At 40.5% G+C, this 72,089-nt stretch overlaps 2 protein-coding genes across 4 annotated transcripts in view; one reads left to right on the forward strand and one right to left on the reverse strand.

The window, feature by feature from the left end:
- Hibch (3-hydroxyisobutyryl-CoA hydrolase) overlaps nt 1-18,743 on the forward strand; it is a 68,042-nt gene extending 49,299 nt beyond the window's left edge. Inside the window, exons 9-14 of the mRNA XM_021198718.1 lie at nt 395-481; nt 2,760-2,818; nt 3,516-3,597; nt 11,846-11,965; nt 14,872-14,905; nt 18,129-18,743. Coding sequence (XP_021054377.1) covers nt 395-481; nt 2,760-2,818; nt 3,516-3,597; nt 11,846-11,965; nt 14,872-14,905; nt 18,129-18,244 — 498 coding nt within the window. The 3' untranslated portion in view covers nt 18,245-18,743. The remainder of the gene's footprint in view (nt 1-394; nt 482-2,759; nt 2,819-3,515; nt 3,598-11,845; nt 11,966-14,871; nt 14,906-18,128) is intronic.
- Nucleotides 18,744-21,348: 2,605 nt separating this feature from the next.
- C5H2orf88 (chromosome 5 C2orf88 homolog) lies at nt 21,349-49,229 on the reverse strand. Of its 3 annotated transcripts, none has more exons than XM_021199211.2 (2): nt 38,934-39,159; nt 21,349-23,702 (listed from the first exon to the last, which is right to left on the reverse strand). In XM_021199211.2, exon 2 carries the CDS (start codon nt 23,532-23,534, stop codon nt 23,214-23,216), a length of 321 nt encoding a protein of 106 aa, XP_021054870.1. In that variant the 5' UTR covers nt 23,535-23,702; nt 38,934-39,159; the 3' UTR covers nt 21,349-23,213. The 3 variants fall into 3 exon arrangements, with proteins under 3 accessions (XP_021054870.1, XP_029394865.1, XP_021054869.1); XM_029539005.1 differs by lacking the exon at nt 38,934-39,159 and adding an exon at nt 38,672-38,870; XM_021199210.1 differs by lacking the exon at nt 38,934-39,159 and adding an exon at nt 49,020-49,229 and having other exon boundaries at nt 23,155-23,702.
- Between the last annotated feature and the right edge of the window lie 22,860 nt (nt 49,230-72,089).

The raw sequence follows: 72,089 nt of genomic DNA on the forward strand, positions 1-72,089 counted from the left end.
TCCATGGTTCCTGAGCATTCAAGTCTATGAGTCTGTGGGGACCCTTCCTATTCAAACCGCCCCAGCCCCACACAAGGCATCTGATAGTGCTACTTAAAGTTAATTTACAATGAAATGTGTACAGAAGATCTTTCAAAGGCTCGGCACCTGCAATGTCTCAAGTTTGAAGGAGGGATGCTAAGCTGGTCCCACACCACACCACAAGGGCTCCTTCATTTTCCATCTTGTCCATCCTTCAGAGGTAGCATTTGTTGTGTGGCAATATGTGTGCATAGCTGCAGTCCAAGTTTCTTTTAGGGGCTGTGTGGACAGAGCATGGATTCTAAGATATCCCGAGAGGTTGAAGCTTTCTGTGCTTCTGTGGAGTTCCATGTCTTGTTTTCTTTCCATTTAGTTGCCTGTGTTGGAGGAGGAGTTGTTAGCCTTAAAGTCACCTTCAGCTGAGGATGTTGCAGGCGTCTTAGAAAGCTATCATGCCAAGGTAAATAGTCTCAAATCCCTGGGAACAGAAAGTGTTTAAACAGGGAGCAGTGGTGAGTACTGATGTGTGGATATAGGAGGCATATTGAGGATCATTTAGTTTAAGGCTTGGTGAGAGTACCAGAGCTTCAGTGTTGAGATCGCCGTCTGATGCCGGCCCTCTTCCTCAAAAGCTTCCCTTTTGAACTTCAGTGTTTGGCCTTAGAAGGCGCTTTTGCAAAGGCAGTGCTCTGTGGCATTTCTGCGACAGGTTCAATGTTCAGTCTATTTGTGGAGCTGCTAAAATAAAATGTTAATAATAAAATCTGCTGCAGTGTTTAATTTCTTACTTATGTTTCCTAAGTTTTCTTATAAAGGCCAAAGTAGGGGCTGGGGAGGTGGTAACTGAGTCAGGAAAGTGCACAAGCATAGCAGGGCCTTGATTTGATCCCTAGTACCCACTTATGGGTCCTTTTTGTAAAGCTAGATATGGTACACATGTAACCTCCACTCTGCGAAGGTGGAGACAGGTGTGAGTGTGCGTACGCTCACACACACACACACACACACACAGAGAGAGAGAGAGAGAGAGAGAGAGAGAGAGAGAGAGAGAGAGAGAGAGAGAGAGAGAGAGAGAGAGACAGAGGCGCCAAGAATCCTTAAAAATCACAATCAAATGCATGATTCTTCCTAAAATTACACTGAAATTATAGTAAAGGAAGAAAAAAGACATAGATTCATGAAGTGACAAAAAAATGAAAGGAAACAAAGGTCCAATTGAGATATCAATATACTGGCAGCTTCAAAGGAAGCTCTTAGATGTAAGATTGTAACCTCATCATCCTTCAGTGTGGGAAGCCAGCTTGAGCAAGCTGAGTCCTGGAGAGAGCCCTTTAAGGAACCATGAATCTCTGAAGTCCTTCACAGTGGGCAGGGCATAGCACAGGGGTGGAGTGCTTATTCAGCAGTACAAGAATAAGGGAAATAGTAGAAGAAAGGAAGAACCAAGAAAAGGAAGAGGTGATGGAGAGACATAGAGGCAGGACAGAGGCAGGGACACTGGTGTGGAGCAGGGGAAAAAAAATCAGAAATTTCTTACAACTTCTAATAAGTGCAGTTAAACCTCTAAAGGTCTGTAAAGTTTAGCCAAGGGGCAGGGATGAGTGGGTTGCTATTCAGGAGAGAGACAGCATGCCAGGTGGGAGACCTGTAGCTCCTGTGAGCTACAGGCCTGCAGAACCAGTGTCTGCTATCCTCTTCCCACGCGCTGGCACTCAGGGAGCCCTCCCAACACATGAAGCTTCTTGCCTGATCATGGAATTCACCATTCAGTCTACAGCTGTAGTAGACATATCATAAAATGTAAAGGTAAATAGGACCATTCAGAGTGCTAGATTCTAAGTATAGGAAGGGAGATACACATGTGGAGGATATGCAGGCTTTAAAGCAATAGGTTGATTGACAGTCAGTGTTAAGAAGCTGCAGGACTGCTTTGCATGATACTGAGAGTAAAAATACTGTACCCAAACTCAGACCCAGTTGCCCATTGCTATGATTCAGCCTCATCTGCCAACAAAGTATGTGCTCTGCCCTGTAAGAATGACTTTGGTAAACTGGCATTTCTTTATAAGAAGGTGCCTGGGTTATGCCATTACGACATGGGTTAAGATAGTAGAGAGATTACTAAAAATGTAAACAGAAGAGCGCTCAGGTTGAGAGGTGGAAAAGCCATAAGGCTGAACCCTGCAGTCCTCTGGCACTTGTGGGTGACTACCTGAGGTGCCTTTCTCTCCCTGAAGGCAGAGCTGCATATCCTTAGAATCACAGAAAGAGTTGGGCGATTAAAAAATAAATAAAAGAATTTTTGCCTTTGACACGGTTTTTTTTTTTTTTTTTTAAAGCAAGGTACTTTTTTTTTTAAAGATTTATTTATTTATTATATGTAAGTACACTGTAGCTGTCTTCTGACACTCCAGAAGAGGGAGTCAGATCTTGTTAAGGATGGTTGTAAGCCACCATGTGGTTGCTGGGATTTGAACTCTGCACCTTTGGAAGGGCAGTCGGGTGCTCTTACCCACTGAGCCATCTCACCAGCCCCGCCTTTGGCACTGTTAAGAGCTTATCTGTAGTTGTACATATTTTCTGAATTTTGAACATATGGTGGCAGTTATTTAAGAGAGTGTTAAATATAATTTGACTAAAAGTGATAATCTGTCACAAAGTGTATCATTAAATGTAAAGAGTTTTTAAAGGTTTTTAAAATTTTTTTGAGTCACTTCAAATTACTTCTTTTCAAACAGTCCAAGATGGATCAAGACAAATCTATCATATTTGAGGAACACATGGACAAAATAAACAGGTACGTAACAAAAGATCTTGGCTGTGCTGCCCCTTTGGGAAGGCTTTATTAGCTCCATCTGTTCCTGCTATGATTATACAGTGTTTGACAGTGCTCCTTCCTCAGTTTGAGATGGGTGGTAATCACGCTTTCGTTTTCATTTTCCTTTGAAAGTAACATTTTGCCTACTCTTCCAGGAGGAAATAAACATTAAAAATAAAACATTGCACCCATACTCGTTTTAATGCAAAATAGCTCTTTTTAAAGTCAGGAAGAAAGGCCAGAGGATAATAATTGAGTTAACTTCCTTTTATCTTCACTTAAGGTCTTCCCAGAAGGTATTATTAAGCCAGTTATCAAAAGGCTTTGTGCTGTGATCTGGGAACTTACCTCCTGGCCTAAGGGAAGAACAGGAGGAAAAGGAAATGACTGGGAGACAATGCTGCCCTCTGTTTTGAAGTATCGGGTTTTTGTAGTGTGGTCATGTATTTAAATATCAGTATCAGCAATGCATGAAAGCAAGACAGAAGCCAAGAATAAAGTTTGTTTTGCCCTAGTAGTGATAGGTGAAAAAAGCCCTCTCCCAGGAAGTGCGAGTGCACTTCCTTCCTTGCTAAGCACCTTGAAAAGTCTTCTCATTGACCCGAGGCTTAGGGAAAGACAGTGCTCAGGCTCACTGGAAATCACTTGTCAGTGGCAAAATCGTGTTTCTTTATAGGTGTTTTTCAGCCAGTACCGTGGAACAGATAATTGAAAACTTACGGCAAGATGGTTCACCTTTTGCCATAGAACAGATGAAGGTAATGTATGGATCTTTTCTGTCCCAACTGACTATGGACACCTTAGGACAGGGAAGCCTGTCTGGGGGTTGTCTGTAGTCCATGGTGGTATCCTAAAAAGCCTTTGAGAGCATTTTTCCTAAACCTTGATTATATACCCTGTAGTAATAAATATTAAAATTCCGGCCCAGGGTTTCTACCAAGCCTTTGGTTAGTGAGATCCTGAATAAAGAGAACATACAACCTTTATACTTTTAGTGTGCCTTAAGCAGTACAGCAGCTTCCCACCCTCCATGCTGTTAGAATCTACTTCCCGTTGATAACCCAAGTTATTACTGTGTTTCATCTGGGCTGCTCTTAACTCCGATTGGTCAGCCCTCACAATTTATGTGAGGGCTTTAGCTAACCCATGGTAGCTTGTCCTTTCTTCTCCCTTGCATGTTCTTCCTTCGTTCCATGGCGGCTTCTTCCTTCTTCTTACCTCTTGTGGTCCTCTCTCTCCAAGCCTGGGAAACCTCAACCCCACCTTTGTCTCTTCTGCTCAGCTATTGGCTTTTGGCACCTTTATTCACCAATTACAATTAACTGTGGGCAGGGTCACTTTGTCTTCCCTGTGGCTCTCTCACGTTTGGGACAACCAGTCTTGGGGGCCCCAAACTAGCATTAGAATACAAGCAACATTAGACCAACCCACTACAATACCCAAACATCATGTCTGCCTGCTGAATTTTGAGAACCACTTAAAGCTGGTTTTATGTCTTTGAATGTAACAGAGAAGGACATTGGTAGCAGTATTGCACTTCCAAATACCCCTTTGTATTATGGAAAAAGCATGTAGAAACACTTGCTAGACCACTGAAAAATAGTCAGCTAGTGATGATATGTCACAGTGATATAACCTATAAATAATGTTTAATATGTAAGATGGGCTTGTTTTTATAAGCCAAATGGTTTAATAAAGAAACGATCCTGTTTAAGCTAAGAAGTCTCCATTTTCTGTCCCTGCTGAATTTTGAGTAGTGTTTCTCAGAGTTATCAACACTTTGAACTTTCTACACAGAACTGATAACATTGGAAAGAAACCATTTTGGGATAAGTGCTACATGCACTGGGGCTTGATCCTGGACCTATCATAGGATTGATTATGAAATGAAGTATTTCAGAATTCTAGGCAGAGGAAAAACAAGGTATGTTTCTTTATACTCAAAGGTGTTTTAGCTTATCTTCATCTATAGATTAATCCACATTGTGCTGCACAGCAGTCAGTCGGATGTTGATTTCTGATACAGTAAGACATCTCATTATATATCATACTGACTTACACCTTCTTTCACATCTGGGGTTATTTGCAGGTTTTTGCTGTAAGAATTAGTGTGGCCATGAATGTTTCTATATATACTTTATGATAACACAGATTCATATATTTGTTGGGTGTATACCTATAAGAAGCGTTACAAAAAACAGCTACCTTGTGTATACACATATTTCTTATTCTAAACAGTCTTTCAGCATAGTTGTTTCTGATTACATTTGTGCCCTGGCTGGCTCTTAGCAATATATGATACCATTTCTTTTTCATTTTGGTCATTTGGGAGTACATAAAATAATATTGCATTGTGATTTTGGTTTGTATTTCCATGATAATTAATGAAGTCAAATGGTGTTTCATATGTTTATTGGCCATATGGGTATTTTTTCATGTAAAGTGCCTGTTAATGTTTACCATACAGTTGATGTTTAAAGAGACTGAGTAAAAGTCCTTCAGATGACATGTGTTGCATACATCTTTCTCCTTTATCATCTTCTGTGTCTTTTTCTTCCTAACGCCACATGAAGAACAAAACAGTTTAATAGTAATCCAGGTTGTTTTTCCCCTTCTCTTATTGTTTGCTCTTTTAGGCCCTTTTAAATTATTGGATATACTTAAAAACTTTCAGATAATAAAATATGTTGTATATACCAAGGCATCAGGACCCTTGATACCTTCCAAAGAAAAAAGTCAATGTTATGTTTATGTTTAGTCCCCAAGAACTCCTGCCAGTTTGGTGAGCAGTAGCAGGACTCACAAGACTCACATGGAGTAAAAACAAAGGGGTGGATGCTTGTGGAGTGAGGGCTGGGGAAACCCAAACTCGGCTGGAGGCACTCAGTATCTTTCTATTCCCTCAGCATACATCAGTGAAACACAGTACAGATTCAGAACAACACTGTCACTGTGGGCTAGGCATACAGTCACGCTGCACCTGGCACATACCTGTATTCCAGTCTCCTATTCGAAAAGCTTGTATGTATTCTTCTGTACACGTAATGCTCTTTCATTTATTTAGGTCTATATTAATTTCAGTGATATTGCAATTTTCTTTATAGAGAATTGCATCTGTGTATTTTTCATTGAATTTATCACTAGATAGTGATGGTTTTGATACCTTTGAAGTGGTATCATTTAAAAATCAATCTTTTGTTTGTTGAGATAATTTATATATAGACTGTGTACCTTGTATCTAGAACTTGTCTAAATTCATTAAGGAAGTATTTATATTTTTGCAGATTACCTTGAATTTTTGTGTACTTAATTTCATCTTCACTTCTGTCATCTCCCCTGCCATTCTTTCCATTTTCCTACCCCCCCCCACACACACACACCCATCTTCTTACATTGGCTTATACCACCAGCACTACTTGGTAGAAATGGTGAGAGCTATTCATGTCATCATCTTCCTATCCTGGGGAAAGCTTTTAAGAACCATGAAGTTGCTATTGCCACAGGTATCTTGTGGGCATTCTTTATCAATGTTTCCTTGTTACCTACAAGGAATTTTTATTGTTCTGAGTATTATTTATCATTTTTTCTGCATCTGTTGAGATGATCATATGATTTTAGCCTTTTCTCTGTTAGTATGGTTTACTATAAGAGTTCTGTTCACCCCAGTGTTTGAGTTAAATTCAAGACTGTGTGTGTAGTAGGCAAGGGTTCTTATATCAGTGAGCTTTAACCTAAAACCTGTAGTAATTTTTTTTTCCTCTGTGTTCCAAGGAATGAATGTCTGCTTACTCCCAAGATGCAAAAGTATTTATCTGTTCTTTCTTCTGAAAACATATTCATTGTTGCTTATGTTGGGTTGAATGAGAATGGCTCCTGGAGGCTTATATATTTGGATGCTTGGTCTCGAGTAGGTGAAATTGTTTGAGAAGGATTAGGAGGTGTGCCCTTGTTGGAGAAAGTGTGTCACTTGGTGTGGCCTTTGATCTTTCAAAAGTCCTTAGCATTCCCAGCTAACTCTCTCTGCCTCATACGTATGCATCAAGTGTAAGCTTTTAGCCATAGCCCCAGCACAATGCCTACCTGCCTGCTAGTTATAATGTAATATATGTGCTGTGTACTACTGAGTCCGATTTGCTTGTATTTGCTTAGGGTTTTTACACTATCTGTGAGATTGATGCATAATTTATCTTGAAATTCCCATGTACTTTTTCTTACAGATATTTTAAAAGCATTGACTATTCAAATCAAAGTATTTCTGCAGTATCATGTGGTTAAATGACTTATCCTCCTCCTCCTCCAAACTATACAATGTAAAATCTATAAGGGTCATTATTGTCTTTCTGATTTATACTTTTTCCTGGATAGTGTATTTTATCAGTTCAAAGAAATTATTTAAAAATAGTGTCATCGGTTTTCTTGGGAGGAGATTAGAAAGTTTACCTTATATAGGTAGATTTCACGGGCTTTCTTCTGAGGAGAGCAGAATTACCCAAGGACATTTATCCTCTACCATTCCTTTGGTGGCCTGGCCTGCATACACAGGCCTGCAGTCAAACCTATTCAGGAAGCTGATGCATGAGATGTTCAAGGCAGGCAACTCAGTGAGTCTCTGCCCCAGGAAAGCAGGACTTAAATTAATAATTTCCTTCAAGTCAGGGGCAATTTGTTTCTTTCAATTAGTTTCTTAATCTCTCATTTCCTGATCATTGTGGATAGTACATGTACATCATATTTTTGTTCATTTAAAGTGAAAACTGTCTAACTATGCATGTGTTCTAAACAATTAAAATTCTGTGAGTTGTTTTCAGAGAAACAGAACATTGGATAGACAGATGTGTATGAATAATGTAATTATTTAGTACCTAGAGATTTATTACAAGGCACTGGGTTTGATAATTACGGAATCTAATAACTCTAATGTCTATAAGCTGGGAACTAAAACAAACTTTGTTATAGTTTGAAGACCTGAAAGATAGTCAGTAGATTCAAAGACCAGTTTGAAAGGTTGGGGATATTGGTGTCTGACTCAGGTAAAGAGGCCCTATTGAGCTGTTGTTCACTGTTTCTCTTATTCATGCCCTTGATGGAATGGATGCTTCCCCCACAGTGAGAAGTCACTGTTTTACTCAGTCCATGGATTCAGTGCATTCTAATCCAGTGACTTCATTACAAGGCAAGGGGGAAAGATCGTAGGGAGAGTAGCTTAAAGGCTTGGAGGAAACTTAAAAGCCTTCCCCTTGATCCTTCTTAATTAAGGTCACTGTCTTCTTAAGCTACAATTCGTTGTGGTCCTCCTTACTGGCAAAATTACAGACAAGTTTTAGTCACCTCAGTTTAATACCAAATGTGATATCCCCTCCTGTCGTCTTCCTTGGACTTCTCTGTGGTATTGCTGATGTTCCTTTGTACAGAAGAAGGAAGTGGGCTTTGGAGCTGGAAACCATGAGTTTGGATTTCAGCTTTCACTTGGACCCATTCTCACCAGGGCCCAGCTTCTTTATCTAAGAAATGATCTCACCCCCCCTCTCAGGAAGTGGGATTAAGCATGTTAAAGCACTTCCCTAATCTGTGGGAACTGTGCTTAATAAATTCCCCATTGACAGGCTGGGGATATGGCTCAGCAATTAAGAGCATTTGTTGCTCTTTTAGGGGATCCAGGTTCAATACCCCACACTCACTCTCCCCTAAGTGTGGTCTGTTGTATGTGAGTACCAGTCAGGAGTTTTAACAGGTCATCAAACATCAGGTTAGCAAGCTTCTTCTTCTTTTTTTTTTGTTTTTTTGTTTTTGTTTTTGTTTTTGAGACAGGGTTTCTCTGTATAGCTCTGGCTTAGCAAGCTTCTTTTTTTAATATATTTTTTAAAGATTTATTTATTTATTATATGTAAGTACATTGTAGCTGACTTCAGACACTCCAGAAGAGGGCATCAGATCTTGTTACGGATGGTTGTGAGCCACCATATGGTTGCTGGGACTTGAACTCGGGACCTTTGGAAGAGCAGTCAATGCTCTTACCTGCTGAGCCATCTCACCAGCCCAGCAAGCTTCTTAAATGACACTTTTTTTTCCATTATTTCCAGGAATGTTACAAGTATAAATAAATGGAACTTTAAGTAGCTTTTATTATTGTTGTTGTTGTTGTTATTGTTATTATTGTCATTATTGTCATTATTATTATTATTATTATTATTACCTGGTAAGCCAACAGAGGACTTACAAAAAGAGAAAGGTTGGGTTTTTTTGTTTGTTTGTTTGTTTTTCCATTTTACGAAACTGAAAATGGACTGTGTGAGCAGCAAACTATAATGGGGTGCTGAGGAATGGGTGCAGGCTTGCATACCTCAGGCTGCTGGAAAGGTGACTTTAGCATAACGTTTCCCTGAGATAATGTGGGTGTGCTCCCATTAAAGAAAAGATGGTGCGTGTCAGCAAAATGATCCTTTTGTATGCCCACGACAAGTGGCAAATGGTACAGACTGCTGTGACGGTACCATCACCCTCACTGTTTGCAGCCGTCAGGGAAGAACCTGGGACAGAGCTGCAGTCAGGACCAGAACAGGAGATACTCTCCCCAAGGCTTGGGTCAGAAGAATGCATCCCTCACAGATGCAGCTTCGCAATGGCCTTTATCACTGTCCTCTCTTCACCAGCGCTGTGGCTGGAGGTAGACCACTGTTATCTTCTGAACTTTCTCCCACACATTACTCAAGTTTACATGGATAGACGGGAGGATGTTACAGAGAACACAGAACTTTACCTGAAAAAAACTTACACAAAATTGGACCCATCACCATTCTGTCATGGGTTTCGGAGGAGTTCCTGAGGCCCCACCACTCCTTGGAGAGCTATCGGTTCTGGAGAAATAATAGTTGCTGGAGAAAGGGGAGTCATATTCCTCAGTGCTCTAGCCACTGAGAAAATGCCTTGCCCAAGTAGTAGCCGCCCTAACCCCTACATGCAGGCAGCCCTAAATACATGCAGTGGACCACACACATAAAAAAGACATGAGCTTACCAAGGAGGCTTGTTGCTTGTTGGAAAGAGGGATGTTCAGTGGGGAGGGGGTTAAGAAGATAGCTGGTAGATTATAATGAAGTAATACACATGCAAAACTGAAAAAAGCAAATAATATTCTAAAAAGAAAAACATGGAATTTGAAATTCTTTGAACTCAGCTTAAACCTTTTAGCCATTCACTCAACAATCAACCTGAAAACTGTATGTACAATTATAAAGGAGATTGCAGTTATGTGATAGCCTCATGTATGAGCCAGGTGGTTATAGTCGTAGTATGATAGGATCTTGAAATTCAAAACAAGTCTCTTGGCAGTATAGTTGAAGGGTCATAAAGTTTTATTTATGTGTATTTTGCTTAAGTGTAATCTTTACTTAGCTGATGCTAGGCAAACAAAAATGTTTGTTTATTTGACTATTATAAGTTTATTCCATTTGTGGGATGACCTGAATTACTTTTGTCATGCATTAGAACACTTAGTTTCTGCTTTGGCAGGGCTAAACTGAGGCATTATCTATTAGTCTTTGGTACATAAACAAAGTTCTACTCAGGATGTTAGACTCCAGAGAACCAAATAGCCCTATTAAAAAGTGGTCAATAGAGCTAAACAGAGAATTCTCAACTTAGGAAGCTCAAATGGCTGAGAAGCACCTAAAGAAATGTTCAACATCCTTAGTCATCAGGGAAAAATGTAAATCAAAACAATCCTGAGATTCCACCTCACACCAGTCAGAATGGCTAAGACGAAAAACTCAGGTGACAGCAGATGCTGGGAAGAATATGGAAAAAGAGGGACACTCCTCCATTGCTGCTGGGATTGCAAGCTGGTACAACCACTCTGGAAAACAGTCTGGCCCTTCCTCAGAAAACTGGACATAGTACTACCTGAGGACCCAGCTATACCAGTCCTTGGCGTACACTCAGAAGATGCTCCAACATGTAATAAGGATACATGCACCACTATGTTCATAGCAGCCAGAAGCTGGAAAGAACCCAGATGTCCCTCAACAGAAATGTACATTTTCACAATGGAATACTACTCAGCTATTAAAAACCATGACTTCATGAAATTCTTAGGCAAATGGATGGAACTTGAAAATATCCTGAGTGACATCACAAAAGAGCACACATGGTATGCACTCATGATAAGTGGATATTAGCCCCAAAGTTTGGAAAACCCAAGATACAATTCACAGACCATATGAAGCCCAAGAAGAAGAAAAACCAAAGCATGGATGCTTCAGTGTTTCTTAGAAGGGGGAACAAAATACCCACAGGATGAAATATGGAGACAAAGTGTGGAGTAGAGACTCAAGGAAAGGCCGTCCAGATACTGCCTCACCTGAGGATCCATCCCATATATATTTGCCAAACCCAGACGTTATTGTGGATGCCAGAAAGTGCTTGCTGATGGAAGCCTGATATGGTTGTCTCCTGAGAGGCTCTGCCAGAGTCTGACAAATACAGAGGTAGAAGCTCACAGCCAACCATTGGACTAAGCACAGGGTCCCTGATGGAGGAGTCAGAGAAAGGACTTAAGGAGCTGAGGGAGTTTGCAACCCCATGGGGGGAGCAACAGTGTCAATGGGCCTCCCAGGGAATGGACCATCAACCAAAGAGTACACATGGAGGGACTCATGAATCTGGCTGCATATGTGGCAGAGGATGGCCTTGTTGGGAGGAGCGGCCCTTGGGCCTGAGGGGTTCGATGCCCCAGTGTAGGAGAATGCCAGGGTGGGAAGGTGGGAGTGGATAGGTGAGTGGGGATCCACCCTCATAGAGTCCGGGGAGGTGGGGTGGGATAGGAGAGTTTCAAAGGGGAGACCTGGAAAGGGGAAAACATTTGAAATGTAAATAAAACTATCCAATAAAAAGAAAAGAAAAAGAAGTTCTATCGTGTGGGTTTTACTGTGGCCTACATAGAAACTCAAGATAGCGTGATATGTACAGCAAAGAAGCAGTTGGGTAACAAGGAATGTTTTTTTCTCCAAAGGTAATTAATAAAATGTCTCCAACATCACTGAAGATCACACTAAGGCAGCTCATGGAGGGCTCGTCAAAGACCTTGCAAGAGGTGCTGACCATGGAATATCGGATGACTCAAGCATGTATGGTAAGAATTTTATATACATTATTGTTATTTTCTAGTTAGAAATTCATTGTAGAACATGTAAAATTCAGAATAGAATAATAAGTAAATGGAAGACAGATTATCAAGGTTTGAAGAAAAGGTAGAATTGAGTCACTTACACATAGAAAATGATCAGTCTTTAAAAAAAGTCATGAAGAACATGCAGGACCTATGGGCCAAATTTATAAGTTATAGGCATCAAAAAAGAAGAAAGCAGATCAAAGGTATAGAAAGTATGGTCAATAAAATCACAAAATAAATTATTTCCAAGTTTAGGAAGATGCCATCTAGGCGAGAGAGGCATACAGACCACAAATATGACCAAAAAATAAATTTACCATATCATATACCAGTCAAAGCACTAAAGGAATGAAACAGTAGAAAAGCCAGTGAGGACCAAGAGAGGACCAAGTCACATGGAAGGGTGGGTTATCAGAATAACAGCTCAATTTGCAGTGTAGACTTTAAAAATCAGACAGGCTTGGACTAATGATAGACCATAGATGCCAACCCAGATTGTTTTACCCAGCAAAACAATCTTGCATAATTGAGGACAAAAAAAGCTACACAATAAAAGCAGGTGAAAGTAATAATTTATGACCACCAAGTCAGCCCTTCATAGGAAACTGGAAGGACTACTTCAGACTGAGGAGAAAGATAAGCATAGTCAGGAGGCGACAGGAAAATCATTAGTGTTATATCAGTGGTTATTCAAAGAGGAATGAAGAAAACAAACACCACGAAATCAGCAGTCTACAGGAATCAGTACCCACGTCAGCAGTCGGTGAATATCAGTGATTTCAGCTCCCCAAAGACACAGCAGACTCTACTTAAAACAGGACCCAGCACTTTGCTGCTTCCAAGAAACATACATTGCCAGTAGAGGTAGAGATGTTAGAGTGAAGGAGCGCCATAGCCAGTCGTTCCACACAAACAGGAAACAACAGACTTTTAATTTGAGACTTTAAATTAAAACTAATCAGAAGCTACAAAAAAGGTCGCATCATACTCATAAGGGAACAATCTACTGAGAAGACATTATAGCTCTAAGCATGCATTCAACAAGCTTGCTGCACCTAATTTCACAAAACAAATGCTACTAGACTTAAAGCCAACTTCCCCCTAACACATTAGTAGTAATTGACTTGATCACCCCACTTTCAGCAAAGGACAGATCACCTAAAAAAACAAGCCAAAAATTATTGTGTCTAAAAACATCAAATGGGCCTGCTATCTGCAGAATATTGAACCCACACACTAGAGAGAACACATTCTTTTCAGTAGCCTATGGAATTTTTCCCCCAAGTAGGCCATATTTTGTGATCCAATATAAGTCTCAACAAATAAAATTGAAGTAATTCCTTATGCTTTTTCTAACCACAGTGGAATAAAACTAATAATCAACTGTGAGAGAAAATATACAGTGTCTTGGAAACTAAACTGCACACTACTGAGTGATGTTTGGGTCACAAAGGAAATAAATTACGAAAATTGTATGAAAATGAAAATATAACATGCTCAAGTCTATGAGGAACAAGGTAGCAGTGAGAGGAAAGTTTATAATCAATTAGTGAGTTTTGGCAAGCCCTCCATAGTGGCAGAGGCGGCCATTAAGAGCCATAAACTGGAGGTAAGATGAAGCAAATGGGCTGTGAAGAAATGACAATATTACATGTAAACAGCTTTTAATTTCAAAAAAGAAACAGAAGCAGAGACTGTGAGGTTCATTTGTAAGATAGGAGATATTAGACCATGGCACGAAGGGTGGAATTATCCAAAGAGAAACAAGATTGTAGGCGAACTGACAACAGCATTCACTGAGCACGTAGTGTACCGCTGCACCCTTCAGACACGGGTTAAAAATCTTCCCGTTATGAACTGATGTGGTCACTTCATAAAGGAAAATACATGCCAAGGTAACATGGTCCTGTGCAGTGAGTAGTTCCAAGCATTTGAATTGCGTGTACTCAGCCACTTAGTCCTGCAGCTTCCAGAGATGGTACCAGAAGAGAGCTGTGGAACCCCTTCTCAAGAAAAGCTCTTGGAAGGGCAAAGGAGGTGCGGACTGGGATGTAGGCATGACTGGACCTCAGAAAGAAGGTGTCCCTCCCTCTAGTCTTTGAAAGGAGAAGAGACTAGAGGCTATATCAGCTACAGGGATCTTGATACAGAAACAGCATGTCAGAAACATTCTCCTTTGCTAATGGAGGCTAAGCCCTTACCTGAGTGTATTACATTGAGAATGGGGAAGACAGCCGGGCCTGGTGGCGCAGGCCTTTAATCCCAGCACTCGGGAGGCAGAGGCAGGTGGATTACTGAGTTCCAGGCCAGCCTGGGCTACACAGAGAAACCCTGTCTCAAAAAAAAAAAAAAAAAAAAAAAAAAAAAAAAAAAAAAAAAAAAAAAAAGAGAATGGGGAAGACATCATGGATCATGGACAGGTTTCTGTGCCTGTTTGACACTTATGATTATAAATCATAAATTTTAACTGAAAAATATTCACACTCCTAGATTTTCCAATAGGAAACCAAGGATGCAAGTAGTGTAGAGAATTTTCTTGGATAGTATAAAGGTTTGAAGGTTGAGGACATTTTCCAGAGCAAGTGACCATCTCAGTGACTTCAAGAGCATGACTGGAAAAGGAACAACATAAAGGCCACATGGGTGGGGAGATTCACAGGATGCACCGACCTGAGGAGCAAAGATGTGCTCGGTGGGCTTGCTGGAGCCAGTGAAGTTGGAGGTGGTATGAAGTGAGCTATCTGGAGAGGTCTAGACTCCGAGTGTTGTGGTCAGCGTTGTCATGGGGGTGAAAGGCCAAGGTGGGCAGAGGAGAGAGCACAGAAACAAGGCCCACACTTAATCCATCTATTCTGACTTTCTTTCAGGAAGGTCATGACTTTCATGAAGGCGTTAGAGCTGGTAAGTGACAGGTGTCTGCACTTCCTGACTGTCGGGAGGCAGATTTGTGAGCATTCTCAGTTAACTTCGATGGATCTTTTAGTGCAAATTACATTTTTAGAAAGCTTGCATTCTCTGCCTCTGTCTCTGTCTCTCTGTCTCTCTCTGTCTCTGTCTCTGTCTCTCTCTCTCTCTCTCTGTGTGTGTGTGTGTGTGTGTGTGTGTGTGTGTGTGTGTGTGTAACATGGGAAGGTGTCTCTAAAACTATGTTTCACTCTGATGATGCTCTCTGATGTATGTGTCAGACCCTGCCCTTCTGCTCATGAGATATTGTGACTTGTAAACATGCCCTGCTATTTTTAAAAGGTGTATCAATTCTGAACCAGAAAGCTCTCAGCTGTCCTCCTTCCTTTGTACTATTCTGGTATGACTGGGCAGTGTCTGAACCCACCACCCACCTCCTTGATGTGTAGACAGTTAGAATCCCTGGCAAGTACAAGAGACATTATACTTTACATTTTTGCTCATCTCAAGGCAGCAATTTAGAAAAAAGCATATGTTGTTTTTCTTTAGCAAATTTGTAACCATTCCTTTTATAGTTTTTATGTTTATAAAGAGCTATTGTTCCTTATATAAAGTGAGTTATTTTCTTCTGCATAAATTTTTCATGTCTCTTCCTGCCTCTGCCTCCCAACCTGACCAGTTTTCTAGTTTTTATTAATCATTTTAATGGAGTACAAAGCATGTGTGCTTATGCATGGGCGTGTGTGTAGGCTCCTGCTCTACCACTGACCTATATACTCTTTAACCCCAGAAATTTTTCTCTGAGTAAAAGATTATGTTTTCCACACCTTGAGATTTGGTCAATTCCTATTGTTATTGTAGAATTCTCATAATTTGTAGCATAATACATCAGCGACCATAGGGTACAGTCATTTTGGAAGACTCATGGGATTGAGTCCAAGCAGGTGGCTGTATGATTAAAACAGTATGCATCTTTTCTACTAAATTCCCCATGGGTTTTCGATGCATGCAGGTCAAAATTGTGTTCCCTGCTCTCAGGCTGTACTGTCTAAGAGTTGTGAACTAAAGTATTTGTTAACTATGTTATGGTCCTTTTGCAAATAGAAAATATTTTTAGATATTTTAGATAAATATCCTGTTACTTAAGGACAAAGAAGTTGAAATCAGTCGACATTAGAATGTTGAATGGAAAAGCAAGTACCTATGAGGTGTGGTGGTGCACACCTTTAATCCCAGCACTCAGGTGGCAGAGCCATATGGATCTCTCTGAGCTCCAGGCCAGCCTGGTCCACTAAGCATGTTCTGGGCCAGCCAGAGCCATATAATGAAGATACCCTGTTTCCAAAGAAAAAGAAAAGGTATCAACCATAGCAACAACAAAAACCCAGAGGAACTGCTTCTCAAGCTACTTTTGTTTCTAAAACTGAAAAACAACTTTTATCATAAGACAAGGTTTTACTGAATAGGCCAGGCTGGCCAGCTTTCTGAGAGCTGGGGTTACTGCCATGCCCCACCAGGCCTGGCTCAAACTACTTTTTTGTTAGTGAGACAAAAATGTTGCTTCTTGTTTCAGCATGGACTCTCACTCAGAAAGCAACGTCCGTTCTGGGTAAAACTGCTCAGTATTCTTGCTGCGATTTGATAAAATATGTCAGCAAATTAGATGAAATAATGTAGCAAATTAGGGAGATGGTTGTTAAACATTCTTACTTTTAACATCTAAGATGACGTCCTCTCTGGCTACAGAAGATAAAAATGAACTGTTAGCAGAGCCCAGGGTTCGAAGCTCTGGCCCTGCTGCAGTGAGCGTCCTGCCTGGGCAGCACTTCCTGTCTCGCAGGAACGCAATGCAGATCTGTTTGGTGCTCTCTCCTCTGTCCTTTGATGGAGTCTCACGGAGGTAGACAGTACCAGCCAGACACCCGAAGGGAAAGCGATTCCGTGGAAAGATGTCCCAGGACTAGTCTTTTGTTGACACTGGCTAAGAAATACAAGCTTTAGGTTGGAAGGTTGGAAGTCAGCCATTTCCTGATTTGCTTCAGAATCCCACAGCAGACAATCGTACAGCCTCCCAGAAAGCTGGCTGCATATCTGTAAGTCCCCAGCAGCCTCCAAACGAAAGTAAACAAAACACTTCTCCAATCTCCACATTTAACTGTGTACAACGCCTTCTCTTGCCAACAAGACATCTTTCTCCTTGCTTCCCAGATTACTGCTCCAAGTGCTTAATGCTCCAGACTTAATTTGGGTTTTTCTAAGAGTCTATAGAATGCGTATATTTAAGGATAGGAATCCAGCTTAGTGACAGAATGCTTGCCCAGGGTATATGAGGCCCAAGGTTTAATTCCTATATTGCCACACCACCAAACAACAAAGCAATCTCTCTCTCCCTCTCTCTCTCTCTCTCTCTCTCTCTCTCTCTCTCTCTCTCTCTCTCTCTCTCACACACACACACACACACACACACACACACACACACACACACGCACATCCTTCATTAAAGTTACATATGCTAGGCATGGCTGAGATGTGCTGCCATAACAATGCTTTTCTAACTGTTCTGAAGTGTAGATTCACATGTACTTATAGATCACATGTACTTGTGAGGAACAGTATGGAACTCCTGCATACCTTTATCCAGGCTCTTGAATGTGTGTAACTGCAGTGCACTAATACCAGAAAATAGGCATTCCCTTTATTTTTTCAGTGCTTATAGATTGACTCACACTTAGAATCCTCTGGGGGATAGATAAATTGTGTCTCTCCTGAGTGATGTCTATATGGAAATAGGAGAAGAAGACTTGGTGATTACCTGATGTGGTCTAGTGGTAGTTGTTGTTTTAATTCAGAGCTATCTGTTCTAGAGGATTTGGTAGAAGGGCAAGTCTACCTTTAATTATGTATAAAATATCCTTTCCTCTACCTCAAGTAATTAATTTTCCTCTCAAAACCTGGTTAAAAACCTGGCCCTTGCCTCCCCTCTCACCTGCACCATATTGTTTAGTTGTCTGTAACATGGAGATTTCATTTATAGTTTTGTCTGAAGATAGAAATGTTTGAGCTGCCAGATTAATTCATTCAGTTTTATTAAAAGCATAAACTTTGCTGGAAAAAATGTACTATAGGAAAATATGCCTGGTAACACACAGTTGTTAGTTCAGTAATTAAATCTGGTAATAGCAGGAAAAGATGTGCTAATGTCTCTACCTTCTTTTGACAGTTCTCATTGACAAAGACCAGACTCCAAAATGGAAACCAGCCAATCTAAAAGATGTTACAGATGAAGATGTGAATAGTTACTTTAAATCTCTGGGAAGCAGTGATTTGAAATTCTGAACTTTATTTTGGAACAAAGGTCAACACACCATAGCACAGAGGCTAGGCCTGGCGTCTTGCCCATTTCCACGCAGCCTGCAAGCTGGAAATGGTTTTCTCATTTTTAAATGATTCAGAAGGAGATGAAAAGACTAACATTTCATGATACAGTGCTTGCCCAAAGTTTAAGCACCAGTGTTTGTAACTTTTCATGAAATGACAGCTGAAGTCCAAACACCAGTGTCTTATGGAACCTTCCTGCAGCGTAACGGAGCTTATTCTCTATGGCTGCTTGGAGTGGCCATGGCAGACTTTATGACTCACAGCACCTCAAGGGTCTAATTTTCTACTCCAGTCTTCATCAGAAATGGTTTGCTGGTCCCTGGTTTATAAGAAATTCTCAAGAGCTCCAGAGAATCTCAAGTTTATTTCTCATTAAAATGGTAACTTTGACTTCTAGTTTATATATTAATTAACCAAATTATGTACAGATTAGCAAAAATAAAGACCCTGAAATTTGGAGGGGGTATGTTGATGCCTTATAAATTTTCTGTTTTTAAACACATGAATGTATTTTAAAACAATACTGTAGCAGAATTACTTTATAAACATGAAAACTCTGAGGTAAAAAAGAAAAAGCTTGTATAAAGTTCTGTCTCCAGAGTGCTAAGTAACTAATCCTCAGCCTTTCCCAAGTCATCAGAACCAGCTCCCCGGGAGAAATGAAATACTACTCTTGTTATTTGCAGTATTTGCTTACGTGGAAAAAAATGAGGAATTAAGAAATTCTAGTCACTAAGACAGACATATTCTGCTTTTTATAAATTTTATCAAACATGTATGTGATAAGTAAAGCAGTTTAACATATAAATACCTTTAGTAATTGGAAGTTGACAGAATTTTCCAAATATTTTTATGTATATGCATATTTTGCCTACATGTGTACACTTGTCCCATCTGCCTGCAGAGCCATAAGAGAACACTGGATACCCTGAATTTGGAGTTAAAGATGATTATAAGTTGCCTTGTTTATGTAGGGAACTGAACTCAGGGCCTCTGGAAGAGTAACCAGAGCTCTAAACTACTGAGCCATCTCTCCAGTCCCTGACAGAACATTTTTTTAAGGTATGCAAGAAACATCAGAGAATTCCAGACTGAAGACCTTACATTTCTAAGTCAGAATAATTTAACTTGTTACAATTTCTTCTTTATCCCAGGCTCCTAGAAACTAAACAGAACAGAAAGGAGCAGTGGGCTTGTGCCTGCACCCCTAATCCTGCACACGCAGAGGTGGCTCCATCCCAGAGGGTATTGCTTTTACATGTTCTCAGTTCCTAATGTACTTGTCATAAAGGATGTTTCCTTCAAATATTAAGAACATGTCTGAAATAATACCATGGTATTGACCATGTTTTAGATTTAGTTCTAACATTCCTAGATTAGACTCAGGGTCCCCAATGGAAGAGCTAGAGAAAGGATCGAAGTAGCTAAAGGGGTTTGCAGCCCCAGCAATATGAACCAACCAGTACCCCCAGAGCTCCCAGGGACTAAACCACCAATCAAAGAGTACACAAGGAGGGACTCATGGCTTCAGCTGCATATGTAGCAGAGGATGGCCTTGTGGGTCATCAATGAGAAGAGAGGGCCTTGGCCTTGTGAAGGCTCAGTGCTCCAGTGTAGGGGAATGCCAGGACAGGGAAGTGGGAGTAGGTGGGTTAGTGAGCAGGGGTAGGGGGGTTAGGATGCGGGAATATGGGGGGGGGGGGGAATTGGGATATTTGAAATGTAAATAAAGGAAATATCTAATAAAAATGATGAAAAAATAACCCAAGAGTTTATCTGTACAGATACACATTCATTCACTTTGTACATTTTAGCAATACAGAATAGAATCTTTATGTGAAACATCAGTGGACCACACTAAAAGGTATTTGTTTCAATTAAATGAGGACTGAAAGAAAATTGCAATTAGACTTTTATTATAGTTACAAAAAACCCCAAAACAAACAAACAACAAAACATTTTCACAAAAATATTTGTGAAAAATACCACTTCAGAGTTAATTCCTACAGTGAAGGGAGTTTGCCAACAAAACTTTAGTTTTGGGACTAAAGTGATAGCTAATTCTTTAGAGCTATTGTTTATGGCTCCAAGGAAGAAACACCTGGGTCATTTCACATAGACGCTCTATTTGTATAGATATTACAGGTACATAACTGATTTTTTACATCATTTATCTAACTCCTGGTTTCCAAAATAATGTAATTCAGAAGTGTACTCGGTCCCATCTCACCAAATGCTAATGCTGATTAACTATGATCTGCATATCATGGGATTTTTGTACACTCACTTTTAATGCTTGAGACAGCTTGATACAAATTCATTTGGGCTTAAGATAATCATATTTGTCTCCTTTAAAAGTGTGGTTCCAGGACAGCCAGGGCTATACAGAGAAACCCTGTCTCGAAAAACAAAAAAAAAAAAAGTGTGCTTTAAGTGATAATAACCACAGGTAGATTGTGAAGAACTGATAAGGCAACAAAGATGGGAGGATTCCACCAGCATCCAAGGCTTGTAATCAAAAGGCAATAATACCAAAGAGACAGTAGGGAGGGGCGGTGAAACACACTGGCATTTTGAGAGTCTCAGTAAGTAAGGAACTGGACATGTTCTACTTTTGCAGTTGCCACTGGGAGGTCATGTGCCCTTAGACTGATGTTCCACATGTCTCTGTCCAGTAACGAGTTGTTCAGTGATCTGTATTATGGGACCCTCCTCAATCCTCTACTCCTTAATGAAAGACCGCAAATGAGGCTCAGTTATTTGAATATAAAGCCATTAAAAAGGGTTGATTCCTCGTGAAAGATTCCTAATTCTCATCAAGGCCAAACTATACTATATCCTGATACTATCCAATGTGGTATAAAATTTGTTCAATTGTTTTTATCACACACAGTTTATCTACTACTTACTATGCGTGTACAGTCCTTATATATTTTAAAGTAGGTCTCTTAGAAGATGATAACATTATATATATATATATATATATATATATATATAATATATACATATATATACATATATATATGTATATATTATATATATAGATAGATGAAACTGTTGATCATAGTTGCTTAAACTATAGCTGTGAAGCATAGGGGCAGCAGAGAGCAGACATCTAGGTAGATGTGGACTGGGCAGGCTCAACCCTTGGACAAAGAATGAACCTTCTTTGAAATGCTCAACCCATACCCACTTGCCAATATCTCTGTGTAGATTTTGTCTTTATGTTCTGACCAACATATATATTTTATATACTTAATTATATTTGTTAAATAACAAGAAAATTTGCAACAGGCATCTTCATATGAGAAACCAATTGAATAAGAAACATCATGACCTAGGGGCTTGAGCCTGAATCATCAGTATAGACATTGGAAACTACACTGCTTCATGAACTAAGTGGAAGGCATAGGAGCAGGAGTGGTTGCTTGCAGTTCTGTGAGCTGTCCAATCACCAGCTGTGTAATGGAGCACTGTGTGTGGTGGAACATTGTGACTCCCAGTGTTTAGTGAAACTAACAGAATGAATGGGTATCTGAATGATGGCTGTCACTAATTTTAACAACCTCTCTGTTCCTAAAACTAGGAGAATTCACACAGTTTGACTTATGTTTCAATGTATTACCATAAAACTAGAGGCAGCATTTCTCACTATGAATAAAGTCAAGTACCTATTTAGCTCACAATGATATCAAAAACCTTTCTTTAATGGCTTTGGATTTCAAGAATGCTGATAAATTGTATCCTTGAAGGACTGGTATAGATGGGCCCCATTTCCTCTTACTCAGTGTTTAGCACAGCTTGGTGATTCTAGACACTAAGTCCTCTTCTATTGATTTTGTTTAAACTCTTCTGTTACTGTTGAGCTTTAAACAGTTAAGATTTAAAAAAAATAAAGCATATGATAGTTTTTTGCCTAATTTATAACACTTCTACAATATGGCTAAAAGTATTCTGTGGGCATGCATGACTGCTAAAACCCACACAAGTTCTCCATTCAGGAGTAGAGTATGTGGCTAAGAGTGTTCCAAGGGCATGAGTGACTGCTAAATCCCACACAGGTGGGCCCTTTGGGAGGAGAATTGCAAGTCCTCTTATACCATGTACACATCCACCCCTGTACCAGCACTGCAGTGAGGCTCTATACATTGTTAGTCATGGAAACCCAAGCTCAAATTTTCACCTTGCAGACTAAATTTCTGTCATTTTTAAGATTTACTGAATAAAAGGTACCAAGGAGATTCTTATTTCAATGTGATAAACTATCATGACTTCTATAAATTATCTTTTAAAGATGGCTGTAACATGCAAAGTGTAAATCATCCAGAAACAGCTATGGCATGACCCTGAGGCTGAGTGTGGTTGCTACTCTTTCCATCTGCAAAAATAGACTTCCGACATTCAAGGCGGCCCTCTCCACTGGTGGTTTTCTAACGGTAGGCCATAGGTGTCAGGGAGTGGGCAATCTCCGACACAAACGGTTTTGACAATAGACATGCTATGGATCACTATGACTAGAGTTCTATTCCTCACTTTTTTTACATTCTAAGGAATTTCCCTTTCGTGTTCTGGGCCTTTTGTTTTGTTTTTGGTATAAATTAACCAAATAGTCCTTTTAAAGTCAACCCTTTAAAATAACCATTTGGAACTTGGGCACTTTTTATTTAACATTTTCTTTGGTGATGTCATTCCTGCCCCAGTAAGAGCATGGTATGACAGCTAATGACTGGGTGGCATAAGACCTCTTTCCAGGCCTTCTGTGACCAAAACTTGAGATCAAGCAGATATACATTGATGTTAAAATAGTAGAACTGCTTAAAATTATATTTCCTCATAAGCATCCCTACATTAATACCATAGACATTGGAATTTGAAAACTTATGTATTTAACTAGCACCGACTACATCCAGAGCACAGTTGATTATCATCAATTAATGGTGGTGTCTGAGCCCTCACTCTCGATGTATGGGATGTTGTAGTATTGGATGTTTTCACATGCCCACTGCTGCAAGGCATCCTCCACAATTTCACTGGCCAGATGGTCTGCAAATTCAAGGATCAGGGCACCGATCGCAGCACCGGGCTCTGGGAGTTTTTTCACTCCCTGGACTTGCTGTTGTTCATCTGGAGAAGGTGTCCTATATTGACTGCTATCATCTGGAATAAAGGCCTCCTCACTCTCATGCAGCTTGTCAATGTCCAATGTGGTAGGAAATGGGAACGTTTCCTTTGACTTCATGCAGCCCATGATGAAGAGCTTTGGCAGGTGAAGGCAAGCTGTGTTAATGAGGACTACTTCAAGAGCATCTTTGGAAAACAGTGCAGGGCTGTCCACACGGTGCTGACCCGGCTTCTCTCTCAGGCCTCTTTGGCCACCACTTAGTCCCTTTCACTACTCTTCACGTCTTGTGTTTACCTGTTAAGAAAAGGGAGTTTTCACTGTAAGGTTCTGTGCCATGTAGAAGCTCTTAATCCCTTGAAAGAAAAGTGAAGTTCTCAACAAACAACCTTACCAGCCAAAGCTGGAGAAATCACTCAGGAAGGTCAGGACATTCAAACTTTTTGTTCAGGCTCTTGAAAATTTTATAAAACCAAGTGGAATAAATTTTTACATTAGCAAGGGGTCATTCTTGAGCTGAATTCCCATAACTATTTTTTTCCTTTTTAATTCTTTTACAGTTTATACATATATAACATACTTTGTTTATATTCTTCCTATTCCTCTTACTCCTTTATCCCATCAAACCACCATCCCTCCTGACAAGTTCCTGCTTATCAGGTTTTCTGTTGCTGTTTTTCTTGCTTCCCTCCCCTCTCTGCTGCTCCCTCTTGGGTGGATAGGAATGTCACTGCATTTAATTAGGCTATTTTTAAACTCAATTCTTTAAAATAGTGCTTCTCAGCTTTCATAATTTAATACAATTCCTCATGTTGTGGTGACAAAATTATTTTTGTTGCTACTTCATAACTATAATTTTGCTAGTATTATTAGTCATAATGTAAATATCTGATATGCAACCTCTGTGAAAGGTAGTTATACAATCTCCCAAAAAAGTGGCAACCTCCAGGTTGACAACCAGTGCTTCAAAAGAACCATTTGAAATTTGGGCCTTTTTAATCCCCGTTTTCTTTAGTGATGCCATCTGTGGACAATGCACCCCAGTCTCAATGAGCAATCATGTCGGGAACATTGCTATCAAGGAATCCAGTGCTTCAGACTCATGGAAATGGCAAGGCCTTCCCTTGCTTGGAATAGGGATGTTGGCCGTATGTGTAGAAGGTATCTCACCTGACCCCAGCTTTTCTGTATGTGTGTCTGTCATTTCTTCATTCCCTACTACTAAATGACTAACACTGTGCAGGCTATGGCAGCCACTACTGCCTCAGGAAGGCTAAAACAAACAAACAAAAAACATGTTTCTATAAAGAAAGTTGATCAGAACACAACTCCCGAGTTGTGTGTGGCTGAGTTTTGCTAACAGTGGTGAGCCTGTATAGTTAGGATACCTTATACCTGCAAAGTCTAAAATGCTTACTTGGCAGGAAGTGTTGGCCAATTCTTGATTCTTACTATTAAGGTTTCTTTTACCATATTATTTTCATCCTAATCTTATTTGGTGTTTAAACAGAAAATAGGCTGTTCTCTGTGTTGCCTTGTTTGCATCCTAAGTGGGTTTTGTTATTGAATGTTCCTAAGAGGGGACTTTAGGGTTTATATAAGTGACTACTTTAAGGAGCCACAGCCATATACACTCTCACAAGTAAAGTCCCTGAATGAAGTCAACTGTTCCTATACACAGACCTCAGAGGGAACCCTAAAAGCCTTAAAATGAAGGTTATTGTTTCTGGTACCACTGACACCTAGAAAGTAAAAACTACTGTGTAGATACTTTTAATAGTTTGTAATCAAAGAAGTCTAGGAAAAAGTTAACCTTTCCTGGACTTAACTGTAATACATTTATTTTCTACAAATACAAAGTTCTCAGTTTTTCTCTTAATTCTATTCCCAATTCCTACCACTGAGTAAGGATGATAAGGGGTCAAAAAGGAATTCCAGGCTTCTGTCTTTATGTTTCTTATCTTAAGTTTTATATGCCCTGCTTCATGTTCCAGATTTCAGAGACATATTTCAAAGGGAATATAGAATGTGTTGAGTGTCTGTCTTGTTCTACTGAGCTCCTTGAAAAATGGGTCTACCTTGGTTATACATCTCTAACACAGAGCATGTAATTACTTATCATAGACTCTATTTTGGACTGAGAAGTGATACAGGCATTGATCATAATTAACATGAAAATGATTAGAGAACTCTGTCATAAAAGGGGGAGGTAGATTTATCCAGTGGCCCCGTGCTCTAACCACCTTTTATTTCCAACTGTGCCAAAACACTCTGTGCCCTAACCTTACCTGGTGAGTCTTCTCTCTTACCCCCAGGCCTCCTGCATTCAACACCAATCCTCAGATGGAGCCCTGTCCATAGTCTCCCAAGCTCCAGGTTTGGGCCAGGATACACGTCATATACACCTGCCCAGGAACCTCTACCTAACAGACTTTATCCCATTCAGCCCACCCTAAAGCTACCTTCTAGGTCTAGCCTAGGTGAGTTCACAAACCACCTGAATTCACCTCAGTCCTCTGATAGAGCCCAGTCTGGAGAACTCTTCTCACAGCCTTCCAACTTCCAGGCCTGGGATAGAACACACATCCTGTGTGCATCCCAGTCTGCTGTGTCCATAACAAACATGAAACCAACAAGAATGAAGTCCACATGCACAAGAATCATTGGAAAAACAAGCTATGAAAGGACAAAACAGTTTGTCCCCTCCAAAATCTACTAGTCATTTAGAAATTTTCTCTAATAAGAACCCCAGGACACAGATCTTCACAGAACAACCATAGACTTTGTTGATGAACCCAAGGAGTTTAAAGAAGACAAAAACAGCACAATGAATTTAGAATGAACATAAAGGAGGAATTGTGAGTACTGCTCAAGAAAACAAAAATAAGGCTGAATGAGATGACGACAGCAATCTAGGATTTGGAAACAAAATTTAGTAAATAGAAGCATTGAAGACAGAATTGGAAAACTCAGTATCCTAATTAGAAAACTCAGAGAAAAGACTTACAAATAGAATGGTTTCAGTAGAAGATAAAATATCAGTTCTTGAAGAACTGACTACACAAGCAAAGATCATGAGGAAAATTAAACATAAAAAGAACATTCAGGAACTGTAGGATATTATGATAAGACCACATCTAATTAAAGAGATAGATGAAAAAAGAATAATCCTAAGTCAATGGCATAGACCAGATCTTAAGAATATAAAAGTAAACTTCCTCTAAGGAAGGACACATCCTTACAGCTATAAGAAGCATACAAAACACCAAAGAGAGAAGACCAGAAAAGAAACTACTCATGAGATACCACATTTAAAACACTAAATACACAAACAAGTGTACAAGAGAACAAAAAAGTCACATAGAAAGGAAAACCTACCAGAATAACAGCTTTTTTTTTTTTTTTTTTTTTTTTTTTTATGGAAGCTTTGTAAGCCTGGAGAACCTGAAGCAATCAATGCATTCCAAAATTCTAAAAGACCATGTGGGCCAGCCTCATCTACTGTACCTAGTAAAACTGTGTAACGTGATGGTTACATGAGGGGGAAAAAGCTTTTCATGATACAAACAGCCTAAACACTTCATGTCTACCAAAACAGTCCTAAAAAAAATACTGGAAGCAGTACTTAAGATTTAAGAGAGGGTTACACATGACAAAGAGACTAAAAAGAAAACAAGTGATGCTATAATTAATGAAATACAAAGCATGCCTAAGAAACAGAAATAGCCAACAAAATTACTGCTATATACACACATTTGAATAATAACTTGAAAAAATAATGGACTCAGTTGTACAATCAAAATATATAGGCTAACAGAGTAGATTAAGAAAAAAAAATCCATGCTTCTGTTATAGGAAATTCAGTTTTAGGAACCACTTTGAGTTGAAAGGATGGAAAAAGTAATCCAAGCAGCGAGACCAATAGGAAGCAGGAGTTGCCATTTAAATATCTGACAAAATTAGACTTCAAACTAACGCTAATTTGAAGAGACAAAGAAGGGTGCTTCATTCCTAATCTAGGCAACAATTAACCAAAAAAAATTACAATACTAAACATGCATGTTCCAAACTCTGGTGCACCAAATTTCACAAAAAAGCATACTGAAATTAAATACAGATGAATACCAATCCAATAGTAATAGGTAATTTCAATAACTCACTCAGCAGCCCATGGAAGCTTCTCTACATCGTGGGATGCAAAAGCAAATCTTAAACCTGGAAAAAATTAAATAATTTCCATGTGTCCTATTTGACCACTATACAATAAAACTTAAAACTGAGAGCAAACGAATTTCTAGTAAATGCAAAACTCATGGAATCCGGTGGATGATGAACAGGCCAAAAGAGAAATCAACACAATTTCTTTAAATTTATGGAATTGAATGAAAATAAAAACACAACAAAATCTTTGGGATACATTAAAAACAACTCTTCAAGGAACATTTTAATTATGTGCATATATATATATATATATATATATATATATATATTATATATATATATTATATAAATCAAACAAGCTTCTGGTTTCCATTTGAGCCCCTGAGCTGACTCTGTGCCACAGCTCTCCATACCCAAATCCCACCAGGAGAAAGCTGGTCTTCCAGGAGTGCTGACACACCTGAGAGCACAGGTAAGACCACCACTTATGCTCAAATTCCTGGTCCAAGAGGGACCCACCCAGAGCCATCAGGACACAGGAACCAAGGAATAGCCGGGGACAGGATCGTTCCAGTTTCCATCTGTGCCCAGGACCTGACCCTGTGTCACAGCTCTCCATACCCAAATTCCACATGGAAAGAGTTGGTCTCCCAGGAGAGACAGCAAGACCCGCTAACACCACAGATAATCAGATGGCGAGAGGCAAGTACAAGAACATAAGCAACAGAAACCAAGGCTATTTGGCATCATCAGAACCCGATTCTACCACCACAGCAAACCCTGGATACCCCAACACACCAGAAAAGCAAGACTCTGATTTAAAAAAATCACATCTCATGATGAAAACACACACACACACACACACACACACACACACACACACACACACACGAAACAAAACCACAAACAAACCAAAATCTGCTGTGGTTACAGATCAACTTCTCTGAGAAACACAATAAAATAATTGTGACTGGAATACAGACACATATCAAAAAGATCATCAACCAAGCGATCAAGTTGACTTTATCCTAGAAATGCTGGAATGATTCAACATACGTAAGTCAGTAAATATATATATAAGTTGGTTTAAAATCATATAATCTCAGTAGATACTGGGAAAAATTGAGAAAATCCAACATACGTTTGTGATAAATCCTAAAGAAACTTGGATTGGAGGAAACATACCTCAACACAATAAAAATGACCAAATTACCAAAAGCCATCTGTGGATTCAATGTAACCCCAATCAAAATACATAAAACAGTATTCAAGAGTGGATAAAAGGCATTCAAAACTTCATACATAACCAGAGAAGACTCCAGATAACCAAAGCAATCCTAAAAAAAATTTCAGTTCTAGGAGGATTTAACCCTTCCACATTTCAAAATATAAATATTTTGAATAGTAATAAATAGTAATAGTAATAAATAGCAATAGTAATAAAGCACTCTGGTACCAGCACAAAACCATACATATAGACCAGTGTACAAAACAAAAGATCCAAACATGGTCTTTTTGGCCTCTTTGTCATACATTAGTCAGTCATCTGATAGTTGACATACATTTGTCATACATTAGTCATCTGATAGTTGACACAGACAAAGAGGCCAAAACCAAACACTGAAGAAAAGGCAGCAGCAAAATCAATAAGTTAAGCTGAGAAAACTGATATCCACATACAGAAGAATGAAATCAGACTAGTATCTATCATGCTGCATAAAAATTAGCTTCACATGCTCCAAAAAGTCTCTTGGTGCCCAAGTTCAGAGATACGAAGTTTTAAAAGGGAAAACCGTGGCAATACATTACAGTTAGATGAGGGTCAGTAGTTGTTTTACACATAACTTGACAATTATTTTTGTTAGTATATCTGGACATAGTCAAGACAATGGAAATGTTGCCAAGGGAGACGTGACCAGTAAGGGAAGGGGGTAGAGGTCTGAGAACTGTCTAAGCAAACAAAATGGAATCACAGAATGGCTTTCTTAGTCATTTCAATAGCATCTGAGACCCACTGCACAGTCTCATGTAACCTATTTGTCTGATGTTTTTACCAATATATGTGGTAAATGCTTCGAAAAAAAAAATTAGCTTCAACTGAATCAAAGATCTGAATTTAGAACCTGAATGCTAAAACTGTTAGAAGAAAACAGAGGCATTGCCACACTAGGTATAAGGGTAGGGAAGGACTTTCTGAGTAGGGCTCTGTTTACCCAGGAATTAAGGCTAACAATTGATAAGTGGGGCCTCATAAAACTAAAGAATATCTGCACAGCTAAAGAAACAGTTGAGTGAAGAAGCAGCCCATGGAGTGGGGAGGTCTTCCAGATATACAACAGACAGAGGTTAATAAGCATAACATAAAAAGAAGGCAAAAGATACCAAAGAATCAAAGAGAAATGACCCATTCAAAAATGGGTCTGGGACTTGAAGAGACAGTTCTCAAGAGAATAAATATCAAGAGCAAGGTTTGGCAAAGGTCTTAAAGAACTGGACTATACATGGCTTCGATTTCTGAGCCATGACTTTAGGCAGTGCTTACGTCCCTTTCCCCACATGCCATATTGACATGTAATCCCTCACATTATAGTATTTAAAATGGAGATTCTGGGAACTAGTACTGGGGTAACACTACCCTCATAAAGAAACCTCGAATTCCTGGCCCTCCACTGCCATGTGAGGTGCCATCTATGAACCCTTTGATTGCTGACTCTGATCTGCTGGTGCCTGGGCTGAAATGATCTTTCCAGCATCTGTGAGAATTGTGTTCCTGTTGCTTGTAACCAGTCTATGGTATTTGGTTAAAGCAGTCTGAACAGACTGAGGCACATATAGCATATGTGTCAAGTGCTCAAGTCTGTGATTATAGCACAGAAGAATACATAGACAACACATAAATAAGTGAGAAAGTCACATTCCGGTAACATTTCAGTTATAAAAAGAGGAGCCAGGCATCTGTGTGGGGAAAAACAGAAGCAGGCTCACATAAAGAAAAAAAATTTCCATTTAAACAATGACATAATATGTTGAATGGAGATTCAACATATTCACAATAAAATAAAAAGCAACATCCAGGGGGAAAAAAGATTACAAGTCTTGCAGAGATGTGAGAAAATGGCCTATGGTCAAGAAAAAGTTACCGGTTTGTCCTAGTTAGTTATTGTCATGATGAAACCTTATGATCCAAAGCAAGTTGGGGAGGAAAGTGTTATTTGGCTGATGCTTCCACACTGTAGTCCTTCATTGAAGTCAGGATAGTAACTGAAAAAGGAAGGAAATCTGAAGGCGGAAGCTGCTGCAGAAGGATGCTGCTGGAGGGGTGCTGCTTACTGGTTTGTTCCTCATGGCTTGTTCAGTCCTTGTTCTTATAAAATCCCAGGACCACCAGCCCAAAATGGCACCAACCACAATGGGCTGGACCTACCTCATCAATTCCTAATTAACAAAATTACTACAGGCTTGCCTACAGCCCAAGCTTAAGGAGGCATTTTCCAAATTGAGGACCACGCCTCTCAGATGACCTTAGTTTGTATAAGGGATGACATAAAACTACCCAGCACAATGCTAGACCCCAAAATGCCACAGCATTTAGTAATTAACAGAATTTAATATAGTTTATCCAAACTTTCAAATAGCTAAATATATTCAAGGACATAAAGGAAAAAGTGATCACAAAGATTAAACAGAATCTCACCAAGCAAAATTAACATTGTACAATTAAAGCAAAAGAGAAATGCAGAAACAAAGAGGTACAGCATGTGAAGTGAGTAATCCAGGGGCTTACTAAAATCTGAGAAATGTGAGGGAACCACTAAGAACATAGTATCATCCATCCAGTATCCAAGCTGTTAAGATGGGAAAGGGGAGCATGGAAAGGAGAGAGAGAGACAGAGAGACAGAGAGACAGAGATGAAGAGAGACACAGAGAGACAGAGAGAGATGAAAAGATGCCGAGTTTGCAGCCTCCTTAGGAAACTTACACCATGTCTTATAAAGGCTGTATATAATGAAAGGGTCAGAGGAACAGCTTCATGTTAGAGTCTCCACTATTGTATGAGCAGTTGAACCTCCAGCACCACAAATTCAAAAGGACAGCTAAAGCAAAGATAGCTGGACACCTTCCACATAAAAATATCACTCAGAAGGAAACAGACTAAAATACCTAGTTTTAAACAAATTATCCTTAGTCAAAAACTAAAATTCCAAGAAACCAGGCCTTCTAAACACAGCATGACTGACTGATGCACATATGAACTCACAGACTGTGGAAACACGCACATGGCCTGCAACAGGTCTGTACCGGACAGGGTGTCAATGCTGAGAGAAGTAGATACAAGACCCCATGCTAGCCGAGGAGCTATCTCCAACTGAAACCACTCACAGATGAAAAAATAGTTTTCTCCAGATAGATAAATAAAAATAAGTAGATAAATAAAATACAAATTGAGCAAATATAGCTAATTTGGCGCCAAAGCAGAAAAATGGAGAAAGCAATCTTCAACAAATGAATCTAAGATACACATACAAAGAACAAAATAAAATGAACTCAAATGTTTTTTGCAGACTTAAAACCTAACATTGCCTATCACAGCATAACAACAAACAAGCAAACAAACCGATATATAGCTTCAGGTTTCTAAGGTCTAACATGAAAGGCATGACCCATGAAAGATAGTTTGACCTCATTGGAATTAAAAGCTCTGCTCTTTAAAGACACTTGAATAAAATTAGAAGACCAGCCATAGATTTAGAGAAAACACTGTAAAGGCTTTGATTAAGAACTGCAATCCAAAGAACTCTTAAAACTCAAAAAACAAAACAAAACAAAACAAAACTGAACAATCTGATCAAAATGTGCAAAATATCACCATACTGAGTAAGACACAGAGTAAGACATACTGAAGGCAGGTCAGCATGTAAGAAAGTCATCACTAGGGACCTGCAAGTCAGAAGAGCACTGAGATACAGCATAACCAGCAGAAGAGTCAACAGTCCAAACAGCACCAGATGGGAGCAGAGATGTGCAACAGAATCCTGTGCAGTGCAGGTGCAACTATAAAACAATGTCATCACTTTACACGACAGTTTAGCACTTTCTCACATAGTAAACATACTCCTACTACAGGACCCAATAATTTCACTGCTTGGCATTCATCTAAATAAGCTGAAAATGTAGGTCCGCATAAAATTCTTTGGAGAATAAAATTCTCCAATGTCTTTTTCATAACTGCTTAGAAAAAATCAGGATGCCCTTCCATTGATGAATGGATATACTGTGGTCCATCTAGGTCACAGTATAGTGTACCCTTCCCCCAGCAACAAAGCTGCATCCATGAAACACATGGTTTACTGCATGGGGTGCTGATAGTCTGGGAAGCTGGGTAAATGGATGTAGTCAGGGATGTGTGAAGACTTTTGTACCTCCTCATTATTCTGTAAACATAAAACTCATCTTGAAATGTCTTTTCCGTTTATAAGTGGTGCATAAATATGTATGTGACTGATACCTTGGAAATACATGAAGCAGCATGACTTGGCAGAACTGAAAGGAAAAATAAGCCACAGGCATAGTTTGGAGACTTATATTGCATAAGCAGAAATGGGCAGAATATTCAGAATTCAGACAGAATGAAGAATGCTCTTTAAGCATCATGTCCAGCATGGGTCAACGGCCACTGATGGAGCAGAGCGCACACAACTAAGGCATCCCTGCCACATGCTTAAGGGTCATTCATCAGGGTGGATGGAATATGGGAGACTCTAACAGATTCCAAGGCTTGAAATCCTACAGCATACAGTTCCCGCTTGCCCTAGTATTAAATTTTTAAAAATAATAAGGTATCCAGAAAAGTCCCAGATATTTGGGAACTAATCATTTTTAAGTTGCCCATGAGGCGAAGATGAGATTGTAAAAAAAATTAAATAATTTTTCCATTTAATAAGTTATATTAAAATTCTGAAATGAAGCTTTAAATGTAAACTAAATTATATAGTTTTGAATCCTTATAAAAAAGAGTTTAAGTTAGTTCCATAACTTTCACCTTAAACTAAAACAGAAAAAGTAAATCCCAAGTAAGAAGGGCGTGAACGATACAGAAAAGGGCAGAGGCCAGTAAACCAAAGCTACTAAGTACTGGTTGCTCAAAATGACCTAGTAAAAGTGGTCATGGTGACAGGTGCCTGAAATCCCACAGCTTAGGAGACAAAACAATGGGATCCAGGGTTTGAAGCTATGATGAACTACACACAAGGAAACATTATCTAAAAAATAAGAAAATACAGCTAATCCGGGCGCTTTAATCCCAGCACTCCATCACTCTCCTCCCCTTCTCCTCTGGAGTCAGAGGCAGGCGGATTTCTGAGTTGGAGGCCAGCCTGGTCTACAGAGTGAGTTCCAGGACAGCCAGAGCTACAGAGAAACCCTGTCTCGAAAAAACAAAACAAAACAAAACAAACAAACAAACAAAATCCACAGCTAAAATCTGTCAGGTAGGTGAACAGGCAGAAGGGCTCCAAAGGCCCAGCGTTAACTCTAGGTCGGCTTATTGTTGTCCCATTTTATATCATTCTCCAAACCTTTCACAGGTTTCTATGAGGCCATCTACTTCAAGTTATAGCTTTAAAATGGGCTCTGCCTTGAACTAATGCAAGTCTACACACACACACACACACACACACACACACACACACACACACGCACACACCCTGTACATATAGATTTATACAGTACCAGTTTCTCTGTAAATATAGTTAATTAAGTGCTAATTCATTTAAAAAAAAAAAAACATACTTGAAGGACCTATGGAGAGGGCTCAGTGGGTAAAAGTTCTTGCCACCCAACTGTGAGGACCCAGGTTCAATGCCAGTACCTCATACATAACAAAGGAGGGCGGAACAAAGATGCACCTGGTCTCCTGGCACTGGAGAGGCAGGGACTGGAGTCCTGGGGCTTGCAGGCCAGCCAGTCTAGTTAAACCTGTGAGCTCCAGGCTCAGTGAGAAACCCCCAAAAATAAGGTAGGAAGTGGCTGAAGAAGAGACCCAGTGTCTGCCTCAGGAACATGTACACACACACACACACACACACACACACANANANAGAGAGAGAGAGAGAGAGAGAGAGAGAGAGAGAGAGAGAGAGAGAGAATACCTAAATTCTGTTTAAAAACTATATCACTGAGTTTGTAACATGTTTGTCATTATTTGTCCTCCAATACTATATGCAAAATGTTTGTTTTCTTTTTTTGTAAGACCCATGTAATTTCAGTATTAAATGGGGGTCTTTGTTCTGGGAATATTGACAATCACTTACTTGGACTACAAATTTACAACAGGATTAAATGGCAAAGTTAAACCAACAGACTCCACCAAAAAGTCAAAGCTGGGAAGTATGTAAATACAGTCTTGATCTGAAAGTAACCCATAGACCATGGTGGAGTTTCCTCAAACAGCCTGAGGCTGCTCACCACCAGAGCACTCTCAGGGAGGCAGCTCCCATGCACTCAGTTTCTCAGTGTAAGGTAGAGAGAATGGCATTGTTAAGTGCCAGGACAACGGTTCAGATTCTCACCAGTCTGTTCCTTGGAAACCAAGTGGTTTGTTTTTATGTGTAAACAAACGAGGCTGAACCTCTGACACAATGAACATCAGGAAAGGCTCTCTGTGCCAAGGATGTAGACCTGCTTTGGAACACAGCTGTTCCAAGTCACTCTCCTCCCCTTCTCTGGAGTTTCTCCTAAACCTGGGAACATCAAATTACTCATTAAGTGATGGGGATATCTTAAGATTATAATTATGAAAAGACATGTAATCCAGAATTGTCAGTCGCAGTTCTGGAACTGGAAGTTAGAATTGTGACGTGTGCTTTATCGGCGAAAAACCTCTCTTACTTGTCATGTCATTTAAGCAGGCCCTGTCACCCTTAGCTGCAGGCTTTACTCTGGGTGACATGGGACTTTACCTGGACATTCACCCTGAGTCTGTGATGAGAATAAAGTATGTCCGTGGACTGCCTGGTTTTGTGTCAACTTGACACAAGCTAGAGTCATCAGAGAGGAAGGCACATCTGTTAAGGAAATGCCTCCAGGAGATCCAGCTGTAAGGCATTTTCTCAATTAGTGATTGGTGGGCCCAGGCCATGTAGTTGGTTCTACAAGAAAGAAGGCTGAGCAAGTCATGGGAAGCAAGCACCCCTTCGTGTCCTCTGCATCAGCTCCTGCCTCCAGGTTTCTTCCCTGCTTGAGTCCCTGACCTGACTTCATTTTGGCGATGAACAGCAATGTAAAGTGTAAGCTGAATAAACCCTTCATCCCCAACTTGCTTTTTGGTCATGGTGTTTAATTGCAGCAAAGGAAACCCTAACTAAGATAGCCCTGGAACAAAGAGAAGCAGCTTCTCACCAATTAAGAAAGAACGATCTAGAATCTCAGACCCAATCCTAAAGGCCCCTCATGTCACATATGTTGCATATACATGTGATAAGATCGTTTTATGTCACAATGTCTTTTAGCCATGGGATTCTCAAGCACCATTCACTCACAAGACAGCAAAGAACTTTTTTTTTTTTCTTCCTCTCTAAATTCAATTTTAGGCATTATGTTACAAAGTGAAACCAATTCAGATACTTTAGAACGAGTAGGAGGTACAAATAATTAGAGTGAATTAAGTGCTGAGCATTAGATTAACTTCCAGGCAGCAGTCTACCTAATTCTGAACACTGAAAAGCCAACATTATTCTAATTTGGAGACACAAGAGAACTCAGGATTCAAATGCACTTGGACTCCAGGTCAGAGACCAGGAACTCAGAAAAGAATCTTAAACCTTAAGTAGAAATACTTGATACTTCTTTTAAGAAGTTAGCACATCTGCTGCTGCCTGTGGCTGATGGTACAGTAGTTCAGGGGAGAGAAGGTTCCCTGAAACATGGTTAAAAGCACTGGCTTTCCCACTCCTCCTTGGAGCTGGCCTGTTCCAGCATCCCTGTCCACCTGCATCTTCTAGTGTTAGAGAAAGCAAGCAGCTCTTCCTGCCTTGTGAGCTTCAGCTGGAAAGGATGGAAGAGGAGAGAGAACTGAGGAACTAGCTGAAGACCGACTGCCGGTGCCTTCCCATTCTAGTTACTCAGACTCCAGCATTCCAAGAGAACCCGGGGTTGTGAGCACAGGAATATCAAGAGAATCTCCCGAAATCCTATGAGAAGAAGGTTTCAAGAAGCTGCAGTTGCTCACATAACTTAGCCCAATGTTAGTCTCTAATACAAAATACAGGAGAAAATGAACTAGAATCCCTAAGCTTTATAGACCAGTTTGACATCGATTTAATCTGGTAAAATTAAAGACCTGAGCAGGCAACACTTGGGCAGGGCAGTGGTCTGTATTTCTAGAATTGGAAGTGATTGGTTATAATGATAAATCACGGGAAAAACTTAAGAGTCTGTTTGTTTTTAGCAAGCCACTTGATTAAACCTTCCTTTCATGAAACCTTTTCAAAAAAAAAAAAAAAAAAAAAAAAAAAAAACCAGTCTATGAACTAGAACAATTTAAGTGCAGAATTTATCTGGCTCACTAATTTGAGAAATATCTACTGGAGACCAACTAGATTTCCAGCCACTCCTGTGTTTGGCTTTTTCAGTACTTTGAACTTCAGCAATCATCCTGAAAGTGGATGGCATTAACCTCATTTCTGGAAAAGGAATAATAAGTACTAGACTTCAAAATCCTGGAGCCATCTCTGGTGTTCCACTGGCTTCTAACTGTGCAACCTTCAACATAAAAGCCCGCCCTGGGCATTGCATTGACTTGAACTTCAAGCAAATTCCTCAGATGTGTAGAACTGACACAATGAAGGTCAGAATCAAAGCTTCGATAGATGCATTAAAGTGGAAATTTGAGGTTTAAGGTAATATAAACCAAGAGAGAAAGAGTTCCCCCCCCTCAAAACCACCAAGCTGCACGGATTAAAGAGGAGGAAAGTCAACTTGACAACAAGGAGGTGTGAGTGTTTAAGTCAAGCTCAGAGAATTTGCTTGATGGTTCAGGATAAGCTGATGTGTTTAACTCGAGTTTGGTTACTCATTAAAGAAAAGTAACATTTTCTGAGCCCCTGTATGCACCGTGTGGATTAACAACTTCATCCTTACAGCAGCCAGCTAAAGCAGATAAAAACTCTATCACCACACCTTTCCTTTCTCTACTGTTTTCTCGGCTTTCTTTCTTTTTCTTTTCTTTACTTTTCTTAGGGACTGAACTCCAGATTTAAAGTTTTAGATTTTCTTTTCAAATAGAAGTCGAAATCCTGAATGTAATCTTGGAAGCTGGAAGGTTGTTGGTTAGGGCAGGACTGGGGAGACACAACTAGAAGTCAGCTCAGTGTAAACAGAGGCCTTCCTGACAGAAGCAGGATATTAACTCCAAACAGTGAGCTCCTCACACTGAAGTGGCCAATCAAAACCTGACTTCTGTCAGCAGTGGCGCGTGGACAGTATATTGAAATTGCCTGAGGGCAGACCACAAGTTTAAAGTACCCTTATTATCTCATAATGCACCTAAAGTTATTTTTCTTACACAGCAAAAAGAAAAAAGAAAAGAGTAAATCTGAAGTTACTAATTTTTTCCCAGAATTTCTGCTGTACTTAAATACCATTTTCCATCTATACATACAAGATAGCCATTATCAGGAACTAAAACCCCTTTCAAAGGAAAAAAGGATTTTCTACATGCTAATCTTGACTCGTGCTTAGCTATATTAAAAGTAGATTCTTTATCCCCCTGAAATTTTACCAAAAATCTCCATCTTATATATATGGGCAGTGATGGATATTTTTTTTTTTTTAAAAGGTAGACAGTTTATCCACTGTTCATGTAGTTTTGTTACCATCAGTAAAAGATGGGGGAGGGGTCAAAGCAGCCATAGAATAGAAATGCCTGCGTCTGGAGCTTTCTCTGGTAGCTGGGCTCCCACTTGTCTATTCTTTCATTTCTCTTTCATTTGCATCATTTCCCCTCAAGATTCAGCCTCCCACAGCTTCCAAGAGTACAGACACTCTGCAAATCATGTGCCACTCAGCACAAACCTGACAGCTTGACTTGTGCATGTAGCGTCCTTACCTGAAAACCTCCATTCATTCTTCAGGTGGAGAGGATGAACCTGCATCTTGCAATGAAATACTTTAGTTTGTGGGCTCGGAACAAGATCAGGAGATGGAGCCAAAGGCTCAATTAAGGAACCTAGGATGTGAGGTTGTGTCCCGGACAGCTGGCTGTGAAATGTTAGATAAAATTAACTGCTACAACTCCGGCTTTCCTGGGTTGGAAAGTCAAAAGGTCACAGCATCTGAGCAGGACACCCACCTTCCAGATGTTCACTAACCCTACACTGTGGCGGGCCAGCTGCACCGCCATCGCAAGTCTGTGCGGCCTCGGCCGAGGAGGCCCGGGCACTTGGCTAGTCTCATGCCCCTGGCCACCACCCGGGCTCCCAGGGTGGGTGCTGCTCCCCAGGGCGGGGCCTCAGGGCGGGAGCCGAAGCCTGAAAAGGTGCGGCTTGGCCGGGCAGCGGGGACAGCGTCTCCCCTGGAGTGGGGCCGACGTCCTTCGGCAGTGATCCCGGCTCCTCCCCCTGCAGCCCCCTACCCCCTGCCCAGCACTGCTCACGAGTTCGCAGCCCGCGCCCTGCAAGTGGAGTCAAGGGACCCGCGGCTACGGAGCATAACCTTCAGCGTTGATACTGCCAAGGGCTACCTCCGCCCAACAGCATTGGGTCCCAAGCACAACCAAAGAGACCCGAAGGGCTGGACCACAGCTCGCACTTCACCCGGCAACCTATCCACAAGGCTCCACCTCCCCAGCAAGATCTAGACCACCCAGTAAGAAAGCTAAGTGAGCTTGTGCCTCCCTCTCCTGCCCCACATCCTCAGAGCCACCTGGACTGAGACATCACCTGATCTCTGTCCACGTGGGAGCAGGCGCGGCTCGTCCGGTGCTGCAGCGTGGCGCCAGCCCCGCAGGTGATCTCCTGTCACCTGCCCCCGGGCCCTCCCCTGAAGGCTGCGCTGCTCCAGTGCCAGTTTAGCAGTCAAACCGGTTTTGATCCCAAAGCTCCGCCTCGAAGCTCTACCCCAAGACACCACCAGACCTAAGTACTTTGCCTGGTGCAAGCAGAAGTGCACCAAGCACTTCTAAATTTAAAAATGCGTCCAGTATTGCACTTTTCTATCTCCGAGGAACCAACAATCGAAACGCTTGTTTCTCAAAACAAAACATCAAGAAAGATCATATTCTTACCCTTTAAGAAAGCAAGAGCCTCAGAACATAGCCATCATTCAGTTAGACCCTGTTCCATGTGATGCCTGCATCTGTGTGTGTGATTCCCATCGTTAGTAGCAGCCCCAAGAGAATGACAAAAGAACCATTATTCCATCCTGTCCTAGAATGGATTGTCAATGCAAAATTCATGCCCCAAGGGACCTCAGCGATAACTCTCACAGTTCCTTGCTTTACAGATACAGACGCTGAGGTTGAGTCCAGCCTTAGGATTGTGGGGAGGATGCGGAGATGAGTGGATTTCTGAGAACCCACAAGCCAAAGGGGCAACCTTCAGGTTTCATGAAGGACCCTGACTCAAGGAAATTAGGTCCAGAGCAGTTGAAGATGCTACCCATGGGCCTCTTCTGGCCTCTACACACACACGCACGCACGCACGCACGTGCACACACACACACACACACACACACACTTCAGCACTCTCCTCTCTCCTCCTCTTCTTTCTCCTCATTCTCCTCCCCCCACTCCTAAAGAAAAGCCTGAAGCCTATAGGCTAACATAAACAGGACCTTTTGGAGGTCCACTTCAGTAAAAAATTAACCCAGAGAGCAAAGGTTCTAAGAAGTTCCTCCAGACCTAGCTCAGCTTTAAGTGAATCCAGATTTTAGTTTAGTTCTGTGTAAATCGGCTAAGGTAATTTTGACCTGAAAATATTGTGCCTCAAACATATCAATTTTGTCATGTAGTATGATTAATGGCATCAGACAAACGGAATATGAATATTAAATTGATTTGCTTGATAAGCAACTATTGCAGTGTACAAAATTGATTATATCTAAATGGAGCATGCATTCACATACATTTTGAGCACACCATGCTAAATCATTATGACCAAATGCAATGTCATTTGCTTGCTTTTATCTTTCTCAGTTCAGTCAACCTATGCTGCTATTATTTTAAGTGATCTCTAGCCCAATCCTGAGTGACAAGTGTTAGGCCTCGATGGACTCTGGGAGAGCAGAAATATGTAGCTATCCCTCCTCGTTAGGAGGGCAGAGAAGAAAATGTTAGTCTCTGGATTCCATCAGAATGGAACTCCAGACACAAGCGTATTACTTTCTTTGTGTGAGTGTGTGTTGGAGAGTATGTGTGTGCATGTCTGTGTGTGGGTGTGTGCCCGTAACTGCAGGTGGAGGCCAAAGGTCCATGTCAGATGTTTTATTCTATTACTCTCCTCCTATTGTGACAAAGGGTCTTTCACTGAACCTGGAGCTGGTGAATGTGGCTAGACTGACTTGCCAGCAAGCCCTTGGGCTTCTATCTTCTTCTCCCCAGCACTGAGGTTACAGGCACACTGTGACACCTGGGGTTTTACGTGGGTGCTCAGGATCTCAATTCCAGTCTCCTATTTGTACAGCAAGCACTTTAGCCACTGGACTATCTCCCTAGCCCCAAGTGTAAGCTAATTCTGCTCTGATCGAGGTCACACTGGACCATCTTTATGAGGAGTCATCTACTCTTAACCTTTGGTCTAAGAAAGAAGCTGACACCAGAGGAGAAAGATCTGGCACCATACTGTGACTGTCAGATCCTTGTCTGACCCTCCTCCCCTCTCCATGGATGGTCAAGAGTTTGTTTTAGAGACTGCAACAGTGTTGGGCCACCATGATTGGTGCACAATGGGCTGAGGATGGGAGACAATGCTCAGGCTCCCCAGCATTGCACACAGCCAGTCTTCTTGATATACCCCTCTCCCCTCCTTCCTCACATCTAGAAGCCAGATTCCTAGCCAGTGGTGACTTTTCTCTGGAGGTTGGTTTTGAGCAATATGAACGAAAAGGAGTTGGCTAGAAGGCCGCTGCAGCGAATCTGGCGCCCTCTGCCCATGGGACTTGAGGACATTCAGGCTAAAATGGTCTCTTCAGTCATGAACTTTTCTTACATGTGCTAGGATTTTATTCAGACTTGGCAGAGAGATCCAGATACCTGTCTGTGAGTAGTGAAAGACACACTTTATTCAGACCCAGACCTGGGTTTTGAAATGGAAAGATTTACAATACAGGAGATTGTAATACATGTTGATCCTTTAAAAATATTTGTTTTTATGTGTATGGATGTTTTGCCTGCATGTATTTCTGTGCATCTAGAAGTAAGTCTGGCCGGGCCTGGTAGCGCAAGCTTTAATCCCAGCACTTCGGAGGCAGAGGCAGGCGAATTTCTGAGTTTGAGGCCAGCCTGGTCTACAGAGTGAGTTCCAGGACAGCCAGGGTTATACGGAGAAACACTGTCTAGAAAAAAAAAAAGTAAGTCTGGTGCCTAGAAGAACGTGTCAGATCCCCTGAGATTAGAGTTACAGATAGTTGTGAGTTACCATAGAGTTGGAGTCTCTGTGAGAACAGCCTGTGCTCTTAGCTGCTGAACCTTCTCACCAACCACACACAGGTTGATTCTTGAACATTTTCTGTAGTCCAAGCAAGCAAGACACTAAGAATGCTTCTTTGTGAAGAGCTCTTCGAGTATGAAAGCAGCATCAGACTTTCTTCCTGCAAACTTTCACAGCCTTCCCACTCCTCCCAGGTGACCCTGTGCCTACGTAGGCTTTGAAGCTCATGTCAACCTCAATCACACTGCTGTGAGAAAGTTCTTTTCTAACAGTTCAGCAAATCAAAGACCAAAACAACACCTCACAAGGGCCTAGGTGTGTATGTGCATGTACGTGTGTTTGCACATGTGTGTGTATGCTCACATATTCATGAAATGTAGATATGAGACAATGGTAAATCTTGAAATGATCATTGAAGCTACATTTATTATTCAAATGTCACACGGTATTATATGTTTTGTATTTTTCTTGGGGCACATGTGCATTTAAGTGTGATTCAATTTCCATTACCTCACTGCCTACAGTTTTTAAATCAGTTTGTGTGATCTTATCAAAACACTTGAGTTTCTCCTTGAGATTCGGTTCTCCAGTCTGTGTACCCTGAAAGGACCGGTGACTCACTGTGGCCATCAGTTGAGAAAACAGTTTCATTTTATTAAAGATTCTCCTCAGAAATCAAATCAACTCTCAAAGATTTGATAAGTTGGTACTTGAAGAATTTCAGGTAATTCAGCATAAGAAACGGCCTACCTAGAAATATTTTATGGCTTAGGATTTATCACTTAGCTGTTAATCTCTGATGGAAAACAAGCTGTGGTAACTCATAGTCAGTGGTTAAGTTCTAGTCATTGAGCAGCTGTGAGCTGAGACTCACAAAACCCTCTACATGCTGTCTCATCCAACCCTTACAATAAATAGTTCCTGCAGAGATGGTTTCTGTTTTAAATAGAAGGCAATGGGAAATACAAGGCAACTACTGATGTGCGCTTGGACTTCAATTTGAACCTAGGCCTGACTCATATTGCTTTCCAAAGGCTCACTGGCCTGTTAAATCTGGCCTTGGTTCTAAGTAACAATCTTTTCTATCTAGCTCCTAGTCCTTCAGTCCACGTGGGCAATATCCCCTGCTGCTGAGTTGGTTTACCAGGACTTGAAAAGAAGATGGGCTGCTACCAAAGGTTTTGAATCCCTAGTGGCAGACCACAGGGTTTGAACAATTCAATAAAGCCTTCTAAGCCTGGTGCAGTGGCACAGCCCTACAAACTCAGGCCTTGGGAGGGGGAGGGAGGAGGATTCAGAGTGAGTCCAATCTTGGCCACATATTGAATCCCTGTCTCAACAAAGCGAAGCAGAACAGAACAGAAAGTACTCAGTCTTCTTTTTCTGTCGCGTCTGTATTTCTGAGCAAGGCTCTCTAGCTCATGGCCTTTTATGTGAATCCCATCAGCAGCACTGATGTGCAGCCTCTGAGGTATGGGACACTCAGGAGATGACTAGCAAATAGCTATAAGGAAATCCATCAAATGACTAAGGGATAAAACACAGTCATATAGGGTGGCTGAGAAGCGGAAAAGCCTTCATCAGACCAAGAAACAGATGTCTCAGTTGTTGAAAAAGGGATTAAGTGTCTATAGTCTATGGTAAAAGCAGGGAATGGCCATGAGCATGGATATTTAAGTGGGAAGAAAATGAGTCTAAGTTACAAAGCCTGGGGCCCATAAGCACCAGGCTAGGCGATTTGTTAAGACTGATAACAGAGTCCCAGAAAGATCTTAAATTGCAGAAACAATGTAAGAAAGCAAAGTGTTCTTGGATGGATGGATGGATTTGCAATTAGTAGGGCAGTGCTGTGCATGAGTGTGGAGTTAGTGGCACAAACTAGTCACGCAGCGGAAATCCTAACTGCAGTGCAATGGTCTGGGAGAAACCATGGGCATGCTTTGCTCGCCCTCACATGGGCATGCTTTGCTTGCCCTCACAAGCTAATTCCCTCTATAATTCACCAGTCTGAGGCTATTTCTGCCTCATTCTTCTAAGATTCCTAGGCTTAATGGGACTACTTCTTGTTGGGTTTGAGTTTCCATACTTCAAGAAAAAAGAAGCATGCATGCACACACACACAAAAGATGAAGAAATCCTTTATGTCTGTCCCTTGAGTAAAACCAAGGTAACAAAGGCAAAAGGAAGTGAAAATTTAATAGAAAGCTGTACATTTTCAGAGCTTTAAACCCTTTTTTTACACTAGGGCTGGGGTTAGGGAATCAGTCAGGGAAGTATGCACTGTATGGATGTTAGGATCTGAGTTTCGATCCTAAGTACCCATCTAAAAAGCCTAAGGTGGTCACTTGTACCTATAATCCCAGACCCAGACCCCTGGCATCTCTGGGGGCTTCCGGGCCAGCCAGTCTTGCAAGAATATAGGCTCCAAATTCAGTGAAAGGCTCTGTCTCTGATACCTTAAAGTTCTAAGAACCCCCTAAAACCTTTGCAGGCTTGAAATAAATCGCCACCTCAATCTAGGGACTAGCCTCCAAATTAAGGACAGTTACTGATAAGGATGGATATTTTGACTAAAATCCTTTCTCTAGGGAATGGCTGACTCAATTCCAAAGAGAATCCAGTTACGGGCAAATTTCACCTCCATCTGATGTGGGGCCACCCAGTTTTTATGAACAAGAAATTCAATTTAGTTTCTTATCAACCTATTAGATTCCCACTCAGCCTGGTCTCTGAATTGAGATTGGCTACAAGAAGTCTAATTTAAGTAAAGCAATCAGAAAGGCCTGACTCTAATGATAAGGTTCACTAGGCATCTCCATCCCTACTGCATCACCCCACACCCACCCAGGACAGAGCTCCCAGTTTTCTCTTCCATAAAATACATAGGCATCTGTTCTACAGTCCATACTAATTATGCTTTCTCTTTAAAAGAAAAATTAAGTGAAGCGGTCTTCACATTTATACATTCTAGCTGATAGCAGACGGGGAAGGGAAAGCAAAGGATCAGAAACTAGTGGAAACGTCACTGGCATCAAACAAACAAACAAACCAAACCCTGGAAGACAGGTCATTTGTTCAGGGATAAAGGTGAAGAAAAGTTTAGGGGGCCTAAGTATGTCTTTGTCCAGTTCCAAAGCTTTTGGCAGTGCATAACTGGTGAAGAAAAAGTAATCAAATATGATCCTAATAAATAGCTAGGATTCAGTTTTGTAGGTCTGAATGGCCAGAAACAGCTGTATCTACCCTAAAGCTCATACGTTGAAATTAGCCTACACTGTAGGACACTCGGAGATGAGGATTTTGTAGGGTAAATTGGGTCACAAAAACAAACCCTCTATAACAGAATTAACAGGTATGATAGTTAGTACTGTTAACAGAGCTATGGGAATATTTATGAGGGATTGTCTAGATTAAGGTTAGGCTCTGAGAATGTCTGTAAAAGATTGTCTTTATTAACTTGAGGTGGGAAGACCTATCTACATGGACAGGACCATCCCCTAGGCATGGGATTCTGGATTGTCTGAATAGAGAAAGCAAGCTGAGGATGCATGCATGCATTCATTTGTCTTTTCTGACTGCATATGTAATGTGACTAGGCACTTCAAGCTCCTGCCACACATGACTTACATGCTATGGTGGAATATAACCTCCAATCATGAGCTAAATAAACCCTTTCTTTCTTAAGTCGGTTTCGATTGGGGTTTTTATTCAAAAAACAGGAAAAAAAAGCTGAGACAGGAGGAAGCCAGTAGTGAGATGTGGGTTTGCTGTTGTGACAAAACTTACCCTGTGACTTTTAGGCCTCTGCAACTGTTTTGTGAGCGTAATGTATAAGAATTATGAACTTTGGGATAGAAAACCCACTGAGTATTGTAAACAGGGCTTAATAGGATGTTCTTGTGGCATCTTGGAAGACAACAGTGTATAGAGGAATGAAGTGAAGGACAGTGAAGGTCTGACTCATAAGGTTTCAAAGAGAGAACCAAGGACTCTGTCATGAACTTGGCTGGGGTGGTCTGTGTGACATTTTGTTAAGGAACATGTCTTTGTTTTGTTCATGTCCTAAGAACTTAAGTGAAGTTAAATTTAAAGGTGATGAGCTAATTTGTTTGGTGGAGGAAAAGAGTATGGGAAAAGTAAAATTTCAGAGAGGGAAGGCGCAGAAACAGAAAAATCTGCAAACATCTACAACTGCTAAGGAGATTTTAGAGAAACCTAGTTCTTGACACTGGGACAACAGGAAAGTGTGTTCTTAGTGAGAACATAGAAGCTTATACAGCTGCCGTCTAAGGAGCTGGGCTAACTTGAAGTGGGCAGCAGAAATTGGCAATGTTGTCATATGATGCTGGTTTTGAAGGCCTGGAAGATGCAAAATTGAGAAGATCCTGGAGATCAGCTGAGGCTAGGCACCGTGTGGCAGAGTTGAAAACCCTGAAGAGAGGCCCTGAGATGCTGTTGGGTGAAGATGACACCTAAGTGGCGATGGAGACGCCAGAATGTCAGAGATGCCAGATCCATGGAAGGTCTGCCAAGGAGAGCTGCAAGTGTGGAGTAGAGTGGACCTAAAGGAGAAGTTGTGTGTGCAGTAAATAGCAAGGGTGGAGGAACAGGGCTTCCAAATCCTTTTGGAATTACACTGATACCATCACAAGCTCCAGAGCTATAATATGTTGGACAAAGAGCTATAGGCTTTTATGCTTGCCCTGTTGGAATTTAGTTCTGTTTTGGTATTTTTATTCTTCTTATGCTCTGAGTCTTCCTTTTTGGAAAAAGAATGTTTATTCTGTGCCATTATATGTTGGAAACATGTAACTTGGTTTTGTTTTTGTTTTTTATAGGAGTTCACAGTTAAGAGACTTTGGATTTTTAAAGTTTTGGAACTCTTAATGACTATGGGAATAAAGTTGGGTATCTTCGTTTGAGTTTTATTGCTGTGAAGGGACACCACAACCAAGCAACTTTTATAAAGGAAGACATTTAATTGGGGCTGGATTATAGATTCAGAGGTTCAGCCCATTATCATCATGCAAACAGACTTAGTGCTGGAGAAGGAGCTGAGAGTTCTACATCTTGATCTGAAGGCATCCAGGAGACTCTCATTCCACACTGGACAGAACTTGAGCACAGAAGACCTAAAAACCCATCTACATATTGAAGTACTGCAACATAGCCACACTTCCTAACAGTGCCACTCCATATGGCCAAGGATTAAAATACATAAAGCTATTCAAACCACCACACTGGGATATGCAAACTTTTAAGTTGTAATGAGTATATTTTTATAGTATAAAATGGTCAGAAGCCTATGGGGACAAGAGGTAGAAGGTTGTGGGTTAAAAGTGATGTGTTTACTCACTGATAAGTGGATATTAGCCAAATGTTTGGAATACCCAAGATACAATTCACAGACCATATGAAGCTCAAGAAGAAGGAAGACCAAAGTGTGGATGCTTCAGTGCTTCTTAGAAGGGGGAACAAAATACTCACGGGAGGAAATATGGAGACAAAGTGTGAAGCAGAGACTGAAGGAAAGGCCACCCAGAGACTGCCTTACCTGGGGATCCATCCCATATACAGTTGCCAAATCCAGATGCTATTGTGGATGCCAGGAAGTGCTTGCTGACAGGAGCCTGATAGCTGTCTCCTGAGAGGCTCTGCGAGAGCCTGACAAATATAGAGGCAGATGCTCACAGCCAACCACTGGATTGAGCACAGGGTCCCCAATGGAGGAGTTAGAGACAGGACTGAAGGAGCTGAAGGGGTTTGCAACTACATAGAAGGAACAATATCAACAACCAGACACCCCAGAGAGTACACATGGAGGGACCAGCCTCATGTATAGCAGAGGATGGCCTTATCTGGCATCAATGAGAGTGGAGGCCCTTGGTCCTCCACTCTTGGTGGAGAGGCAGAGGGAGGGGGGATTGGATATGGGATTTCCAGAGGGAAGACCTAGAAAGGGAATAGCATTTGAAATGTAAATAAAGAAAATATCCAATAAAAAAAAAGTGATGTGTTTAGCTGGGCAATGGTGTCACATGCCTTTAATTTCAGCACTTGGGAGACAGAGGCATAAGGATCTCTGGGTCAAGGTCAGCCTGGTCTACAGAGCCTGTTCCAGTACAGCCAGCAGTACACAGAGAAACCCTGTCTTGAAAAAACAAGGTGCTGTGATTGAAGTGATAGGGCTAGATTGTGACGGTGGGTGTTGTTAACTAGATATCTAAGAGGCAGGTCCTGCAAGGGATTATTTAGATTAAAATTAGCCTCTGAGAATATCTGTTAAGGGCTGTCTTAACTACACTGAGGTGGGAAGACCTGTCCACTGTGGGCAGGATCATTCCTTAGAGATCCTGGACTGTATTAAGGGGGGGACGGACAAGCTAAGTATATATGTATGCATTCATCACTCTCTTCCAACTGTAAATGGAATCTGGCCAACTGCTACAATCCCTACTACCATGGCATGCTTCCACACCATGGTGTACTGTGAGCTAAATAAATCCTTCCACCATTGAGTCTTGTCATGGTTACTTTATCATAGCATAGGAAACAGAGCTAAGACAGTATCCTTATAAAAGACACTAGGAAGTTTGTTCACCCCTTGCTTTACCCACTTTTGCAGGAAACACCAAGAAAATAGCAATCTGTGAATCAAAAAGTGTTCCCACTAGAGTTTGCTCAGGCTACCACCCATATCCGACTCCTCCAGAGCAGAGAGAAATCTTTTTATTATACCACTAGTCTGTGCTACCTTGTTTTGGTATTCTAGTAACCTTAACTAAGACAAAGACTTGCTTTTGTGATTACCTGTCTTCTTGTATTCTCATCTTCAAAGACAAGATGTATCATGAAAGCCTTGTTCATTTCAAAAGGGACTGCAACATTTTAACATTATTAATATTTTCCCACAGAGCCTTGTGTGATAACAGCCCTGCAACAGAAGAAGAAAAAATTGTCCTCTTCTGAGGGCATCCAGCAAGTATGTTGTATCTTGGCTCGGACAAGCTGGGTGTCACTTGTGTTGCTAGGTGGAGTCATGTTAACTGCGGGCCCCTAGAGGCAATGGGCATTACCTCACAGAGGAAGTAGCCAACCGCATTCCATATGCCTACACACTCTCAAAGGGGAAGGACAGAAAGGAGAATAGCCAGCTTAGCTTTTCTTCCAACTTCTCATCAGAAGCTAACGTTCTGTCCCTCAGTGTTCAAACCCTGTACTTTCCCCTGCGCTATATAGATCATGGCAAGCACTTGTTAGTTGCTCTGTCCTCAGTGAGAGTGAGCCAGTCAGGCTCTGATCTTCTGCACCGTGACTAGAATGTTTCTGGTTCTTAGAGAGACAGTCCCCCACATACAGTCCGCCTCAGCCACTCTGTAAGGGCTTAAGAGATTGTACAGTTTATCTGACATGATATCTGTTGTCTTCTTGTTGGCTGAAACTGAACAAAAGAAGCAATAGGGGCATTCTTCTTCCTGAATTTAAAGAGATTGTTTCTGTTTTAGCATATATATATATATATATATATATATATATATATATATATATATATATATATATATCTTCTTCCTGAATTTAAAGAGATTGTTTCTGTCTTAATATATAGTCTCACATATCCCAGGCTGGACTCAGACTCTCTGTGTAACTGAGACTGGCCTTGAACTTTGGATCCTCTTTCCTCCACCTCTAAAGTACTTGGATAATAGACAGTCACTACTGGACACTATGCACATCAGGGAAATGGAGCCCAGGGCCTTGTGCATGCTCAGTAAGCACCAGCTGAGCCATACCCCAGACTCTTTCTTTTGTGCATGTGTGTGTGTGTGTGTGTGTGTGTGTGTGTGTGTGTGTGTGTGTGTTGTAAGTGTACAGGTGTGTGTACAGGACAGAAGGACAACGGGTGTTCTGCTCTATCACACTCTTCCTTAGTCACTTGAAACAAGGTCAATCAGGAAACCTGAAGCTAGGTTGGAGGTCAGTGAGCTACAGCAGCCCTCCTGTCTCTGCTCTCCACAGGTACTGGGATTTCAGGCATTCATGCAACCATGCTGGGCCATCTCAAGATTTGAACCCAGGTCCTCACAATTGCACTCCTACTCACTGAACCATCTCTCCAGCCTGTTTTATTAATTTTTAAATTAAATTAAATTATTAAGGAAGCTTCTTATTTGCCATTTCAAGGAATATATATATATATATATATATATATATATATATATATGAGTTACTCACGTATATGTGTGTGTGTATACATATACATGAGTAACTTATCTTTAAAATGATTTCCCCAATCTATTAAGATAGTCAAATTGTTTCTCTCACATATGAAGTGAGTGCTAGCAGTGAATAGTGTTCACATTGCTGGGATACAAGAGGTTACTCTGGGTGCTTCCTTTTCCGGGCACACCAGATCCGGATGCTAGTAGGAGGTCCCACCCCTTCCTTGCCTGAACAAAGGAAACACACCATTGCAGCAGTCACTGCCTCACACTGGTGAGGACCCAACCCTTGAGTACCTGACCTGCGTGGCCTCTGCCTCTGGGCCTGCAGCATGGTGCTGCCCACACTGAGGCCCCACTGTGCAGAACCACTGCCACCCACTGGCCATGGTGGGACTCATAGACCTCTACCACGGGAGCTGCTGCCTCCATTGTGGTCCACCACTTTGAGCCAGCCTCTACCACCATGTGGGTTACAAAGTCTGACAGGCCCACACCAACCACTCAGTCCCATGTTTTACATAGACCGCAAAAAAAAAAAAAAAAAAAAAAAAAAAAAACCCTCAAAGACACTTCAATGCGTCGTCCAGACCCTTGGGTGACTTCCATTCTCGAAAGAGTTTCATAATCCCTCGGGCTCTTGCAGTTGTTCCAGAATTCTTAGATCTAGGTTGGACTGCTTTTTGGCAGCTCTGAGACATTGCCATAGCTTCTAGATGTTCACATGATGACCTGTACATCTAGCTTGGCTGTACACTCGTAACCTGTTACTAAACTCTTCTCGGGATGCTGGTACGAATAGTTCTGCACTTGAAGGCCAGACTGACTCTGCCCAAGTTGCCATGGAGACCACAGGGAAACTGTTGGCTAGTAGACTCTGTCATTTTTAAAATAATATATAACTGGTAAATTATTGTTGTTTCTTTCTCAGACTTCTGACTACATTGACAGCTAAGGTAACTAACTAGCTTGACAGCTAGAAAAAGCTTTCACAAATGTAATCCTTACTTAAACTTGGTTTCCATTAATTAAATGCTTCATATTTCCTCTTCTTGCTATGCCACTGTCCTAACATTATTTGAGTTCTTATAAATTTGCCTAATTCTAATAAGACATTCCACTATACAACCCAACTTTTAAATCAGAAATTCTTGTTCCTTCTGCTCCACAAAAGGCTCATCTTAAAGACGGTTCATGTTGTTAACTCATGTTGCTATCTCTTTTGTAAACTTACAAGCTCCAGGAAACCCACTCAGAACTGCCTCTCATGGACCCAATGGACTCCGCCCAGATAACATCTTGTCAAGTCCAGGTGCTTTCTACATCTAGGAGAGCTCCAGAAAAACCTTCAGATGCTCCGATCTTCTCTCAGACACAGATGCTCAGACACACACTGGTCCTTTCCTTCTGACCTATCCTCAGATGGCCCCATAGACTCTAGACAGAAAGGAAACAGGCAACTCTCCTAAGACTGGACAAACACCTCCCATACCCATCCTTCTAGGTTCCCCAGAGACAAGTCTCCCCAATGCCAGCATGAAACAGCCAGATATCACCAAGACTCTATTCCTGGTCTACCATCACCTTTTCTAATTTTTTTCTTTTTTTAATTAAACCAAAATGGGGCAATGTTAGCATTCTGTCTAAACTCCATCCCACAGTTACCTGGTGAGCCAGGTGGGCCTGAACCACTATAAAAGGGGCTCTTGCCCCCTCCTCTCGCTCTTGTTCCTTTCTTGCTCCCTTGCTCTCCCTTTTTCCTTACCTTCTTACCTTCCTAGTCCCTTCCTCCCTCCTCTGCTCATAGCTGACCTCTACTTCTCTCTCTCTCTCTCTCTCTCTCTCTCTCTCTCTCTCTCTCTCTCTCTCTCTCTCTCTCTGCCTTTCTCTGCCTTGTCTACCCTCTTAACTCCCCTCCCCATGTCCTAAATAAACTTTATTCTATACTATACCGTTGCATGGTCCTCTCAGCAGGCTGAGACATCCCCTTCCCTGATACCTCACCATACACCCCTATAGATCATATCCCCTTCTTCTCCTTATCTTTTTATAAATACATCACCTAGGGGGTACAGATTGGGTGAAAGCGTGAGAACATAAGTGACTTCAATCTTTCTTTCTTTCTTTCTTTCTTTCTTTCTTTCTTTCTTTCTTTCTTTCTTTCTTTCTCTCTTAATTTTCATGGTAAGTAGGATATAAAAAATAAAGTCTAATTATCTAGACATATATATGTATATATATGTAAATGGACTTTCTTTTCCAAGGAAACACTTTTGTTAAAATATCTCTAGAAAAATCATTTCCATGTGCCCAGCATCTTAACCAAGAAAACCTCCAAAAAGCTCTTCTGAGATGCCCATGAGGACTCAGTTTGACTTGTGTTCAGTCCTGATGAACCTTAAGTACAACTCCTAAGTGGAAGCAGGATGCTGTTCTGGTTAAGGAAAGATGAGAATAGCATCAGCCCAGTTTCACTCATGGGTAAAGCAGAAATTCTAAAGCCTTGTTGCTTTTCCTCCCTGGTCATGAATGTAGTAGAGATCATTGCAAGGCTGCTTCCTTTTAGTGGCTGCCTGATACATCCTAGATGTGTGCCCTCATACACTGAGGGGCCCTGGCCCCCTGAGAGACTCTCACCAGTCTCACCCTAGTCAGCAACCTGTTACTTCAGCAGAGATTACAGGTTTAACAGGCTGAAACATTTCTGCATGCGTGAAAGGACCTTTCTCTGCAAGTCTCTCAGCACAGCACTTCCCTCTTAGCTCTTCCCAACGGAAAGGAAGTGGAATGGAAAGGCTGCTGCTGGATTCTCACCTGTTCTTCCTTTCTAGCAAAGTTGCATGCACACTCACAGTTATATGCTTTTTCTCCTACCTGCCCTTTCTTTGTGTTTGGTTATGTCTGGTTCATTCACTGTAAGAGCTTTGTGTACTTGGGCAGTTCTCTATCCTGTGTTCCAGACAGTTTCCTTGTCTATAATTTCCCCCTTTAAAGTCAGGGTTTTTTCTTTTTAACACATTCATTTTCTTTTGATTTCACACTTCACCCTTGGCAATAAAGGGTTTAAGTTATTTCTGTATTCCTTCCCCTTAATAGCTTCCATGTGCTATATTTCTTCTTCAAGTTAAAGAATCTTTGTGTATACACAGACAGACATTTTTTTCTTTTCTTTAATCCATCTGGAATTATTGTAACATACATTCTCTCCAGGTTATTAAACTACTAGATCAGTAACATTTTAAAAATAACCTACAATGTCCTTTTAACTAAAATACCACTTTTGTTATATATTAAATACCCACATGCACTGAAATCTATTTCTGAGTTCTTCATTCTTTTCTTTGATTTTTTTTTTTATAAGCCCAAATCAAAGCCAATGAGGAGGTCATGGCATGCTTCAGTGTGATGAAGTGCTGTGGATTCTGTCTCCTATCATGTGAACTGTTCTGCATAAACTTAAAAAAAAAAAACTTTTATCCAATCCCTCTCAAACTGCATTCAAATTAAAATTACAGTCATTTTATATTTACTTACTTTGGAAATAATTCATATTTTACTTCATTTTATTTATCTAAGAACCTACTGTTTGATTTCCTTTTGTAACATTTTAGTATCCTTTTTCTGATGATCCTTAATTTTTTTCCTATTGTTGTTTATTTTTGTAAGTACAGAAAAAAAATAGTTTTCCTCTATTTACCTTTGGGAGGACAGCCCAAGGCTGTTGGAGCCATGATGATTCCCATACTAAGCCCAAATGCTAGATGTGAAAGTATGGGACTATATATCTGCTCTGTCGAGTTCTGATCTTACTTTGGTCCAATCTTTCCTTGCTGAGCTCTATTCTTCCCTTTTGGAACATGGATGCGTATTCTGTGTCATTTTATGTTGGATCTGTGTAACTTGTGTTTACTTAGTTTTAATGGTCATACAGGTATGCATAGTGGCCTTGAATCTCAGAAGAGATTTGGGGCTTTTAAACACTGTAAGTATTGAATACAGTGAAGAGTTTTGAAGTTGGATCAGATGTATTTTGTATCATGAGTCTATGAAACACAAGGTGGAATCTAGGTTTACAAGGGTTGGACTTGTGATGACTAATATTGTCAATTTTGATAGGCTCTAAACATCAACTACATTGTAGATTCTTGTAGCAGTCTTAGAGATTCTACAAGACAAACCTCTAGGTCAATAATTCTCAAATTTTAATACAGTGCCTCATACTTTCATGACCCCCAACCATAAAACTATTTTTGTTGCCACGTGATAACTTTAATTTTGCTACGGTTATGAATCATAATATAAATAGTTTGGAGTTAGAGGTTTTCTAAAAGGGGCCATGACCCACAGGTTGAGATCCACTGCTCTAGGCTTATCTATGAGGAAATTTCTAGACTGAGTTAACACAAGCGGGAAGATTCACCTGAAATGTGGACACCACTATCCTGTTGGCCAGGGTCCTGGACTGACTAGACAGTTCACCAGAGTTCAGAGTTCATAGCTCTCTCCTTCTTGAGTGCAGATGCAATGTGGGCAGCTGCCTTGTGCTCCAGCACTGTGCCCTTCCTGCTACAATGGACTGTACATTCAAACTGTAAACCAGGTCAAACCCTTCTGTAAGTTGTGTTTGTCATATATCTTATCCCAGCACCAGAAAAGAAATGACCTTCCCATCCCAAATCGGCTTTCTAGGCTCTGGTCTAAACGTCATCTTTTCCACATTTGTTCTAAATAACCTTCCCCTATGGCATCCAGGTTCTACAGACATCCCCAGCCCTTTCAATTATATCTCGGAATGTCACGTTTTATTCCAGTCTGCTGATATTCCTTGTCCCCCGCTTCCCTCCTGTTCTTCCAACCTCTATTTCTTTTCTTCCATCTTGCGTTGTTAAGTCTTTGTGCTGTAAAGACTGAAAAGCCATCCAGTAATTTCAACTATGAATTTCTATCTTCTCTTAGTTCCTCCCCCTTAAGAGTAACTCCACAGCTTAGAGTGAGAAAGAACTGCAAGGATGCTTTCTAGAAATTCCCTGCATCTCTCTCTAGTTCTTCTCTATTGGAAACAAATCACAAGAAATTGGGATAGAAAAATACCTTCTTCCTATGCTAGGGAAGGCTATATCCCTTTCTGTTGGCCAACTCTGTTAGAGTTAAAACTGAGGGGCTATACATGTTCCAAGAAGTATATATCTTAAGAAAAATTTCTCTTTCACCTCATTCGTGGATTTAAAGTGAGCCTTGGAAGTGGCAGGAAAGTCTGCCTTTCATATGTTTCTCCGCAGGTGGAGGATCTTCCTGCAGACATGTTGCTTTAGCACTTACACAGGTAGGGAACCTCGTGTCTAGAGGAGATTCTAAGTCCTACCCAATGGACAGAGGAGTTTGAAATTTCTCCCTAAGAAGTATGCATATCATCTCTTTGTATCTGGACTCAGCCATATAAGTCAGTTTTTTTCCAGTAGAGCACAGGAAGATGTGGTTTTCAGATTTATGCACATGACACGATTTATGCTCTCATCATAAAACAAACCTAATTGTTTGCTGTGTACAAGCTAAGACAATATAGTTCAGTAAATATTTTAAGAAGTACGAAGAGAGAGAAAATCTAGGCGCTAGTCAAGAGGAACTATAAAAGAGTGGACTCTGGAGTTATGGATTTCACATCAGAGGTCTGAAGTAGGAGTGGTGGAAGACATAATTGAAGGGTCATAGCAAGAGTTTGGAGTAGAAGGCTTATGTGTCATATACTCAAATGTAGGAGAGCAAGATCACATGGATTATAGATTAATTTACTAAGGAAATGAGTGTGGCTCAAGACCTGCATAAAATGGAGCCAGTCAAAACTCCAGAACGAGTGGAAGTCACCATGCTCTACCACTAGCTGAGTAGCTCTTGGTGGTTAATAACAGCTGAGGTGACAGGATTCTATTCAGGTATGTGGCCCCTGGTAGGGTCTGTGTTCTATTACATGCCCCCATACCCATGTGCATCCAGGCACACTGGAACTATTCAAACTGGGTTGGAGAGAGAGGTGGGGGAGGGAGAGAGAGAGAGAGAGAGAGAGAGAGAGAGAGAGAGAGAGAGAGAGAGAGAGAGAGAGAGAGAGAATATGATAAAGGTTTGGAAGAAGATATGGTGGAGGAGATTCTCAGAAGAGGTGGAAGGGGACGAGGAGTTGATATGATAAAAACACATTGAAGAGATGTATGAAATTCTCAAAGAATAAAACATATTTTTAAAGTACTAGAGAGGCTGACTGCTCAAGATCACCAAGAACTCAACCAGTTGGAAGCTGTAGCATTGAGTACATTCCTCTATATTTTTAAAGTACTTTACTCCCCAAAGAAAAATTAACATGCTCCTTACATGATCCTTTACTTTCTCTAGAAACCTCTGTATCACTGCTGTCAACTTAGTTCTGTTCTGAAGCAAGAGTGAAGAGAAAGTGCAGGTCACCACCAGGAGAGGAATTAGGTTCTTTGGGAGGTGTCTAAAAAGTTCCTGAGGCATGTTTAACATCACACCCTATGCTCACAGAAGTATGTGGGAATGGGGGTAGAGTTCTGGACCACTTAGAAAGTGAGAGTTTAAGTTGAAAAGGAATTACCAGGGTTTTAAAAAAATATTACAACCTCACCTTATAATGAAATATAATTCAGTATATTTCAAAATCTGTATATTTATACAGAGATAGATAGAATTTAGTCATACAGGTTAAAGGTGTCAATAACAAAGAAAATATTTAGAATTAATTGTTGCTGAGAACCGTACCTTAACACTGGAATCCCAGCTATCCAAACAGATATTCTGTCAGTGTATGAAAACAGGCTGCTGGCTCCTGAAAGGCAATGGCAGCTGGGTCCCAGCCCCCTTTGCCTGGAGACAGTTGCTAGGCAGTTTCAGATTTGCTCACAAATGCACTTTTCACCCAATGAGCAGTATTATGATAGCACACAGGCCATTTCCCAATCATTATTTCTGCTCCCATTTTATTAAAAGGCACTGGGAAAACTTGGCGAGGGTGACAGTGCCGTGGAAGCTGGATGGTGTTAGGCTGTCTCCTAGACAAAAAGATGAAAATCTTTGCCATCTAGGTCCTGAAGTATTTTATGAAATCTGAAAGCTCTACGTTACCCTGCTCTCAGGGAGAATATAAGTGTTGCCCAGGGACTAGAATGGAATAATGGAATGGAGACAAATTCTCTTTTAAGATGTCTTTTGATTCACAGAAGAAAACAACCTTCATTTCATTTACATGAACTTTGAGCAACACTAGTAGTCAGTCTGAATTTTGTGATATATAAGGGAAAGAGAGTTTCCTTTTGATGGAAGTGTTTATGGTCATCCTCTCTCTTCTTGGAACAACCACAGGTTTGACAAGTTCTATTTCAATTGTCATTTATCCAAAGATACCTTTGCATTTCCCTTTTGAGTCTCTGCCTCACTGGTAGTTCGGGAATGACTAACTTCCAAAAACATGCTTATTTACATGTGCTGTGTTCCGTCTCCTTCTCTGTCCCCTTTCTTGGGTTCCTCGTCTCTCTTTCTTCCTGTTAGGGATTGAACATCAGATATTTCTTATAATAGGCAAGTGCCTTACCCTTGACATATTTCCAGTGCCCTACAACCGATTTCTAATCTCATAGTTCTGTGATTAGGAAAGATAGTTGATATATTTTCAACCTTTAATTTGTTTAGACATTTTGTGCTGTAACATATGGTACAGCTAAGGGAATGTTTCATACCCTATTTAACTTTTAGAATGAAGTTTGTGATGGATTAAGCATTCCCAAAAACAAGGCAAATTACATATACTCTGTAACCAAAAAAGGACACCTTGGTGAGAATCATTCGTGACTGAAACTGGCCTCAGATAAAGGGTGAAAACAAGTGCTATCTTGGAAAAGCAAAAGCCTTTAGGAAATTTCTAGCAAAAAGACAACAGCAGCAATAAAATCAAGGATGCTTTATGATCAACTGCCTGTAATAACAGTGTTCATCTCCGGATGTGTGCAGCACTAGAAGAGATGAGACAGTTACCTGGCTGTGTTCTGGATGAACAGAAAGTAGCCAAATTGTAATGTGAAGTTGAGAGGCATATTTTATCTCCTCTGTCACATGAAAACTTAGAACTCTCTCCCACCCATGGGTGTGGACACACAGGCAATGGTGAATGTAGCGGGAACCGACAGTTACCAAGATGAGGTCATCTTAGGAATGATTACAGAGAAATCACTGCCATGCAATGAGCATCACAGGGGCAGAAGAAAATACACTTTGACACTGGCAAAAAAGACCTCATTTTAGAGTACATTATTCTAGAGCAGTAAAAGGGGATACTAAATTTATATAAAAACTGAAATAACCCGTGAATTCAAGGTCTAAAATTAACTGGGGTGAAAAGAAAAGAAAAGAAGCTCAATATGCAGGCAGAAGAGCTAAGGTATTGTAAAAGAACAGAAGTGAACCTTTAGCTCAGGAATTCTGCTAAAACACAAAAGCAAGGAGGAGGAAATGTATAGAAGCTGATAGTGTAAAATATTGATGCAGAATATCAAAGGTCTATTTAGTAGAAATGCTTAAAGAACAACAAAAATATGAACATTACTAATTGCACTGGGCAACTTCAGCAATTTGAGAGACAGGATCTGGAAAATGGCTATCCTGGAGGGAAGTCTAGATTAGTCTACCAAGTACATTTGTCTTTAATTAAAGTCCATACTTTTGTATTTAGAAATAACTGTATATCAAATTCCAAACTTCTTTTCCTCTGAGGTAAGGATACATTGTTATCTGAGTAAGAACATACCTTTATGAAAATAGGATAAAAAGAGCAATGGTTTCTGTTTTTCCTCATTTATAACTTTTGAATTAAACTAACCTGATACAAATCACCAAGAGAAAACTAAAGAAAAATATCAGATGAATAATTCATATTAAAAACTTAAAGCTTTGAAGAATTGAGATAAAAATTTCTTTTAATTTTACTGAATCACATTTTTAAAAGCATGCATTTACATGGTTTAGTTATATGTATGGTTAAGATAATATAAACAATGATAATTTTTAACACCCAGGGGAAACTCTAGATATGGGAAGCCTCAAAGTTCCTTTGAGCTTGAAAGTAGCTCATCATTGAATAAGCTCCCCCTTGTCTTTCTTCAGCTGTGTCTTTACATAAACAAAACTACATTCTTGCTTTCCTTCTTACCAACTAGGATCTGGAGTTGTTATCACATGATTTCTGTCCAACTCCCTTGCATTGAACAAATATTGGGTGGCAATATGGACACACATGTGGTCGCATAGAGCAAAGAAAAGACCAGGCTCTCACAATATCTTTAAGGGTAGGTGCGATCTGATCTAAGGACCTCTTACCAGGCTCCACATCTTTAGGGTCCACTACCTCCTAATAGTGCCGCCTTAAGGATTAAGCTTTAAATACATGAACCTTTGTGGGGGGCACAATTAGACCCCATCTAAACCAACAAAGAAAAAACAGAATCAGAGACATAACATATACCAGTCCTGTGTTTTTACTGACATTATCTCTTCAATACAAGCAATGGTTTGAAGAATGTTTTGGAGGTCAGATGTAGAATTAGGTAGAATTAGTCTATTTAAAGGCACCATAACCTTCAGGGAAAATACTGGGACTGCATTAGGCATTCCTGTGGTAGTAACTTTCTCTGGAAAAATTTTACCATCAGAAACTGAACTTTTGCCCAACCTTGCAACAAGTCAATCATATGCTTTGCAACCATTTAAAACTCTGGACTTAGTCCGTTTCCCTTCTGTGTATTCAGCATGTTTAAATTTAAGCTGTTTTTAAGAAAACTGTAGCCAATCTCACAATGCTTTGGACTCTCCATGGAATTAGCTTTTACAAGCTAAGTTGAGTGCATAGTTTTAATATCAAATTATATTCCTTGTCCATGAATGACCTAGAATAATGACCTAGAATAATGTAACAGGGCATGGGGGGGGGTGAGTGATAACTCAGTCTAACATATTTCACTGAAAGCAGCCAGTGAGTTGAAAGCAAACTTGAAATAAATATCCACTTTAAATATTGGAAGCAAAGTGTAGCTATAGGTTAATAACACCCATTTGCAGTTTTAAGCGCAATTCTGGGTGGGTAGGGTTCAATTAAGCAACTTCTTCCCTTGTAAATTCTGCTGAAGATTTCTGTAGGGAAAGACCCTTCATTCCTTTTCTGTACCATCATGATTTAATGCTGCTCAATAACAAACACAGCCTTTGTTATCTAGCAGATCTTGGGCACAGAGACAAGTGGCGCTCAGACCCAGGTCATTCTTGGTAGATTCTTCTCTATGATGCGGTGCTGCTACATATCTGGGTCTTATTTGAGTCAAATCTGAAGCAAATTGTCCAGTGGGCTCCCAGCCTAGGGTTTCTAGGAGGCTGTGATATGTTATATCAGATAAATTGAAATTAATGAATAGTTAATAGTAATATTAACAGTGCCAAATATTACACCTAATGGCTTGCTGTTAGAGGTCCACTTGAAGTCCACGTGGGCTACCATATACTGAGTGTCAGCATGATTCAAAGATATTCAACCAAGCTGTATGAGGGGAAGACCCCCTCCACCTGTCTCTCATCTCTTCATCATGGCCTCAACAGTCGTAAGGTAAAATACTAGGAACAAATTAGAATTTTTGATACAACGAAGATTATTTGAGAATGGCTGACCAGAAAAACAAAGCCCAATGACCAAGGGGTCTTCATTCCCAGTGTACTTGTCTCCAGCATCTAAATTATTCCAGCACTGGAAAAAATTCAAGCAAAGCCTTTTCTACACTTGAAATTGGAGCTTCTAATGAGATGCACAGAATTCTTTTTTAAATTTTTTATTAGATATTTTCTTTATTTACATTTCAAATGTTATCCCCTTTCCTAGTTTTCTCTCCAAAAATTCCATATCCTCTCCCACCTCCCCCTGCTCCCCAAACCACCCACTCCCATTCCTGATCCTGGCATTCCCCTATACTGGGGCATAGAACCTTCACAGGACCTAGGGCCTCTCCTCCCATTGATGACTGACTAGGCCATTCTCTGCTACATATACAACAAGAGCCACAAGTTCCACCATGTGTTTTCTTTGATTGGTGGTCTAGTTCCTAGGAGCTGTGGAGGTACTGGTTAGTTCATATTGATGTTCCTTCTATGGGGCTTCAAACCCCTTCAGCTCCTTGGGTACTTTCTCTAGCTCCTTGTGCTCCTTCCAATGGATGATTGGATATACACAGAATTCTGATAGCAGCCCGAGAATCAGTCAGTAAGTAACTCCAGAGGTTGATCATACTGCTGTGTCTTTGGGAAATTAAGAAGTGATTAAGGAGCCGGGCATGGTGGCACATGCCTTTAATCCCAGCACTTGGGAGGCAGAGGCAGGTGGATTTCTGAGTTCCAGGCCAGCCAGGGCTAAACAGAGAAACCCTGTCTCGACCCCCCCCCCCCAAAAAAAAAAGAAGCGATTAAGGGATTGCTTTGAGTTTCTCTTCACTTAGTTTGATGTTGACTACTGGTTTGCTTTTACTATGTTTAGGTATGGGCCTTGAATTCCCGATCTTTTCAAGACTTTTAACATGAAGGGATGTTGAAATTTGTCAAATGATTTTTCAGCATCTAATGAAATGATCATGTGGTATTTTTTCTTTAAGTTTGTTTATGTAGTGAATTACATTGACAGATTTCCATATAGTGAACCATCCCTGCATCCCTGAGATGAATCCTACTTGATTGTGGTGAATGATCATTTTGATGTGTTCTTGGACTGGGTTTGTGAGAATTTTATTGAGTATTTTTGCATCGATATTCAAAAGGGAAATTGGTCTGAAGTTCTCTTTCTTTGTTGGGTCTTTGTGAGGTTTTGATATTAGCTTAGTGGTGGCTTCATAGAATGAATTGGGTAGTGTTCCTTCTGCTTCTATTTTGTGGAATAGTTTGAAGAGTATTGGTATTAGGTCTTTTTGGAAGGTCTTATAGAATTCTGCACTAAACCCATCCATTCCTGGGCTTTTTTTGGTTGGGAGATTTTAATGATTGCTTCTATTTCTTTATGGGTTATGGGACTGTTTAGATTGTTTATCTGATCCTGATTTAACTTTGGTGCCTGATATTTGACTAGAAAACTGTCTATTTCATCCAGATTTTCCAGTTGTGTTGAGTATAGGCTTTTGTAGTAGGATCTGATGATTTTTTAAAATTTCCTTTGTTTCTGTTTTTATATCTCCCTTTTAATTTCTGATTTTGTTAATTTGGATATTGTCTCTGTGCCCTCTGACTGCTCTCTCTTTCCCTATTTATTCAATATAGTCTTGAAATTCTAGCTAGAGAAGTTAGACAACAAAGGGAGGTCAAAGGGATACAAATTGGAAAGGAAGAAGTCAAAAGATCACTATTTGCAGATGATATCATAGTATACTTGAGTGACCCTAAAAACTTCACTAGAAAACTCCTACAGCTGATAAACAACTTCAGCAAAGTGGCCAGATATAAAATAAATTCAAACAAATCAGTAGCCTTCCTATACTCAAAGGATAAATGGGCTGAGAAAGAAATTAGGGAAAGAACACCTTTCACAATAGTCACAAACAATATGAAGTATCTTGGTGTGATTCTAACCAAACAAGTAAAAAGTCTGTATGACAAGAACTTCAAGTCTCCGACAAAAGAAATCAAAGAAGATCTCAGAAGGTGCAAAGATCTCCCATGCTCATGGATTGGCAGGATTAATGTCATAAAAATGGCCATCTTACAGAAAGCAATCTACAGATTCAATGCAATCCCCATCAATTTCCAACTCAATTCTTAACAGAGTTAGAAAGAGCAATTCTCAAATTTATCTGGGATAATAAAAAAACCCAGGATAGCAAAAACTATTCTCAACAATAAAAGAACTTCTGGGGGATTCACCATCCCTGACCTCAAGCTATACTACAGAGCAATAGTGATAAAAACTGCAAGGTATTAGTACAGTGACAGGCAGGTAGATCAATGGAATTGAATTGAAGTCTCATAAATGAACCCATATGCCTCTGGTCAATTGATCTTTGACAAAGGAGCTAAAAAAAAAAAGTGGAAAAAAAGACAGCATTTTCAACAAATGGTGCTAGTTCAATTGACAGTCAACATGTAGAAGAATGAAAATTGATCCATTTTTATCTCTCTGTACAAAGCTCAAATCCAAGTGAACAAAGGACCTCCACATAAAGTCAGATACACTGAATATAATAGATGAGAAAGTGGGAAAAAAACAAACATATGAGCAAAGGGGAAAAAAATTCCTGAACTTTGGAACCACCAATGGCTTATGCTCTAACATCAATAATCTACAAATGGAACCTCATAAAATTGCAAAGTTTCTGTAAGGCAAAGGACACTGTCAATAGGCCAAAACAGCAACCAACAGATTAGGGAAAGATCTTTAACAGTCCCACATCCGATGGAGGGCTAATATCCAATATATACAAAGAACTGAAGAAGTTCCACTTCAGGGAACCAAATAACCCTATTAAAAATGGGGAACAGAGCTAAATAGACAATTCTCAAGCGAGGAAACTCGAAGGGCTGAGAAGCACGTAAAGAAATGTTCAACAACCTTTGTCATCAGGAAAATGCAAATCAAAACAATCCTGAGATTCCACCTCACACCAGTCAGAATGGCTAAGATGAAAAACTCAGGTGACAGGAGATGCTGGTGAGGATGTGGGGAAAGAGGAACACTCCTACATTGCTGGTGGGACTGCAAACTTGTACAACCACTCTGGAAATCAGTCTGGTGGTTCCTCAGAAAACTGAACATATTACCTGAGGATCTAGCTATACCACTCCTGGGTATCCACCCAGATGATGCTCCAACATATAATGAGGTCACATGCTCCACTGTGTTCATAGCAGTCTTATTTATAATACCCAGAAGCTGGAAAGAACCCAGATGTCCTTCAACAGAGCAATGGATACAGAAAATGTGATACATTTATACAATGGAGTACTACTTCTCAGCTATTAAAAACAATGACTTCATGAAAATTTTTAGGCAAATGGATAGAACTTGAAAATATCAACCTGAGTGAGGTAACTCACTCACAAAAGAACACACGTGGTTTGTATTAACTGATTAGTGGATATTAACCCAAAAGCTCGGAGTACCAAGGATTCTAAGAAGGAAGACCAAAATGTGGATGCTTCATTGATTTTTTAGAAGGGTGAACAAAATACTCACAGGAGGAAATATGGAAACAAAGTGTGGGGACTAGAGGAAAGACCATCCAGAGACTGCCCCACTTGGGAATCCATCCCATATAAATCTACCAAACTGGGACGCTATTGTGAATGCCAGGAAGTGCTTACTGATGGAAGTCTGATATTACTGACTCCCTAGAGGTTCTGACAGAGCCTGACAAATACAGAGGTGGATGCTCGAAGTCAACCATTGGACTGAGTTCTGGGGTCCCTGATGGAGGTGTTGGAGAAGGGACTGAAGGAGCTGCAGGAGTTTGCAGCCCCATGGAGGGAGCAACATTGTCAATAGGGCAGACCCTCTGGAGCTTCCGGGGACTGGACCAACAACCAAAGAGTACACATGGAGCAACCCATGGCAGTGGACACATATGTGGCAGAGGATGGCCTTTTTGGACATCAGTGGAAGGAGAGGCCCTTGGGCCTGAGAGTGTTCGCTGCCCCAGAGTAGGGGGTAATGCCAGGGCAGGAGGACTGGAGTGGGTGTGTGTGTGGTGGAACACCATCAAAGAAGCAGGGGTTCCAAAGGGGAGACCTGCCTGGAAAGGGAAAAGCATTTGAAATTTAAATAAAGAAAATATCAAATAAAAATAGTGATTAAGGGGAGCGGTGAGAAACAAAATAAGATCCTACAAGCTGCACAGTGCTTCCGCTTCTTGCTCACAGGATGGCTCTGCTCTCTTTTCTGACAGATGCTGTACCCTACCAAGTACTAAAATGAGAACATCCTATGTATATATGAACCGCCTCTCCTCTCATCACCTTAGAACAGCCTTTTGTTTTCCATATTGAAAACTAGGTTTAACTGATTGTTTAAAAAAAAAGTCTAAAAAACCTGAAATGGGCTTTTATATTTAAAGAGTACAATGTAATTGCTGGCATAGAGCAAGTATTTACTGGCTTTTAAAAATGTGTTGATGGCTAGACATGAGTGTGTCAGTCAAACAGGTCATAAAGATAATCAAAATAATTTCTATTTTGTATATCAGCTTATAAAGATATTTTTAAAATCATTTTTATTTTGTCTATATATTTTTTTAATTACAAAATAATTTATGGATTCAATTTCCAATGGAAAAATTTCAGCATAAAAGAAGGAAACTGTAGCATTTCACTATACATACTAGAGCAAAAAGTTAACTGTTAATCTGTAAGTAAGGGAATAATTCAATTACAAGATATATAAACCGGTGCTCTACAGCTCTTACAGAATAAGACAAATGCACATACTGATTTATACTGAAGCAAAACCCATGCCAGTTAAGATAGATGCAGATTGACTTCACAAGTAGCACATGCCAACTGTAGAACATTATGAGAAACCTGATTGCCACTGTGATGACTGGCACGGATATCCTTGTGTCCTTAGGATAAAAGATGAATAACCATGCTGAGAAGGAGAACTGCATATATGCCAGCTCTTTTCCACACAACTCTAGGAGATGTCATGCATAAATACCAGCATCTACCGATTGGCATCCCCACAAGATGTGGATGGAAATATTGAAAAGATACAGCTAGTCTTAGGATGGGCTTGCCACACTTCAGTGCTTATGTTATTAGAACGCTTGCTTTGCTGTGTGAGTTTATACTGAGGGTTTGGCTTATTGGCTTGTTATGCAGCACATGTATCACAAAACCTGTGTGCATAGAGTATGTGTGTACATAAATGTATACTGTAAATATATTTATATATTTAGCAAATATATAAGAAAGCTAGGTATCTGTGCCAAGTAATATGTGTGCTAGGGACTGCAGTACATGAGGCATTCTTTAAAGACATGTGAGAATCATAACTATGCATTATTTGTACAGTTGAAATATCCTAACTCCCATAGGTTTCTAGGTCACATGGCCAATCCCAGCAGTTGCAACATGGGGGAACTCCAGAGCCATCTCATGACACCCTCCACATTTTAACTCCTTAGTTCCTTTCTTGGATAAGGACAACAGATTGATCATATATATAGATATATATGATCAATTCATCTGTAACTAACCACTTTGACTATTACCAGGCTCAATTACACATAAAATATTATTTGTAAATTTTAAGCAATTTATGCTTTTTGAACCAATTGGCTATTTGGGGGTAGGCCATGATCTCAGTGGATTTGGTACTTTTTGGCATCTCAGTGGATTTGGTTCATTTTTTGGCATCTGGGTGAATCACACTCCTGTGAAGGCCAGTCAACCATGGTTTAAAACCTCCAGTGCTATATGCTAAGTAAATTTTCTTTCATTATGTTGATGATCCCAGGATATTTGTTACAGTGACTGAAGTTCCAGTGGAGGTATGTCTTCTTCAGAAGAGATATAGAATCCCAATTGCATGGGAGTCTTAGAGAACATTATTTGGGATGTCTGCACTCCTTTTCAAGTAAAGCTTGGAAAAAATGCAAGCCAGAAAAAATGTCAGGGTCTCTCCTCAAAGGGCATGCTCCCAGTAACCTAAAGACACCTCACCGGGCTGGGTCTGTTAAAGCTCCTCCCTAGAAACTGAGTCCTTAATACATAGTTTAGATCTAAACTGAGCATGATATAACTGCTTACCCACATTGAGACGCAGAATTTCCTTCTTCGAAAGAGAAAACAGAATTCTGCACTTCAGACTCATTTTCCCACTGTGAATGTTCCTTGAACTATTCTCTAATGTGTTAAGTTTTCTTGCTGTTTTACATAAACACATGTACATAAACTCTATATCTGTGAGTTATCAGACTTAGGTATTTGTTTTTTTTTTAATTTCTCATAAAGTAGTGGGCTGTTAAATGAAGCCTTCACGTATCACATGCAACGATCTCCCTCACTCTCAGCAGTGTGCAGATGTGTGGCCTCCCAGGCCTGTGGGGGAGAGGCCAGAGAAGGGAAAGTTAAAACAAGGGTGGGTGGTAGAGGCTTTAATCACAGTACTCAAGAAGCAAAGGCACACTGATTTCTGTGAGTTCAAGGCCTGCCTGGTCTAAGGAACTAGTTCTAGGACAGCCAGGGCTCCACAGAGAAACCCCATCTCAGAAAAAAAGGTTAACAAAAGTGTTTCCGGTACAAACTTAGAAAAATACAACTGGATTTACAAGCAACTTCTCTGGAATGGATTCAGATTAGGTTTGCACATATGTTCTAATCCTCGAATGTAATTCCTCCTTACATGTCTCCAGTGGCTGAAGTGACCTGGTATCATTTCATATGTACTTTTAGTGTGCATATGTTCTAATCCTCGAATGTAATTCCTCCTTACATGTCTCTAGTGGCTGAAGTGACCTGGTATCATTTCATATGTACTTTTAGTGTGCATATGTTCTAATCCTCGAATATAATTCCTCCTTACATATCTCCAGTGGCTGAAGTGACCTGGTTTCATTTCATATGTACTTTTAGTGTGAGAGCTCAGTCTGCATAGTGCTAGGGTATTTGACATCTCTGCAGTATGTACAAATACTGACCTCATCCAAGATTCATCGGCACAAACACTGCTCTTCTCTCTGACTTGAGGCTCTGGGTAGCGATCTGGGGACAAAGGGTTGAAGGGGGAAACAGGATGAAGCTAAAGGAAGGCTTTCTGAGGTAAGAACAACAAATTTTCCCTGGAACTCAGGGCCTCTGTCATGGACAACTGGACACATATGCATTCTGCATAACCGGTCAAGTTACTCGCTACCAAGCTTGACCTGAGAACCTTGGAGTCTCTTAATCCCCACACCACTAAGGGCACTGGTTGTGAACAACCACATATATTTCCAATCTAAAAAAAAGTACAAATTAAGCTTTTCCAGTCTGGAAAGACTTAGTGCAGTTACTCCGAGCAGCCGCACAGTCCTGCTTCAGGCCTCTGATTGCCACAGAAATTGCTGTCTGAAATGTGGCCCGCTGGCTCCTACTGGCTCCCACTGGCTCCCACTGGCTCCCATTAACCTGTGTGTTTCTAGTCAAAGGAAGATGTGTGTACCTTTCACTCCATGCCTTCTCTCTGTGTGTGTCCTTTCCAAACACCATTAACTTATTTAAACCTATATAATAATAATAATAATAATAATAATAATAATAATAATAATAATGAACATGGCAATTCCTTTGATGTGTTCTATTTACCTGTCAGAAACTAAAACCATTGAAATCAAACTTTTTCCATCACCTTTGTCTCCCTCAGTCTGTGACTGGGCCCAAGTCTATATCCTTTGTTTTCCACTGTGGTTCTTTAACTCAAACCAATGTACTTATAAAGACTTACATATGCAGGAGCATTGACTGTAGTGACTTTGCCAACTGGTTTCCACTGTCAGAGGATATGAAGTAGTATTCCTCACTCTCATTTTACACATGTGTTTGCACTACTAAGTAAAATACTGTTTGAGAGCTGTGAAATAAATCCTTCTGGTCACCATCTGCACTTGAGAATTAAAGCTGTTCCACAGCCACCTATACACAGGTCCTGCCAGGAGCGAGCTGGTCTCCCAGGAGTGCTCTTACCCCCGGGCTCAGAGGTGAGATAGCCACCTTCCCCCCAATAACTGTCCAAAGCGGGCCTGGCCAGAAGCGCACAGGGCACACGAACAGTAGAGCAGCTGGGACAGGATCCTTCCAGTCACCATCTGCACCCAGAGCAAAGACTGTTCCACAGCCTACTGTACACAGGTCCCTCCAAGTGAGAACTGGTCTCTCAGGAGTGCTGACAGAGGCTTCCAAGCCCACAAATGGGACAAGCTCCAGCCAGAAACAACAAGAGCAACTAACACAGAGATAACTAGATGGAGAAAGGCAAGCATAAGAACCTTATCAAGAGAAACAAAAGCTATTTGGCATCATCAGAAATTAGTTCTCCTACCACAGTAAGTCCTGGATACCCCAATACACTGGAAAAGTAAGATTTGGATTTAAAATCATATCTCATAATGCTGATAGAGGACTTTAAGAAGGATATAAATAACTCCCCAAGAGAGACCTAACAGACCCTAAGAAAACACAAATGCCAGCCCAGACTACTATACCCAACAAAACTCTCCATTACCATAGATGGAGATATTCCATGACAAAAAACAAATTTACACAGTATCTTCCCACAAACCCAGCCCTTCAAAGGATAATAAATGGAGAACTCTAACACAAGGAGGAAACTACGCCCTAGAAAAAGCAAGAAAATAATCTTCTTTTAACAAGCTAAAAAGAAGATAGCCACATAAACATAATTCCACTTCTAACATGAAAAATAACAGGAAGCAACAATCACTATCCTTAATATCTCTTAAAATTAATGGACTCAATTCCCCAATAAAAATACATAAACTAACAGACTGGATTCATAAAAAGGACCCAGAATATTGCTGCATATAGGAAATTCACCTCAGTGACAAAGACAGACACTACGTCAGGGTAAAAGACTGGAAAACAATTCTCCAAGCAAATGGTCACAAGAAACATGCAGGTAGCATCAAATAAAATAATCTTTCAACCTAAAGTTATCAAAAAATATAAGGAAGGACACTTCATATTCATCAAAGGAAAAATATACATAGAAGAACTCTCAATTCTGAATATCTATGCTCCAAATGCAAGAGCACCCACATTCATAAAAGAAACTTTACTAAAGCTCAAAGCACACATTGCACCTCACACAATAATAGTGGGAGACTTCAACACCCACTCTCATCAATGGACAGATCATGGAAACAGAAACTAAACAGAGACACATTGAAACTAAATGGAGAGAAACTTGAGCAATCACACTAAAATCAGGGACTAGACAAGGTTGCCCACTCTTGCCCTACCTATTCAATACAGTACTCAAAGTCCTAGCCAGAGCAATTAGACAAAAATAGGAGGTCAAAGGAATACAAATTGGAAAGGAAGAAGTCAAAATCTCACTATCTGAAGATGATATGATAAAAATCTACCAGGGAACTCCTAAACCTGCTAAACAACTCCAGCAAAGTGGCTGGATACAAAATTAACTCAAACAAATCAGTGGCTTTCCTCTACTCAAAGGGTAAACAGGCTGAGAAAGAAATTAGGGAAACATCACTCTTCACAATAGTCACAAACAATATAAAATACCTTGGTGTGACTCTACTATGAAAGTGAAAGATCTGCATGATAAGAACTTCAAGTCTCTGAAGAAAGAAATCAAAGAAGACCTCAGAAGATGGAAAGATCTCCCATGCTTGTGGATTGGCAGGATTAATATAATAAAACTGACCATCTTGCCAAAAGCAATCTACAGCTTCAATGCAATCCCCTTCAAAATTCCAACTTAATTCTTCATAGAGTTAGAATGAGCAATTCTCAAATTCATCTGGAATAACAAAACCCAGGATAGCGAAAACTATTCTCAACAATAAAGAACTTCTGGGGGATTCACCATCCCTGACCTCAAGCAGTACTACAGAGCAATAGTGATAAAAACTGCATGGTATTAGTATAGTGACAGGCAGGTAGATCAACGGAAATGAATTGAAGACCCAGAAATGAACCCACACACATCTGGTCACTTGGTCTTCGACAAAGGAGCTAAAAAAAAAATAAAAAGTGGAAAAAGACAGCATTTTCAACTAATGGTGCTGGCTCAAGTGGAGGTCAACATATAGAAGAATGCAAATAGATCCACTCTTATCTCTCTGTACAAAGCTCAAATCCAAGTGGATCANGGACCTCCACATAAAACCAGATACACTGAANCTAATAGAAGAGAAAGTGGGGGAAAGTCTCAAACACATGGCCACAGGGGGAAAGTTTCTGAACTTTGGCACCTCCAGTGGCTTATACTCTAAGATCAACAATCTACAAATGGGACCTCATAAAATTGCAAAGCTTCTTGTAAGGCAAAGGACACCATCAATAGAGCAAAATAGCAACCAACAAATTGGGAAAAGATCTTTACCAGTCTCACATTCAATAACAGGCTAATATCCAATATATACAAAGAACTCAAGAAATTCAACTCCAGGGAACCAAATAACCCTATTAAAAATGGGGAGCATTTCTATACAGAAAATTCTCAACTGAGGAATCTTGAAGAGCTGAGAAGCACCTGAAAAAAATGTTCAATATCCTTTGTCATCAGGGAAATGCAAGTCAAAACAATTCTGAGATTCTACCTCACACCAGTCAGAACGGCTAAAATGAAAAACTCAGGTGACAGGAAATGCTGGTGAGGATGTGGAGAAAGAGGAACACTCCTCCATTGTTGGTGGGATTGCAAGCTGGTACAACCACTCTGGAAATCAGTCTGGTGGTTCCTCAGAACTCTGGACATAGTACTACCTAAGGACCCAGCATATACCAAGAAGATGCTCCAACATGTAATAAGGACACATGCTCCACCGTGTTTGTAGCAGGTATATTTATAAGAACCAGAACATGGATAGAACCCAGATGTTCTTCAACAGAGGAATGGATACAGAAA

Source organism: Mus pahari, chromosome 5, assembly GCF_900095145.1.
Source record: "Mus pahari chromosome 5, PAHARI_EIJ_v1.1, whole genome shotgun sequence".
Taxonomy (NCBI): Eukaryota; Metazoa; Chordata; class Mammalia; order Rodentia; family Muridae; genus Mus; species Mus pahari.

What these genes read in the sequence shown, in the direction of transcription:
- C5H2orf88 (XM_021199211.2), bottom strand. Translation starts at nt 23,534, where the DNA reads ATGGGCTGCATGAAGTCAAAGGAAACGTTCCCATTTCCTACCACATTG.